We start from the raw sequence: 72089 nt of genomic DNA, 5'->3' as shown, positions 1-72089 counted from the left end.
TTTAAACGCCGGCAAACGAAAACCCGCGACTTCCCGTAAATCCCGGACTCGGCCCGTATAGTCAAAATTATACAAAGAAAGTACCCAGGGAGTAAACTCATTTTCCGAACGATTTTTTAAATTATTTTTTCACCACTAAAACGCATGAGACTTGTAGTTTTCAGAGATGTTTTCATTTTTGATGAGACGCTTAATGAAAGTGGTTTAATCGCCGGCAAACGAAAACCCGCGATTTCCCGTAAATCCCGGACTCGGCCGGTATAGTCGAATGTATACAAAGAAAGTACCCTGTGAGTAAACTCATTTCCAAAACGATTTTTTAAATTACCTTTTCACCACTAAAACGCATGAGACTTGTAGTTTTCAAAAATGTTTTCATTTTTGATGAGACGCTGAATAAAAGAAGTTTAATCGCCGGCAAACGAAAACCCGCCATTTCCCGTAAACCCCGGACTCGGCCCGTATAGTCAAATGTATACAAAGAAAGTAACCAAGGAGTAAACTCATTTCCCGAACGATTTTTTAAATTATTTTTTCACCACTAAAACGCATGAGACTTGTAGTTTTCAAAAATGTTTTCATTTTTGATGAGACGCTGAATAAAAGAAGTTTAATCGCCGGCAAACGAAAACCTGCGATTTTCCGTAAATCCCGGACTCGGCCCGTATAGTCAAAAGTATACAGAGAAAGTACCCAGGGTGTAAACTCATTTCCCGAACGATTTTTTAAAGTATTATTTCACCACTAAAGCCCATGAGACTTGTAGTTTTTAAAAATGTTTTCATTTTTGATGAGACGCTGAATAAAAGAAGTTTAAACGCCGGAAAACGAAAACCCGCGACTTCCCGTAAATCCCGGACTCGGCCCGTATAGTCAAAAGTATACAAAGAAAGTACCCAGGGAGTAAACTCATTTCCCGCACGATTTTTTAAATTATTTTTTCACCACTAAAACGCATGAGACTTGTAGTTTTCAGAAATGTTTTCATTTTTGATGAGACGCTTAATGAAAGTGGTTTAATCGCCGGCAAACGAAAACCCGCGATTTCCCGTAAATCCTGGGCTTGGCCAGTATAATCGAATGTATACAAAGAAAGTACCCTGTGAGTAAACTCATTTCCCGAACGATTTTTTAAATTATTATTTCACCACTAAAGCCCATGAGACTTATAGTTTTTAAAAATGTTTTCATTTTTGATGAGACGCTGAATAAAAGAAGTTTAAACGCCGGCAAACGAAAACCCGCGACTTCCCGTAAATCCCGGACTCGGCCCGTATAGTCAAAAGTACACAAAGAAAGTACCCAGGGAGTAAACTCATTTCCCGAAAGATTTTTTAAAATATTTTTTCACCACTAAAACCTGCGATTTCCCGTAAATCCCGGACTCGGCCCGTATAGTCAAAAGTATACAAATAAAGTACCCAGGGTGTAAACTTATTTCCCGAACGATTTTTTAAATTATTATTTCACCACTAAAGCCCATGAGACTTGTAGTTTTTAAAAATGTTTTCATTATTGATGAGACGCTGAATAAAAGAAGTTTAAACGCCGGCAAACGAAAACCCGCGACTTCCCGTAAATCCCGGACTCGGCCCGTATAGTCAAATGTATACAAAGAAAGTACCCAGGGTGTAAACTCATTTCCCGAACGATTTTTTAAATTATTATTTCACCACTAAAGCCCATGAGACTTGTAGTTTTTAAAAATGTTTTCATTTTTGATGAGACGCTGAATAAAAGAAGTTTAATCGCCGGCAAACGAAAACCCGCCATTTCCCGTAAACCCTGGACTCGGCCTGTTTAATCAAAAGTATACAAAGAAAGTACCCAGGGAGTAAACTCATTTTCCGAACGATTTTTTAAATTATTTTTTCACCACTAAAACGCATGAGACTTGTAGTTTTCAAAAATGTTTTCATTTTTGATGAGACGCTGAATAAAAGAAGTTTAATCGCCGGCAAACGAAAACCCGCCATTTCCCGTAAACCCCGGACTCGGCCCGCATAGTCAAAAGTATACAAGGAAAGTACCCAGGGAGTAAACTCATTTCCCGAACGATTTTTTAAATTATTTTTTCACCACTAAAACGCATGAGACTTGTAGTTTTCAAAAATGTTTTCATTTTTGATGAGACTCTGAATAAAAGAAGTTTAATCGCCGGCAAACGAAAACCTGCGATTTCCCGTAAATCCCAGACTCGGCCCGTATAGTCAAAAGTATACAAAGAAAGTACCCAGGGTGTAAACTCATTTCCCGAACGATTTTTTAAATTATTATTTCACCACTAAAGCCCATGAGACTTGTAGTTTTTAAAAATGTTTTCATTTTTATTGAGACGCTGAATAAAAGAAGTTTAAACGCCGGCAAACGAAAACCCGCGACTTCCCGTAAATCCCGGACTCGGTCCGTATAGTCAAAAGTATACAAAGAAAGTACCCAGGCAGTAAACTCATTTCCCGAACGATTTTTTAAATTATTTTTTCACCACTAAAACGCATGAGACTTGTAGTTTTCAGAAATGTTTTCATTTTTGATGAGACGCTTAATGAAAGTGGTTTAATCGCCGGCAAACGAAAACCCGCGATTTCCCGTAAATCCTGGGCTTGGCCGGTATAATCGAATGTATACAAAGAAAGTACCCTGTGAGTAAACTCATTTCCCGAACAATTTTTTAAATTATTATTTCACCACTAAAGCCCATGAGACTTGTAGTTTTTAAAATCGTTTTCATTTTTGATGAGACGCTGAATAAAAGAAGTTTAAACGCCGGCAAACGAAACCCGCGACTTCCCGTAAATCCCGGACTCGGCCCGTATAGTCAAAAGTATACAAAGAAAGTACCCAGGGAGTAAACTCATTTCCCGAACGATTTTTTAAAATATTTTTTCACCACTAAAACGCATGAGACTTGTAGTTTTCAAAAATGTTTTCATTTTTGATGAGACGCTGAATAAAAGAAGTTTAAACGCCGGCAAACGAAAACCCGCGACTTCCCGTAAATCCCGGACTCGGCCCGTATAGTCAAAAGTATACAAAGAAAGTACCCAGGGAGTAAACTCATTTCCCGAACGATTTTTTAAAATATTTTTTCACCACTAAAACGCATGAGACTTGTAGTTTTCAAAAATGTTTTCATTATTGATGAGACGCTGAATAAAAGAAGTTTAAACGCCGGCAAACGAAAACCCGCGACTTCCCGTAAATCCCGGACTCGGCCCGTATAGTCAAAATTATACAAAGAAAGTACCCAGGGAGTAAACTCATTTCCCGAACGATTTTTTAAATTATTTTTTCACCACTAAAACGCATGAGACTTGTAGTTTTCAGAAATGTTTTCATTTTTGATGAGACGCTTAATGAAAGTGGTTTAATCGCCGGCAAACGAAAACCCGCCATTTCCCGTAAATCCCGGACTCGGCCCGTATAGTCAAATGTATACAAAGAAAGTACCCAGGGTGTAAACTCATTTCCCGAACGACTTTTTAAATTATTATTTCACCACTAAAGCCCATGAGACTTGTAGTTTTTAAAAATGTTTTCATTTTTGATGAGACGCTGAATAAAAGAAGTTTAAACGCCGGCAAACGAAAACCCGCGACTTCCCGTAAATCCCGGACTCGGCCCGTATAGTCAAAAGTATACAAAGAAAGTACCCAGGGAGTAAACTCATTTCCCGAACGGTTTTTTAAAATATTTTTTCACCACTAAAACGCATGAGACTTGTAGTTTTCAAAAATGTTTTCATTTTTGATGAGACGCTGAATAAAAGGAGTTAATCGCCGGCAAACGAAAACCTGCGATTTCCCGTAAATCCCGGACTCGGCCCGTATAGTCAAAAGTATACAAAGAAAGTACCCAGGGTGTAAACTCATTTCCCGAACGATTTTTTAAATTATTATTTCACCACTAAAGCCCATGAGACTTGTAGTTTTTAAAAATGTCTTCATTTTTGATGAGACGCTTAATAAAAGAAGTTTAAACGCCGGCAAACGAAAACCCGCGACTTCCCGTAAATCCCGGACTCGGCCCGTATAGTCAAAAGTATACAAAGAAAGTACCCAGGGAGTAAACTCATTTTCCGAACGATTTTTTAAATTATTTTTACACCACTAAAACGCATGAGACTTGTAGTTTTCAGAAATCTTTTCATTTTTGATGAGACGCTTAATGAAAGTGGTTTAATCGCCGGCAAACGAAAACCTGCGATTTCCCGTAAATCCCGGACTCGGCCCGTATAGTCAAAAGTATACAAAGAAAGTACCCAGGGTGTAAACTCATTTCTCGAACGATTTTTTAAATTATTTTTTCACCACTAAAACGCATAAGACTTGCAGTTTTCAAAAATGTTTTCATTTTTGATGAGACGCTGAATAAAAGAAGTTTAATCGCCGGCAAACGAAAACCTGCGATTTCCCGTAAATCCCGGACTCGGCCCGTATAGTCAAAAGTATACAGAGAAAGTACCCAGGGAGTAAACTCATTTCCCAAACGATTATATAAATTATTATTTCACCACTAAAGCCCATGAGACTTGTAGTTTTTAAAAATGTTTTCATTTTTGATGAGACGCTGAATAAAAGAAGTTTAATCGCCGGCAAACGAAAACCCGCGATTTCCCGTAATTCCCGGACTCGGCCCGTATAGTCAAAAGTATACAAAGAAAGTACCCAGGGAGTAAACTCATTTCCCGAACGATTTTTTAAAATATTTTTTCACCACTAAAACGCATGAGACTTGTAGTTTTCAAAAATGTTTTCATTTTTGATGAGACGCTGAATAAAAGAAGTTTAAACGCCGGCAAACGAAAACCCGCGACTTCCCGTAAATCCCGGACTCGGCCCGTATAGTCAAAAGTATACAAAGAAAGTACCCAGGGAGTAAACTCATTTCCCGAACGATTTTTTAAAATATTTTTTCACCACTAAAACGCATGAGACTTGTAGTTTTCAAAAATGTTTTCATTATTGATGAGACGCTGAATAAAAGAAGTTTAAACGCCGGCAAACGAAAACCCGCGACTTCCCGTAAATCCCGGACTCGGCCCGTATAGTCAAAATTATACAAAGAAAGTACCCAGGGAGTAAACTCATTTCCCGAACGATTTTTTAAATTATTTTTTCACCACTAAAACGCATGAGACTTGTAGTTTTCAGAAATGTTTTCATTTTTGATGAGACGCTTAATGAAAGTGGTTTAATCGCCGGCAAACGAAAACCCGCCATTTCCCGTAAATCCCGGACTCGGCCCGTATAGTCAAATGTATACAAAGAAAGTACCCAGGGTGTAAACTCATTTCCCGAACGACTTTTTAAATTATTATTTCACCACTAAAGCCCATGAGACTTGTAGTTTTTAAAAATGTTTTCATTTTTGATGAGACGCTGAATAAAAGAAGTTTAAACGCCGGCAAACGAAAACCCGCGACTTCCCGTAAATCCCGGACTCGGCCCGTATAGTCAAAAGTATACAAAGAAAGTACCCAGGGAGTAAACTCATTTCCCGAACGGTTTTTTAAAATATTTTTTCACCACTAAAACGCATGAGACTTGTAGTTTTCAAAAATGTTTTCATTTTTGATGAGACGCTGAATAAAAGGAGTTAATCGCCGGCAAACGAAAACCTGCGATTTCCCGTAAATCCCGGACTCGGCCCGTATAGTCAAAAGTATACAAAGAAAGTACCCAGGGTGTAAACTCATTTCCCGAACGATTTTTTAAATTATTATTTCACCACTAAAGCCCATGAGACTTGTAGTTTTTAAAAATGTCTTCATTTTTGATGAGACGCTTAATAAAAGAAGTTTAAACGCCGGCAAACGAAAACCCGCGACTTCCCGTAAATCCCGGACTCGGCCCGTATAGTCAAAAGTATACAAAGAAAGTACCCAGGGAGTAAACTCATTTTCCGAACGATTTTTTAAATTATTTTTACACCACTAAAACGCATGAGACTTGTACTTTTCAGAAATCTTTTCATTTTTGATGAGACGCTTAATGAAAGTGGTTTAATCGCCGGCAAACGAAAACCTGCGATTTCCCGTAAATCCCGGACTCGGCCCGTATAGTCAAAAGTATACAAAGAAAGTACCCAGGGTGTAAACTCATTTCTCGAACGATTTTTTAAATTATTTTTTCACCACTAAAACGCATGAGACTTGCAGTTTTCAAAAATGTTTTCATTTTTGATGAGACGCTGAATAAAAGAAGTTTAATCGCCGGCAAACGAAAACCTGCGATTTCCCGTAAATCCCGGACTCGGCCCGTATAGTCAAAAGTATACAGAGAAAGTACCCAGGGAGTAAACTCATTTCCCAAACGATTATATAAATTATTATTTCACCACTAAAGCCCATGAGACTTGTAGTTTTTAAAAATGTTTTCATTTTTGATGAGACGCTGAATAAAAGAAGTTTAATCGCCGGCAAACGAAAACCCGCGATTTCCCGTAATTCCCGGACTCGGCCCGTATAGTCAAAAGTATACAAGGAAAGTACCCAGTGAGTAAACTCATTTCCCGAACAAATTTTTAAATTATTTTTTCACCACTAAAACGCATGAGACTTGTAGTTTTCAGAAATGTTTTCATTTTTGATGAGACGCTTAATGAAAGTGGTTTAATCGCCGGCAAACGAAAACCCGCCATTTCCCGTAAACCCCGGACTCGGCCCGCATAGTCAAAAGTATACAAAGAAAGTACCCAGGGAGTAAACTCATTTCCCAAACGATTTTTTAAATTATTTTTTCACCACTAAAACGCATGAGACTTGTAGTTTTCAAAAATGTTTTCATTTTTGATGAGACGCTGAATGAAAGAAGTTTAATCGCTGGCAAACGAAAACCTGCGATTTCCCGTAAATCCCGGACTCGGCCCGTATAGTCAAAAGTATACAAAGAAAGTGCCCAGGGAGTAAACTAATTTCCCAAACGATTTTTTGAATTATTATTTCACCACTAAAGCCCATGAGACTTGTAGTTTTTAAAAATGTTTTCATTTTTGATGAGACGCTGAATAAAAGAAGTTTAATCGCCGGCAAACGAAAACCCGCGATTTCCCGTAAATCCCAGGCTCGACCGTATAGTCAAAAGTATACAAAGAAAGTACCCAGGGAGTAAACTCATTTCCCGAACGATTTTTTAAGATATTTTTTCACCACTAAAACGCATGAGACATGTAGTTTTCAGAAATGTTTTCATTTTTGATGAGACGCTTAATAAAAGAGGTTTAATCGCCGGCAAACGAAATCCCGCGATTTCCCGTAAATCCCGGGCTTGGCCCGTATATTCGAATGTATACAAAGAAAGTACCCAGGAAGTAAACTCATTTCCCGAACGATTTTTTAAATTACTTTTTCACCACTAAAACGCATGATACTTGTAGTTTTCAAAAATGTTTTCATTTCTGATGAGACGCTGAATAAAAGAAGTTTAATCGCCGGCAAACGAAAACCCGCGATTTCCCGTAAATCCCGGACTTGGCCCGTATAGTCAAAAGTATACAAAGATAGTACCCAGGGAGTAAACTCATTTCCCGAACGATTTTTTAAATTATTTTTACACCACTAAAACGCATGAGACTTGTAGTTTTCAGAAATCTTTTCATTTTTGATGAGACGCTTAATGAAAGTGGTTTAATCGCCGGCAAACGAAAACCTGCGATTTCCCGTAAATCCCGGACTCGGCCCGTATACTCAAAAGTATACAAAGAAAGTACCCAGGGTGTAAACTCATTTCTCGAACGATTTTTTAAATTATTTTTTCACCACTAAAACGCATGAGACTTGCAGTTTTCAAAAATGTTTTCATTTTTGATGAGACGCTGAATAAAAGAAGTTTAATCGCCAGCAAACGAAAACCTGCGATTTCCCGTAAATCCCGGACTCGGCCCGTATAGTCAAAAGTATACAGAGAAAGTACCCAGGGAGTAAACTCATTTCCCAAACGATTATATAAATTATTATTTCACTACTAAAGCCCATGAGACTTGTAGTTTTTAAAAATGTTTTCATTTTTGATGAGACGCTGAATAAAAGAAGTTTAATCGCCGGCAAACGAAAACCCGCGATTTCCCGTAAATCCCGGACTCGGCCCGTATAGTCAAAAGTATACAAGGAAAGTACCCAGTGAGTAAACTCATTTCCCGAACAAATTTTTAAATTATTTTTTCACCACTAAAACGCATGAGACTTGTAGTTTTCAGAAATGTTTTCATTTTTGATGAGACGCTTAATGAAAGTGGTTTAATCGCCGGCAAACGAAAACCCGCCATTTCCCGTAAACCCCGGACTCGGCCCGCATAGTCAAAAGTATACAAAGAAAGTACCCAGGGAGTAAACTCATTTCCCGAACGATTTTTTAAATTATTTTTTCACCACTAAAACGCATGAGACTTGTAGTTTTCAAAAATGTTTTCATTCTTGATGAGACGCTGAATGAAAGAAGTTTAATCGCTGGCAAACGAAAACCTGCGATTTCCCGTAAATCCCGGACTCGGCCCGTATAGTCAAAAGTATATAAAGAAAGTACCCAGGGTGTAAACTCATTTCCCGAACGATTGTAGGGTTAACCAAAAAAAAGACAAGTTTCGCTCACACTCTTGATGCTTGTAACGACGTGTTCAAACTACAATATATAAGAAAAATGTATGTAGTGAATATTCAAAAAAAATGACTAAGGAAATATAACAAATATTATAAACTATATAATGCTTACCAGCTTGCCAAGTGTGAGAGCTTTGAAAAATAAACTTGATTAGAATTTAAATAGACTTGCTGAAAAAAAATTGAATTTGTGAAAGATTATTTAAACTTTTCTTGACATTGAAAAAGATGTGATCACCTCAGTGACTTCAAGTGAACAAGTGAACTGAAAAATCTGCTTTTAAATAAATAAATATAAATTCCCTATAGAGTATACTTTACAATTAAATTTTATAACATTGCACAAATTGACATTTAATTAACACAAGGACACAAACAGGTGATTAAATGTTTACACTAAATACACTTGGGTAACTACACTTGACAACACAATAGTTAAATAAATTACAGAACAAACATGGCAGACAAAACATAAAGACAAATTTTAACATAGAGCTGACTCAACACTCCCCAACGATGATAAAATTTGTACTTTATTTTGAACAATAACTTGAGTCATAAAGAAACTTGGAATCGCAATACTGTGCAGCTTTGTATAGTTCCTCGTACAAATTCAATTCGTCAATTCGATGAATAACAATCAAGTTTCTAACTGAGCGATGGGTTTCGCGGTCAACGTTTTCATTGTTATTTCGATATTTAACAAGAACTCGTCTAATTTTATCGTCTCGACCATAATCGACCGACTTGATCATACCAAATTGATAATTCGAACTTAACATTGATTCTTGTTTTAAAAATAAAACTACGTCGCCTTCTTGAACATCCACATCCGATCTGAACCATTTCGGATGATCCATTAATTTGGGAACATGCGAAATTAACCAATTCTCATACCATGTATCGAATATCTTCTTATTCGTTCTCAGAATTTTATCGTAATCGTTAACTACTTTCATACTTCCAATCGGACTTCGTTCGTTATTTCGACCTAATCTTAAACGATTAGGGGTTATCAGATCCATGGCTTCAAAATTGGATTTGTTGTTTCCAAGAGCCAAAGGTAGGTTGTTAATACTGTTGGCGATGGACGATGCTATTGTTTCCCATTGAATAATCGACAATCTTGAATTATGTAAATTCTTCTCAAGTGAAACTTTTATTTGACGAATCTTACGTTCGACTTTACCATGCATGCTATGAGCACCAACAGGGCATACTTTAAATTCGACTGCCTCGTTTTGATGAAGTTGATATCTAATGTTGACAAAATCCAATCGCATTGATTCGCAACCTTTCACTAACTGACTGCCTGCAATAGTTAGATTGTGTTTTGATACAGGTCCCATTACCACTTCCAATGTCCTTTTCTCCAAGTACCTGCATCTTGCGCAAGCAGCTTTCACCTTTTTTACCAATGATCTTCCTTCAATGATGTAAATCTGCTTTAATACATATCTCCATGTTGTCTCGACCCCTGAATGACGTACAGTTTTGTCATGCCAGTGAATATCGTTTACAACACTGTATGCTATCGGTGAATGTCGGTCGACCACTGGGACACAAAATGTTGTTGATGACAGGTCCTTCATAACTTTTGTTGCTTGTCCAACAATCGTAACTTCATCTGTCGGAAGAATCCTTCCAGAGTAAAGGAGAATTCCATCCTTTTCGTGACTGATTTTTTCATATTGATTTGACTTCAGGAATTGTTTAATTTCCATTGTTGCCTTCTTGTGGAAATAGTTTTCTGCGTCTTTTATCTCCACATCTGACAGCACAACGATATTTTTGATTTTTGATGATTGATTTGATGAAATCTTGTTTAAATTTTTTATACGACAATTTCGTATAAATCTAAAAACAATGGCGAGGATTCTTACCACTACTTTCCAGCGATGTCTGTTGGGATCGATAAGGTATTTCGAAAATTGATATCTGTCAGATATTTCTTTTGTGATGGTAGAATCAAGAGCTAGGTATGTGGTTTGTGGCTCTGGTTCGTATTTAGTGGTGGAGTTTCACGTTTAATCAATTGAAGATTTTGGTTATTTAGAACAATTTCCTTAGCATCCATCATTGGAAAATTGGACTCTTCACCTCTCATCCACTCGAAACCTCTACACCAAACAGATTCAGTTAGAACATTGCTAATGGAAATACATCTTCGGGTACCAATATCTGCAATCATATCTTCTGATCTGACATATCTCCATTGATCAATAGATGTGAATCTTTGAATTTCTATAACTCGATTTCTTACGTATTGCTTTAGAGCTCGATTTTCATTCGCTAACCAGTACAGGACAATTTGGCTATCTGTGAATTTGATGGCTTTCTTGTGGATCTTATGAAGAGATCTTCTTACCACTTCACCACAATGTGTGTTGACAATAGCTGCGAATAACTCTGCTCGAGGCTGTGACATACCGTCTGGAATTAAGCGAGATTTTGCAAAAATCAGTTGAGAAGAAAATCCTTTACTTTTTCTTTTGAATCGAATGTAGATGGCAACACAAACCAGTGATTGGCTGGCATCTCCAAAATCTAATGTGGATGCGTCAAGGCTTTCCGCATCATCTGGAACAACTGCTCGTTGAAATCGGATGTTTTTTATTTCATCCATCATTTGAAAGTGTGATATCCAAATTGATCTCAAGGAATCGGGAATTATGTCATCCCAATCCAAGAAGCGTTTCACAAGTTCGTGCAGATCCATTTTCATCGTGGCAGTAATTGGAGTTAACATTCCTGAGATGTCAAAGATTTCTGCCACCTTCGATGCGCAATTCCGTCTGGTGAGTTGCTCTGGTATTTGTGTGATCTGCTTCACTTTGCGACCACGATGTTTCTTTGCAAAGTTAAGATCTTTGATGTCGAGGGAAATTTCATCTACCTTTGGATACCAAAGAAGACCAGCCACACACAGCGTGAGTCCATCACTTGATAAATTTTCTTGTGGCTTCTTCCCAGATATTGTGACACCTTTGAGTGTGAATCCACCACGATTTAGAACTAGTTCCAGTTCATCTACTATTTGTAACGTTTGATCCATTGTTGGACAGCCTGACATACAGTCATCAACGTATATGTCTTTGCAGACGGTTTCATATACCTCCGGGTATGGTTCTTGAAATAATTTGGCAGTTTCTCGTAGACCACGTTCTGCCTGATTTCCAGATGATTTTACACCATAGATGATTGTCTTGATAACTTTTTCCTCCGGCGGTTTATTTGGATCTAACTGCTGTTGCCACAAGTATCGTTGATAGCACCAGTCCTCTTCACGAAGTTTGACAGCATTATACATTTTTTGTATATCTGTGTGGAATCCAACTTTGTGTATTCTCCATCGAATGAAGATTTCGACAAGATTGTTCATGTTATTTCGACCTTTGGCAAGGATACTGTTAAGGCTGAATCCAGTTGATGTTGGTTGTGATGCATCGTATACAATGCGACATGGTGTTGTTGTTGAATTATCTTTCCATGCCACCCTCCAAGGAATGTAGTTTTTCATTTGATTTTTAGCAAGTGATGTTTGAATATTGGCTGGTAGATTTTTAACATATTCAACAAAACCAAGTGAGTGAAGTTTGGCCTCTGATTTTATAATTGATTCTTTATCTGCTTGATTTTTCTCCAATCGTTTCAGTTGTTGGAAGTATACGTTCAGAGCTTTGTGTCGATTCGGACTTAAATTGATACTTGGGTCTCGCATGAATGGAAGGTTAGCGATCGTAATGCAGTTCTTGATATCAACATGCACAGATTTATTAATAACCTCTTGTTCTATTTCCTCCTTGATTGACAACGATTCATTTTGGTCATGGTTTTTGCAAGTTGAACACGTACGACATTTGATGCATCTGTAATTTATTTCGCTCCCTGCAGCTTCCACTTGATTAAAAGATTTGATGTTTTTTGATACAAACGTGTGGTGATTATTCTCAAAGTCAAAGTTATTAACGTCATTTACTGAAATGTCAAATAAATCATTTTTATATCCTAACAGGGAAACATCTGGGTTTACTTGATACCCATTCTTAAAAAGACAATGTTGATTTGATAGAAAGGATTTGCAATAAGATAAATGGTGATACCTTTCAATTTGGGTGAATACTTCATGCGGCCCTCCAATCACACCATAACTACCATCAGTATTTTTAAAATGTGATTTATAAATTGTTAACCCGGATGGCATCTGGTATACTGCTTCAGGAAAGTATCGTAGGTATTTCACTCCCAGCATGAAGTCTGTTTCTCCACCGACGAATGGTAACAAAGAAGGTAAGTTTCTTACATCATTTCCTGATTGACGGTATGATTCTTTAATATCAGACTCTACTCTTCCACCAAGTGGGTATTTTGGGAACGTTGCTGTTACTTGTTCCATGCATAATCCTGACATCACAGCATCTCCTCCATTAGCAAGTGGCAGTCTGACACTATATATTCCATGAGGTGTTTTTGTCGTGATACCTCCGACTCCACCAAGGGTTATCGGTCCAGTACACTCTTGAACTGCACGTTGCCCAAGCTTATGAACAGCATTGAGTCTGCTTATAAAATCACCACATCCTGTATCGTAGAACATCGAGTATTGGTGATTATCAATCTCGATTGTTTGTAGCATATAGATTGCTTTATTGTCTTCCTTTTCGTTGATTAACGTTGATTTATAGCTAGAGCTTTTGGTTGCTTCAACATGGTGTGACAATTTGATATCCTTTGCATAAGAAGGTAATTCAACTTGATATCGTCTCAAAATACATCTGGTTTTGTAGATGTCGAGTACGTCTTGATTTTCTTCGTTGTCCTTGTGTTCTTCACACACAAGAATATGTTTCTTTCTTGGGTACTTATCATGCGAAGGATGTTTACAAATAAAGTCCCTTTGACAATGACCTTCTTTGTGTTTGCCTCTATTCATTGTTGCACCTGGAAAAAGACACTGAAAACAGAGGCCTTTAGATCTCAGCACTGAAAATCGTTCAGCTGGTGACATATTGACAAAGCGTTCACAAACAAAATACTGTACAATTTTTGTGCCTCCGGGACCATTGGTCATCACATGATCAGGTTGATTACAGATAAAACAAGAATTTGGTACCTCATTAAAATCGGTGAGATCTTGATCATTCTTTCCAGTATAATGCGACTGTCGGTTACCATATTTTGATGGAACTTTTCTTGGTTCTAGTGTGGTATTTTGAAGTAGGGCTTTCTGTTGATAAACTTTGATTTCTTTTTCCAAGAATGTGATGAGTTTATGCCACTTACTTTCTCCTACTGAATCATCATCACAACTAGCAGCCAACCACCTTGTCACTCTGTTATCACCGATCAATTTATAGATCCTTTCCAGACCATCACCATAGAATAACTCATTTTCAATTCTGTGACACTTCGCTAAGTGTGTCAGATCCTTCATGATGTTGACAATGTGGCTAAGTCCTTCAACCACCTTTTCTGGATCCTTGTGCTTCAGTTCAGTTTTATTCAACTCTGCCAATTTCTTTGATAGTAGCGTTTTCTGATCTCCATACGCATCTTTAAGTCTTCTCCAGATCTCATTGATATTAGTTACATTTCTCACCAGTGTCAACGCTGGGTGTTCTAAAAAATTATTCTTCAGAAGATCTGGTAGAACAGCATTAGGTGTGGATCTTAGGTACAATTTTTCGAAGTCAGTTTGAAATGTATATATATCACAAACACTGCCATAACCTTTAAATATAGGTAATTTTATATTCAAAGTTGATGAGTTAAACTTCTCCACTTTTGAAAGTTCCCTATCCTGATATTCCTGATCAAGGGTTTTAATGTAACAGTTTTTGAGATCAACAAGTTTGTCATACCTTTTATTTAGATCATCTAAATTACCTTCATCCTTCCCTTTCGCGGTTTCGATCATTTCTTTAAAGGATTTTCTTAATGTTTCCATCTGGCTTAACTGCTCCGGCAAATCCTCTTTTCTCTTTTTGATTTCCTTATCATCCAAGGTGGACAGGGATGATGTGAAAGATTCCTGTAAATACGAAATTAACTGAATGATTTTATTGACAAGGAATTTCATTTTTCTTTCTGATGATTCTATGTCGCCAAGATTTTGTCTTTCTCGTAATCTCTGTCGACGCTCTCTCTTCATCATAACGAAACTCTTCATGCTTTCGATTTTGAGAGTATATGATTTACCATACGTTCCTTCGTAAAGTTCCTTTAAGTTTGCTGATAGCTCCCTGTGTTTTCGCCTATACTGGGTGCGTAAATTTTCCATTTGCTTGATATTCGAATCTATATCTTCAATTGATTCGCCATAATATCCTGACTGGTTTTCATCCACAAAATCGTCAATGTCATCAGCTAGTATTGATTCATCGATTGATAGTTGAATAACTGGGTCTGAGTTTTTGCTGATACTAGTGTCTTCGGATGCCATTACTACAATTTTTCCATCTACTGGAGTATCTTGAACTTGAGAAGAAATTTGATTTATAGCTCCAGTAGCATGTAATGATTTGTAGTCAATACGAACTTTATCGGCGATCCTTTCACTACGCCTCATTAACAAACAATCGCCTGCTGTTTGAATGTAGGGTTAACCAAAAAAAAGACAAGCTTCGCTCACACTCTTGATGCTTGTAACGACGTGTTCAAACTACAATATATAAGAAAAATGTATGTAGTGAATATTCAAAAAAAATGACTAAGGAAATATAACAAATATTATAAACTATATAATGCTTACCAGCTTGCCAAGTGTGAGAGCTTTGAAAAATAAACTTGATTAGAATTTAAATAGACTTGCTGAAAAAAAAATTGAATTTGTGAAAGATTATTTAAACTTTTCTTGACATTGAAAAAGATGTGATCACCTCAGTGACTTCAAGTGAACAAGTGAACTGAAAAATCTGCTTTTAAATAAATAAATATAAATTCCCTATAGAGTATACTTTACAATTAAATTTTATAACATTGCACAAATTGACATTTAATTAACACAAGGACACAAACAGGTGATTAAATGTTTACACTAAATACACTTGGGTAACTACACTTGACAACACAATAGTTAAATAAATTACAGAACAAACATGGCAGACAAAACATAAAGACAAATTTTAACATAGAGCTGACTCAACAACGATTTTTTAAATTATTATTTCACCACTAAAGCCCATGAGACTTGTAGTATTTAAAAATATTTTCATTTTTGATGAGACGCTGAATAAAAGAAGTTTAATCGCCGGCAAACGAAAACCCGCGACTTCCCGTAAATCCCGGACTTGGCCCGTATAGTCAAAAGTATACAAAGAAAGTACCCAGGGAGTAAACTCATTTCCCGAACGATTTTTTAAATTATTTTTTCACCACTAAAACGCATGAGACTTGTAGTTTTAAAAAATGTTTTCATATTTGATGAGACGCTGAATAAAAGAAGTTTAATTGCCGGCAAACGAAAACCCGCGACTTCCCGTAAATCCCGGACTCGGCCCGTATAGGCAAAAGTATACAAAGAAAGTACCCAGGGAGTAAACTCATTTCCCGATAGATTTTTTGAATTAATTTTTACCATAAAACGCATGAGACTTGTAGTTTTCAGAAATGTTTTCATTTTTGATGAGACGCTTAATGAAAGTTGTTTAATCGCCGGCAAACGAAAACCCGCGATTTCCCGTAAATCCCGGGCTTGGCCCGTATAGTCGAATGTATACAAAGAAAGTACCCTGTGAGTAAACTTATTTCCGAAACGATTTTTTCAATTATCTTTGCACCACTAAAACGCATGAGACTTGCAGTTTTCAAAAATGTTTTCATTTTTAATGAGACGCTTAATAAAAGAGGTTTAATCGCCGGCAAACGAAATCCCGCGATTTCCCGTAAATCCCGGACTTGGCCCGTACAGTCGAATGTATACAAAGAAAGTACCCAGGGAGTAAACTCATTTCCCGAACGATTTTTTAAATTTTCTTTCACCACTAAAACGCATGAGATTTGTAGTTTTCAAAAATGTTTTCATTTTTGATGAGACGCTTAATGAAAGAGGTTTAATCGCCGGCAAACGAAATCCCGCGATTTCCCGTAAATCCCGGGCTTGGCCCGTATAGTCGAATGTATACAAAGAAAGTACCCAGGGAGTAAACTCATTTCCCGAACGATTTTTTTAATTTTTTTTTCACCACTAAAACGCATGAGACTTGTAGTTTTCAAAAATGTTTTCATTTTTGATGAGACGCTTAATGAAAGAGGTTTAATCGCCGGCAAACGAAAACCCGCGATTTCCCGTAAATCCCGGGCTTGGCCCGTATAGTCGAATGTATACAAAGAAAGTACCCTGTGAGTAAACTCATTTCCAGAACGATTTTTTAATTTATTTTTTCACCACTAAAACGCATGAGACTTGTAGTTTTCAAAAATGTTTTCATTTTTGATGAGACGCTTAATGAAAGAGGTTTAATCGCCGGCAAACGAAAACCCGAGATTTCCCGTAAATCCCGGGCTTGGCCCGTATAGTCAAAAGTATACAAAGATAGTACCCAGGGAGTAAACTCATTTCCCGAACGATTTTTTAATTTATTTTTTCACCACTAAAACGCATGAGACTTGTAGTTTTCAAAAATGTTTTCATTTTTGATGAGACGCTTAATGAAAGAGGTTTAATCGCCGGCAAACGAAAACCCGCGATTTCCCGTAAATCCCGGGCTTGGCCCGTATAGTCGAATGTATACAAAGAAAGTACCCTGTGAGTAAACTCATTTCCAGAACGATTTTTTAATTTATTTTTTCACTACTAAAACGCATGAGACTTGTAGTTTTCAAAAATGTTTTCATTTTTGATGAGACGCTTAATGAAAGAGGTTTAATCGCCGGCAAACGAAAATCCGAGATTTCCCGTAAATCCCGGGCTTGGCCTGTATAGTCAAAAGTATACAAAGATAGTACCCAGGGAGTAAACTCATTTCCCGAACGATTTTTTAATTTATTTTTTCACCACTAAAACGCATGAGACTTGTAGTTTTCAAAAATGTTTTCATTTTTGATGAGACGCTGAATAAAAGAAGTTTAATCGCCGGCAAACGAAAACCTGCGATTTCCCGTAAATCCCGGACTCGGCCGTATAGTCAAAAGTATACAAAGAAAGTGCCCAGGGAGTAAACTCATTTCCCAAACGATTTTTTGAATTATTATTTCACCACTAAAGCCCATGAGACTTGTAGTTTTTAAAAATGTTTTCATTTTTGATGAGACGCTGAATAAAAGAAGTTTAATCGTTGGCAAACGAAAACCCGCGATTTCCCGTAAATCCCGGACTCGGCCGTATAGTCAAAAGTATACAAAGAAAGTACCCAGGGAGTAAACTCATTTCCCGAACGATTTTTTAAATTGTTTTTTCACCACTAAAACGCATGAGACTTGTAGTTTTCAGAAATGTTTTCATTTTTGATGAGACGGTTAATGAAAGAAGTTTAATCGCCGGCAAACGAAAACCCGCAATTTCCCGTAAATCCCGGACTCGGCCGTATAGTCAAAAGTATACAAAGAAAGTACCCAGGGAGTAAACTCATTTCCCGAACGATTTTTTAAATTATTTTTTCACCACTAAAACGCATGAGACTTGTAGTTTTCAAAAATGTTTTCATTTTTGATGAGACGGTTAATGAAAGAAGTTTAATCGCCGGCAAACGGAAACCCGCGATTACCCGTAAATCCCGGGCTTGGCCCGTATAGTCGAATGTATACAAAGAAAGTACCCTGTGAGTAAACTCATTTCCCGAACGATTTTTTAAATTATCTTTTCACCACTAAAACGCATGAGACTTGTAGTTTTCAGAAATGTTTTCAATTTTGATGAGACGCTGAATAAAAGTAGATTTTATCGCCGGCAAACGAAAACCCGCGACTTCCCGTAAATCCCGGACTCGGCCCGTTTAGTCAAAAGTATACAAAGAAAGTACCCAAGGAGTAAACTCATTTCCCGAACGATTTTTTAAATTATTTTTTCACCACTAAAACGCATGAGACTTGTAGTTTTCAAAAATGTTTTCATTTTTGATGAGACGGTTAATGAAAGAAGTTTAATCGCCGGCAAACGAAAACCCGCGATTTCCCGTAAATCCCGGGCTTGGCCCGTATAGTCGAATGTATACAAAGAAAGTACCCTGTGAGTAAACTCATTTCCCGAACGATTTTTTAAATTATTTTTTCACCACTAAAACGCATGAGACTTGTAGTTTTCAAAAATGTTTTCATTTTTGATGAGACGCTGAATAAAAGAAGTTTAATCGCCGGCAAACGAAAACCCGCCATTTCCGGTAAACCCCGGACTCGGCCCGTATAGTCAAAAGTATACAAAGAAAGTACCCAAGGAGTAAACGCATTTCCCGAACGATTTTTTAAATTATTTTTTCACCACTAAAACGCATGGGACTTGTAGTTTTCAAAAATGTTTTCATTTTTGATGAGACGGTTAATGAAAGAAGTTTAATCCCCGGCAAACGGAAACCCGCGATTTCCCGTAAATCCCGGGCTTGGCCCGTATAGTCGAATGTATACAAAGAAAGTACCCTGTGAGTAAACTCATTTCCCGAAGGATTTTTTAAATTATCATTTCACCACTAAAACGCATGAGACTTGTAGTTTTCAGAAATGTTTTCATTTTTGATGAGACGCTGAATAAAAGAAGTTTTTATCGCCGGCAAACGAAAACCCGCGACTTCCCGTAAATCCCGGACTCGGCCCGTATAGTCAAAAGTATACAAAGAAAGTACCCAAGGAGTAAACTCATTTCCCGAACGATTTTTTAAATTATTTTTTCACCACTAAAACGCATGAGACTTGTAGTTTTCAAAAATGTTTTCATTTTTGATGAGACGGTTAATGAAAGAAGTTTAATCGCCGGCAAACGAAAACCCGCGATTTCCCGTAAATCCCGGGCTTGGCCCGTATAGTCGAATGTATACAAAGAAAGTACCCTGTGAGTAAACTCATTTCCCGAACGATTTTTTAAATTATTTTTTCACCACTAAAACGCATGAGACTTGTAGTTTTTAAAAATGTTTTCATTTTTGATGAGACGCTGAATGAAAGAAGTTTAATCGCCGGCAAACGGAAACCTGCGTTTTCCCGTAAATCCCGGACTCGGCCCGTATAGTCAAAAGTATACAAAGAAAGTACCCAGGGGGTAAACTCATTTCCCGAACGATTTTTTAAATTATTATTTCACCACTAAAGCCCATGAGACTTGTAGTTTTTAAAAATGTTTTCATTTTTGATGAGACGCTGAATAAAAGAAGTTTAATCGCCGGCAAACGAAAACCCGCCATTTCCCGTAAACCCTGGACTCGGCCTGTTTAATCAAAAGTATACAAAGAAAGTACCCAGGGAGTAAACTCATTTTCCGAACGATTTTTTAAATTATTTTTTCACCACTAAAACGCATGAGACTTGTATTTTTCAAAAATGTTTTCATTTTTGATGAGACGCTGAATAAAAGAAGTTTTTATCGCCGGCAAACGAAAACCCGCGATTTCCCGTAAATCCCGGACTCGGCCCGTATAGTCAAAAGTATACAAAGAAAGTACCCAAGGAGTAAACTCATTTCCCGAACGATTTTTTAAATTATTTTTTCACCACTAAAACGCATGAGACTTGTAGTTTTCAGAAATGTTTTCATTTTTGATGAGACGGTTAATGAAAGAAGTTTAATCGCCGGCAAACGAAAACCCGCGATTTCCCGTAAATCCCGGGCTTGGCCCGTATAGTCGAATGTATACAAAGAAAGTACCCTGTGAGTAAACTCATTTCCCGAACGATTTTTTAAATTATTTTTTCACCACTAAAACGCATGAGACTTGTAGTTTTCAAAAATGTTTTCATTTTTGATGAGACGCTGAATGAAAGAAGTTTAATCGCCGGCAAACGAAAACCTGCGATTTCCCGTAAATCCCGGACTCGGCCCGTATAGTCAAAAGTATACAAAGAAAGTACCCAGGGGGTAAACTCATTTCCCGAACGATTTTTTAAATTATTATTTCACCACTAAAGCCCATGAGACTTGTAGTTTTTAAAAATGTTTTCATTTTTGATGAGACGCTGAATAAAAGAAGTTTAATCGCCGGCAAACGAAAACCCGCCATTTCCCGTAAACCCTGGACTCGGCCTGTTTAATCAAAAGTATACAAAGAAAGTACCCAGGGAGTAAACTCATTTTCCGAACGATTTTTTAAATTATTTTTTCACCACTAAAACGCATGAGACTTGTAGTTTTCAGAAATGTTTTCATTTTTGATGAGACGCTTAATGAAAGTGGTTTAATCGCCGGCAAACGAAAACCCGCGATTTCCCGTAAATCCCGGGCTTGGCCCGTATAGTCGAATGTATACAAAGAAAATACCCTGTGAGTAAACTCATTTCCAAAACGATTTTTTAAATTATCTTTTCACCACTAAAACGCTTGAGACTTGTGGTTTTCAAAAATGTTTTCATTTTTGATGAGACGCTTAATGAAAGAGGTTTAATCGCCGGCAAACGAAAACCCGAGATTTCCCGTAAATCCCGGGCTTGGCCCGTATAGTCAAAAGTATACAAAGATAGTACCCAGGGAGTAAACTCATTTCCCGAACGATTTTTTAATTTATTTTTTCACCACTAAAACGCATGAGACTTGTAGTTTTCAAAAATGTTTTCATTTTTGATGAGACGCTGAATAAAAGAAGTTTAATCGCCGGCAAACGAAAACCTGCGATTTCCCGTAAATCCCGGACTCGGCCGTATAGTCAAAAGTATACAAAGAAAGTGCCCAGGGAGTAAACTAATTTCCCAAACGATTTTTTGAATTATTATTTCACCACTAAAGCCCATGAGACTTGTAGTTTTTAAAAATGTTTTCATTTTTGATGAGACGCTGAATAAAAGAAGTTTAATCGTTGGCAAACGAAAACCCGCGATTTCCCGTAAATCCCGGACTCGGCCGTATAGTCAAAAGTATACAAAGAAAGTACCCAGGGAGTAAACTCATTTCCCGAACGATTTTTTAAATTATTTTTTCACCACTAAAACGCATGAGACTTGTAGTTTTCAGAAATGTTTTCATTTTTGATGAGACGGTTAATGAAAGAAGTTTAATCGCCGGCAAACGAAAACCCGCGATTTCCCGTAAATCCCGGACTCGGCCGTATAGTCAAAAGTATACAAAGAAAGTACCCAGGGAGTAAACTCATTTCCCGAACGATTTTTTAAATTATTTTTTCACCACTAAAACGCATGAGACTTGTAGTTTTCAGAAATGTTTTCATTTTTGATGAGACGCTTAATGAAAATGGTTTAATCGCCGGCAAACGAAAACCCGCGATTTCCCGTAAATCCCGGGCTCGGCCGGTATAGTCGAATGTATACAAAGAAAGTACCCTGTGAGCAAACTCATTTCCAAAACGATTTTTTAAATTATCTTTTCACCACTAAAACGCATGACACTTGTAGTTTTCAAAAATGTTTTCATTTTTGATGAGACGCTAAATAAAAGAAGTTTAATCGCCGGCAAACGAAAACCCGCCATTTCCGGTAATCCCCGGACTCGGCCCGTATAGTCAAAAGTATACAAAGAAAGTACCCAAGGAGTAAACTCCTTTTCCGAACGATTTTTTAAATTATTTTTTCACCACTAAAACGCATGAGACTTGTAGTTTTCAAAAATGTTTTCATTTTTGATGAGACGGTTAATGAAAGAAGTTTAATCGCCGGCAAACGGAAACCCGCGATTTCCCGTAAATCCCGGGCTTGGCCCGTATAGTCGAATGTATACAAAGAAAGTACCCTGTGAGTAAACTCATTTCCCGAACGATTTTTTAAATTATCTTTTCACCATTAAAACGCATGAGACTTGTAGTTTTCAGAAATGTTTTCATTTTTGATGAGACGCTGAATAAAAGTAGATTTTATCGCCGGCAAACGAAAACCCGCGACTTCCCGTAAATCCCGGACTCGGCCCGTATAGTCAAAAGTATACAAAGAAAGTACCCAAGGAGTAAACTCATTTCCCGAACGATTTTTTAAATTATTTTTTCACCACTAAAACGCATGAGACTTGTAGTTTTCAAAAATGTTTTCATTTTTGATGAGACGGTTAATGAAAGAAGTTTAATCGCCGGCAAACGAAAACCCGGGATTTCCCGTAAATCCCGGGCTTGGCCCGTATAGTCGAATGTATACAAAGAAAGTACCCTGTGAGTAAACTCATTTCCCGAACGATTTTTTAAATTATTTTTTCACCACTAAAACGCATGAGACTTGTAGTTTTCAAAAATGTTTTCATTTTTGATGAGACGCTGAATAAAAGAAGTTTATTCGCCGGCAAACGAAAACCCGCCATTTCCGGTAAACCCCGGACTCGGCCCGTATAGTCAAAAGTATACAAAGAAAGTACCCAAGGAGTAAACGCATTTCCCGAACGATTTTTTAAATTATTTTTTCACCACTAAAACGCATGAGACTTGTAGTTTTCAAAAATGTTTTCATTTTTGATGAGACGGTTAATGAAAGAAGTTTAATCGCCGGCAAACGGAAACCCGCGATTTCCCGTAAATCCCGGGCTTGGCCCGTATAGTCGAATGTATACAAAGAAAGTACCCTGTGAGTAAACTCATTTCCCGAAGGATTTTTTAAATTATCTTTTCACCACTAAAACGCATGAGACTTGTAGTTTTCAGAAATGTTTTCATTTTTGATGAGACGCTGAATAAAAGAAGTTTTTATCGCCGGCAAACGAAAACCCGCGACTTCCCGTAAATCCCGGACTCGGCCCGTATAGTCAAAAGTATACAAAGAAAGTACCCAAGGAGTAAACTCATTTCCCGAACGATTTTTTAAATTATTTTTTCACCACTAAAACGCATGAGACTTGTAGTTTTCAAAAATGTTTTCATTTTTGATGAGACGGTTAATGAAAGAAGTTTAATCGCCGGCAAACGAAAACCCGCGATTTCCCGTAAATCCCGGGCTTGGCCCGTATAGTCGAATGTATACAAAGAAAGTACCCTGTGAGTAAACTCATTTCCCGAACGATTTTTTAAATTATTATTTCACCACTAAAGCCCATGAGACTTGTAGTTTTTAAAAATGTTTTCATTTTTGATGAGACGCTGAATGAAAGAAGTTTAATCGCCGGCAAACGAAAACCTGCGTTTTCCCGTAAATCCTGGACTCGGCCTGTTTAATCAAAAGTATACAAAGAAAGTACCCAGGGAGTAAACTCATTTTCCGAACGATTTTTTAAAATATTTTTTCACCACTAAAACGCATGAGACTTGTAGTTTTCAAAAATGTTTTCATTTTTGATGAGACGCTGAATAAAAGAAGTTTAAACGCCGGCAAACGAAAACCCGCGACTTCCCGTAAATCCCGGACTCGGCCCGTATAGTCAAAAGTATACAAAGAAAGTACCCAAGGAGTAAACTCATTTCCCGAACGATTTTTTAAATTATTTTTTCACCACTAAAACGCATGAGACTTGTAGTTTTCAAAAATGTTTTCATTTTTGATGAGACGGTTAATGAAAGAAGTTTAATCGCCGGCAATCGAAAACCCGCGATTTCCCGTAAATCCCGGGCTTGGCCCGTATAGTCGAATGTATACAAAGAAAGTACCCTGTGAGTAAACTCATTTCCCGAACGATTTTTTAAATTATTTTTTCACCACTAAAACGCATGAGACTTGTAGTTTTCAAAAATGTTTTCATTTTTGATGAGACGCTGAATGAAAGAAGTTTAATCGCCGGCAAACGAAAACCTGCGATTTCCCGTAAATCCCGGACTCGGCCTGTATAGTCAAAAGTATACAAAGAAAGTACCCAGGGGGTAAACGCATTTCCCGAACGATTTTTTAAATTATTATTTCACCACTAAAGCCCATGAGACTTGTAGTTTTTAAAAATGTTTTCATTTTTGATGAGACGCTGAATAAAAGAAGTTTAATCGCCGGCAAACGAAAACCCGCCATTTCCCGTAAACCCTGGACTCGGCCTGTTTAATCAAAAGTATACAAAGAAAGTACCCAGGGAGTAAACTCATTTTCCGAACGATTTTTTAAATTATTTTTTCACCACTAAAACGCATGAGACTTGTAGTTTTCAAAAATGTTTTCATTTTTGATGAGACGCTGAATAAAAGAAGTTTAATCGCCGGCAAACGAAAACCCGCCATTTCCCGTAAACCCCGGACTCGGCCCGCATAGTCAAAAGTATACAAGGAAAGTACCCAGGGAGTAAACTCATTTCCCGAACGATTTTTTAAATTATTTTTTCACCACTAAAACGCATGAGACTTGTAGTTTTCAAAAATGTTTTCATTTTTGATGAGACGCTGAATAAAAGAAGTTTAATCGCCGGCAAACGAAAACCTGCGATTTCCCGTAAATCCCAGACTCGGCCCGTATAGTCAAAAGTATACAAAGAAAGTACCCAGGGTGTAAACTCATTTCCCGAACGATTTTTTAAATTATTATTTCACCACTAAAGCCCATGAGACTTGTAGTTTTTAAAAATGTTTTCATTTTTATTGAGACGCTGAATAAAAGAAGTTTAAACGCCGGCAAACGAAAACCCGCGACTTCCCGTAAATCCCGGACTCGGTCCGTATAGTCAAAAGTATACAAAGAAAGTACCCAGGCAGTAAACTCATTTCCCGAACGATTTTTTAAATTATTTTTTCACCACTAAAACGCATGAGACTTGTAGTTTTCAGAAATGTTTTCATTTTTGATGAGACGCTTAATGAAAGTGGTTTAATCGCCGGCAAACGAAAACCCGCGATTTCCCGTAAATCCTGGGCTTGGCCGGTATAATCGAATGTATACAAAGAAAGTACCCTGTGAGTAAACTCATTTCCCGAACAATTTTTTAAATTATTATTTCACCACTAAAGCCCATGAGACTTGTAGTTTTTAAAATCGTTTTCATTTTTGATGAGACGCTGAATAAAAGAAGTTTAAACGCCGGCAAACGAAAACCCGCGACTTCCCGTAAATCCCGGACTCGGCCCGTATAGTCAAAAGTATACAAAGAAAGTACCCAGGGAGTAAACTCATTTCCCGAACGATTTTTTAAAATATTTTTTCACCACTAAAACGCATGAGACTTGTAGTTTTCAAAAATGTTTTCATTTTTGATGAGACGCTGAATAAAACAAGTTTAATCGCCGGCAAACGAAAACCTGCGATTTCCCGTAAATCCCGGACTCGGCCCGTATAGTCAAAAGTATACAAAGAAAGTACCCAGGGAGTAAACTCATTTCCCGAACGATTTTTTAAAATATTTTTTCACCACTAAAACGCATGAGACTTGTAGTTTTCAAAAATGTTTTCATTTTTGATGAGACGCTGAATAAAAGAAGTTTAATCGCCGGCAAACGAAAACCTGCGATTTCCCGTAAATCCCGGACTCGGCCCGTATAGTCAAAAGCATACAAATAAAGTACCCAGGGTGTAAACTCATTTCCCGAACGATTTTTTAAATTATTATTTCACCACTAAAGCCCATGAGACTTGTAGTTTTTAAAAATGTTTTCATTTTTGATGAGACGCTGAATAAAAGAAGTTTAAACGCCGGCAAACGAAAACCCGCGACTTCCCGTAAATCCCGGACTCGGGCCGTATAGTCAAAATTATACAAAGAAAGTACCCAGGGAGTAAACTCATTTCCCGAACGATTTTTTAAATTATTTTTTCACCACTAAAACGCATGAGACTTGTAGTTTTCAGAAATGTTTTCATTTTTGATGAGACGCTTAATGAAAGTGGTTTAATCGCCGGCAAACGAAAACCCGCCATTTCCCGTAAATCCCGGACTCGGCCCGTATAGTCAAATGTATACAAAGAAAGTACCCAGGGTGTAAACTCATTTCCCGAACGACTTTTTAAATTATTATTTCACCACTAAAGCCCATGAGACGTGTAGTTTTTAAAAATGTTTTCATTTTTGATGAGACGCTGAATAAAAGAAGTCTAAACGCCGGCAAACGAAAACCCGCGACTTCCCGTAAATCCCGGACTCGGCCCGTATAGTCAAAAGTATACAAAGAAAGTACCCAAGGAGTAAACTCATTTCCCGAACGATTTTTTAAATTATTTTTTCACCACTAAAACGCATGAGACTTGTAGTTTTCAAAAATGTTTTCATTTTTGATGAGACGGTTAATGAAAGAAGTTTAATCGCCGGCAAACGAAAACCCGCGATTTCCCGTAAATCCTGGGCTTGGCCCGTATAGTCGAATGTATACAAAGAAAGTACCCTGTGAGTAAACTCATTTCCCGAACGATTTTTTAAATTATTTTTTCACCACTAAAACGCATGAGACTTGTAGTTTTCAGAAATGTCTTCATTTTTGATGAGACGCTTAATGAAAGTGGTTTAATTTCCGGCAAACGAAAACCCGCGATTTCCCGCAAATCCTGGGCTTGGCCGGTATAATCGAATGTATACAAAGAAAGTACCCTGTGAGTAAACTCATTTCCTGAACGATTTTTTAAATTATTATTTCACCACTAAAGCCCATGAGACGTGTAGTTTTTAAAAATGTTTTCATTTTTGATGAGACGCTGAATAAAAGAAGTTTAAACGCCGGCAAACGAAAACCCGCGACTTCCCGTAAATCCCGGACTCGGCCCGTATAGTCAAAAGTATACAAAGAAAGTACCCAGGGAGTAAACTCATTTCCCGAACGATTTTTTAAAATATTTTTTCACCACTAAAACGCATGAGACTTGTAGTTTTCAAAAATGTTTTCATTTTTGATGAGACGCTGAATAAAAGAAGTTTAATCGCCGGAAAATGAAAACCCGCGACTTCCCGTAAATCCCGGACTCGGCCCGTATAGTCAAAATTATACAAAGAAAGTACCCAGGGAGTAAACTCATTTCCCGAACGATTTTTTAAATTATTTTTTCACCACTAAAACGCATGAGACTTGTAGTTTTCAGAAATGTTTTCATTTTTGATGAGACGCTTAATGAAAGTGGTTTAATCGCCGGCAAACGAAAACCCGCCATTTCCCGTAAATCCCGGACTCGGCCCGTATAGTCAAATGTATACAAAGAAAGTACCCAGGGTGTAAACTCATTTCCCGAAGGATTTTTTAAATTATTATTTCACCACTAAAGCCCATGAGACTTGTAGTTTTTAAAAATGTTTTCATTTTTGATGAGACGCTGAATAAAAGAAGTTTAAACGCCGGCAAACGAAAACCCGCGACTTCCCGTAAATCCCGGACTCGGCCCGTATAGTCAAAAGTATACAAAGAAAGTACCCAGGGAGTAAACTCATTTCCCGAACGATTTTTTAAAATATTTTTTCACCACTAAAACGCATGAGACTTGTAGTTTTCAAAAATGTTTTCATTTTTGATGAGACGCTGAATAAAAGAAGTTTAATCGCCGGAAAATGAAAACCCGCGACTTCCCGTAAATCCCGGACTCGGCCCGTATAGTCAAAATTATACAAAGAAAGTACCCAGGGAGTAAACTCATTTCCCGAACGATTTTTTAAATTATTTTTTCACCACTAAAACGCATGAGACTTGTAGTTTTCAGAAATGTTTTCATTTTTGATGAGACGCTTAATGAAAGTGGTTTAATCGCCGGCAAACGAAAACCCGCCATTTCCCGTAAATCCCGGACTCGGCCCGTATAGTCAAATGTATACAAAGAAAGTACCCAGGGTGTAAACTCATTTCCCGAACGACTTCTTAAATTATTATTTCACCACTAAAGCCCATGAGACTTGTAGTTTTTAAAAATGTTTTCATTTTTGATGAGACGCTGAATAAAAGAAGTTTAAACGCCGGCAAACGAAAACCCGCGACTTCCCGTAAATCCCGGACTCGGCCCGTATAGTCAAAAGTATACAAAGAAAGTACCCAGGGAGTAAACTCATTTCCCGAACGATTTTTTAAAATATTTTTTCACCACTAAAACGCATGAGACTTGTAGTTTTCAAAAATGTTTTCATTTTTGATGAGACGCTGAATAAAAGAAGTTTAAACGCCGGCAAACGAAAACCCGCGACTTCCCGTAAATCCCGGACTCGGCCCGTATAGTCAAAAGTATACAAAGAAAGTACCCAGGGAGTAAACTCATTTCCCGAACGATTTTTTAAATTATTTTTTCACCACTAAAACGCATGAGACTTGTAGTTTTCAGAAATGTTTTCATTTTTGATGAGACGCTTAATGAAAGTGGTTTAATCGCCGGCAAACGAAAACCCGCGATTTCCCGTAAATCCTGGGCTTGGCCAGTATAATCGAATGTATACAAAGAAAGTACCCTGTGAGTAAACTCATTTCCCGAACGATTTTTTAAATTATTATTTCACCACTAAAGCCCATGAGACTTGTAGTTTTTAGAAAATGTTTTCATTTTTGATGAGACGCTGAATAAAAGAAGTTTAAACGCCGGCAAACGAAAACCCGCGACTTCCCGTAAATCCCGGACTCGGCCCGTATAGTCAAAAGTATACAAAGAAAGTACCCAGGGAGTAAACTCATTTCCCCAAAGATTTTTTAAAATATTTTTTCACCACTAAAACCTGCGATTTCCCGTAAATCCCGGACTCGGCCCGTATAGTCAAAAGTATACAAATAAAGTACCCAGGGTGTAAACTTATTTCCCGAACGATTTTTTAAATTATTATTTCACCACTAAAGCCCATGAGACTTGTAGTTTTTAAAAATGTTTTCATTATTGATGAGACGCTGAATAAAAGAAGTTTAAACGCCGGCAAACGAAAACCCGCGACTTCCCGTAAATCCCGGACTCGGCCCGTATAGTCAAATGTATACAAAGAAAGTACCCAGGGTGTAAACTCATTTCCCGAACGACTTTTTAAATTATTATTTCACCACTAAAGCCCATGAGACTTGTAGTTTTTAAAAATGTTTTCATTTTTGATGAGACGCTGAATAAAAGAAGTTTAAACGCCGGCAAACGAAAACCCGCGACTTCCCGTAAATCCCGGACTCGGCCCGTATAGTCAAAAGTATACAAAGAAAGTACCCAGGGAGTAAACTCATTTCCCGAACGATTTTTTAAAATATTTTTTCACCACTAAAACGCATGAGACTTGTAGTTTTCAAAAATGTTTTCATTTTTGATGAGACGCTGAATAAAAGAAGTTAATCGCCGGCAAACGAAAACCTGCGATTTCCCGTAAATCCCGGACTCCGCCCGTATAGTCAAAAGTATACAAAGAAAGTACCCAGGGTGTAAACTCTTTTCCCGAACGATTTTTTAAATTATTATTTCACCACTAAAGCCCATGAGACTTGTAGTTTTTAAAAATGTTTTCATTTTTGATGAGACGCTGAATAAAAGAAGTTTAAACACCGGCAAACGAAAACCCGCGACTTCCCGTAAATCCCGGACTCGGCCCGTATAGTCAAAATTATACAAAGAAAGTACCCAAGGAGTAAACTCATTTTCCGAACGATTTTTTAAATTATTTTTTCACCACTAAAACGCATGAGACTTGTAGTTTTCAGAAATGTTTTCATTTTTGATGAGACGCTTAATGAAAGTGGTTTAATCGCCGGCAAACGAAAACCCGCGATTTCCCGTAAATCCTGGGCTTGGCCGGTATAGTCGAATGTATAAAAAGAAAGTACCCTGTGAGTAAACTCATTTCCAAAACGATTTTTTAAATTATCTTTTCACCACTAAAACGCATGAGACTTGTAGTTTTCAAAAATGTTTTCATTTTTGCTGAGACGCTGAATAAAAGAAGTTTAATCGCCGGCAAACTAAAACCCGCCATTTCCCGTAAACCCCGGACTCGGCCCGTATAGTCAAATGTATACAAAGAAAGTAACCAAGGAGTAAACTCATTTCCCGAACGATTTTTTAAATTATTTTTTCACTACTAAAACGCATGAGACTTGTAGTTTTCAAAAATGTTTTCATTTTTGATGAGACGCTGAATAAAAGAAGTTTAATCGCCGGCAAACGAAAACCTGCGATTTCCCGTAAATCCCGGACTCGGCCCGTATAGTCAAAAGTATACAAAGAAAGTACCCAGGGTGTACACTCATTTCCCGAACGATTTTTTAAATTATTATTTCACCACTAAAGCTCATGAGACTTGTAGTTTTTAAAAATGTTTTCATTTTTGATGAGACGCTGAATAAAAGAAGTTTAATCGCCGGCAAACGAAAACCTGCGATTTCCCGTAAATCCCGGACTCGGCCCGTATAGTCAAATGTATACAAAGAAAGTACCCAGGGTGTAAACTCATTTCCCGAACGACTTTTTAAATTATTATTTCACCACTAAAGCCCATGAGACTTGTAGTTTTCAAAAATGTTTTCATTTTTGATGAGACGGTTAATGAAAGAAGTTTAATCGCCGGCAAACGGAAACCCGCGATTTCCCGTAAATCCCGGGCTTCGCCCGTATAGTCGAATGTATACAAAGAAAGTACCCTGTAAGTAAACTCATTTCTTGAACAATTTTTTAAATTATCTTTTCACCACTAAAACGCATGAGACTTGTAGTTTTCAGAAATGTTTTCATTTATGATGAGACGCTGAATAAAAGTAGTTTTTATCGCCGGCAAACGAAAACCCGCGACTTCCCGTAAATCCCGGACTCGGCCCGTATAGTCAAAAGTATACAAAGAAAGTATCCAAGGAGTAAACTCATTTCCCGAACGATTTTTTAAATTATTTTTTCACCACTAAAACGCATGAGACTTGTAGTTTTCAAAAATGTTTTCATTTTTGATGAGACGGTTAATGAAAGAAGTTTAATCGCCGGCAAACGAAAACCCGCGATTTCCCGTAAATCCCGGGCTTGGCCCGTATAGTCGAATGTATACAAAGAAAGTACCCTGTGAGTAAACTCATTTCCCGAATGATTTTTTAAATTATTTTTTCACCACTAAAACGCATGAGACTTGTAGTTTTCAAAAATGTTTTCATTTTTGATGAGACGCTGAATAAAAGAAGTTTAATCGCCGGCAAACGAAAACCCGCCATTTCCGGTAAACCCCGGACTCGGCCCGTATAGTCAAAAGTATACAAAGAAAGTACCCAAGGAGTAAACTCATTTCCCGAACGATTTTTAAATTATTTTTTCACCACTAAAACGCATGAGACTTGTAGTTTTCAAAAATGTTTTCATTTTTGATGAGACGGTTAATGAAAGAAGTTTAATCGCCGGCAAACGGAAACCCGCGATTTCCCGTAAATCCCGGGCTTGGCCCGTATAGTCGAATGTATACAAAGAAAGTACCCTGTGAGTAAACTCATTTCCCGAAGGATTTTTTAAATTATCTTTTCACCACTAAAACGCATGAGACTTGTAGTTTTCAGAAATGTTTTCATTTTTGATGAGACGCTGAATAAAAGAAGTTTTTATCGCCGGCAAACGAAAACCCGCGACTTCCCGTAAATCCCGGACTCGGCCCGTATGCTCAAAAGTATACAAAGAAAGTACCCAAGGAGTAAACTCATTTCCCGAACGATTTTTTAAATTATTTTTTCACCACTAAAACGCATGAGACTTGTAGTTTTCAAAAATGTTTTCATTTTTGATGAGACGGTTAATGAAAGAAGTTTAATCGCCGGCAAACGAAAACCCGCGATTTCCCGTAAATCCCGGGCTTGGCCCGTATAGTCGAATGTATACAAAGAAAGTACCCTGTGAGTAAACTCATTTCCCGAACGATTTTTTAAATTATTTTTTCACCACTAAAACGCATAAGACTTGTAGTTTTTAAAAATGTTTTCATTTTTGATGAGACGGTTAATGAAAGAAGTTTAATCGCCGGCAAACGGAAACCCGCGATTTCCCGTAAATCCCGGGCTTGGCCCGTATAGTCGAATGTATACAAAGAAAGTACCCTGTGAGTAAACTCATTTCCCGAACGATTTTTTAAATTATCTTTTCACCACTAAAACGCATGAGACTTGTAGTTTTCAGAAATGTTTTCATTTTTGATGAGACGCTGAATAAAAGTAGTTTTTATCGCCGGCAAACGAAAACCCGCGACTTCCCGTAAATCCCGGACTCGGCCCGTATAGTCAAAAGTATACAAAGAAAGTATCCAAGGAGTAAACTCATTTCCCGAACGATTTTTTAAATTATTTTTTCACCACTAAAACGCATGAGACTTGTAGTTTCCAGAAATGTTTTCATTTTTGATGAGACGCTTAATGAAAGTGGTTTAATCGCCGGCAAACGAAAACCCGCGATTTCCCGTAAATCCTGGGCTTGGCCAGTATAATCGAATGTATACAAAGAAAGTACCCTGTGAGTAAACTCATTTCCCGAACGATTTTTTAAATTATTATTTCACCACTAAAGCCCATGAGACTTGTAGTTTTTAAAATTGTTTTCATTTTTGATGAGACGCTGAATAAAAGAAGTTTAAACGCCGGCAAACGAAAACCCGCGACTTCCCGTAAATCCTGGACTCGGCCCGTATAGTCAAAAGTATACAAAGAAAGTACCCAGGGAGTAAACTCATTTCCCGAAAGATTTTTTAAAATATTTTTTCACCACTAAAACCTGCGATTTCCCGTAAATCCCGGACTCGGCCCGTATAGTCAAATGTATACAAAGAAAGTAACCAAGGAGTAAACTCATTTCCCGAACGATTTTTTAAATTATTTTTTCACCACTAAAACACATGAGACTTGTAGTTTTCAAAAATGTTTTCATTTTTGATGAGACGCTGAATAAAAGAAGTTTAATCGCCGGCAAACGAAAACCTGCGATTTCCCGTAAATCCCGGACTCGGCCCGTATAGTCAAAAGTATACAAAGAAAGTACCCAGGGTGTACACTCATTTCCCGAACGATTTTTTAAATTATTATTTCACCACTAAAGCTCATGAGACTTGTAGTTTTTAAAAATGTTTTCATTTTTGATGAGACGCTGAATAAAAGAAGTTTAATCGCCGGCAAACGAAAACCTGCGATTTCCCGTAAATCCCGGACTCGGCCCGTATAGTCAAATGTATACAAAGAAAGTACCCAGGGTGTAAACTCATTTCCCGAACGACTTTTTAAATTATTATTTCACCACTAAAGCCCATGAGACTTGTAGTTTTCAAAAATGTTTTCATTTTTGATGAGACGGTTAATGAAAGAAGTTTAATCGCCGGCAAACGGAAACCCGCGATTTCCCGTAAATCCCGGGCTTCGCCCGTATAGTCGAATGTATACAAAGAAAGTACCCTGTAAGTAAACTCATTTCTTGAACAATTTTTTAAATTATCTTTTCACCACTAAAACGCATGAGACTTGTAGTTTTCAGAAATGTTTTCATTTTTGATGAGACGCTGAATAAAAGTAGTTTTTATCGCCGGCAAACGAAAACCCGCGACTTCCCGTAAATCCCGGACTCGGTCCGTATAGTCAAAAGTATACAAAGAAAGTATCCAAGGAGTAAACTCATTTCCCGAACGATTTTTTAAATTATTTTTTCACCACTAAAACGCATGAGACTTGTAGTTTTCAAAAATGTTTTCATTTTTGATGAGACGGTTAATGAAAGAAGTTTAATCGCCGGCAAACGAAAACCCGCAATTTCCCGTAAATCCCGGGCTTGGCCCGTATAGTCGAATGTATACAAAGAAAGTACCCTGTGAGTAAACTCATTTCCCGAATGATTTTTTAAATTATTTTTTCACCACTAAAACGCATGAGACTTGTAGTTTTCAAAAATGTTTTCATTTTTGATGAGACGCTGAATAAAAGAAGTTTAATCGCCGGCAAACGAAAACCCGCCATTTCCGGTAAACCCCGGACTCGGCCCGTATAGTCAAAAGTATACAAAGAAAGTACCCAAGGAGTAAACTCATTTCCCGAACGATTTTTTAAATTATTTTTTCACCACTAAAACGCATGAGACTTGTAGTTTTCAAAAATGTTTTCATTTTTGATGAGACGGTTAATGAAAGAAGTTTAATCGCCGGCAAACGGAAACCCGCGATTTCCCGTAAATCCCGGGCTTGGCCCGTATAGTCGAATGTATACAAAGAAAGTACCCTGTGAGTAAACTCATTTCCCGAAGGATTTTTTAAATTATCTTTTCACCACTAAAACGCATGAGACTTGTAGTTTTCAGAAATGTTTTCATTTTTGATGAGACGCTGAATAAAAGAAGTTTTTATCGCCGGCAAACGAAAACCCGCGACTTCCCGTAAATCCCGGACTCGGCCCGTATGCTCAAAAGTATACAAAGAAAGTACCCAAGGAGTAAACTCATTTCCCGAACGATTTTTTAAATTATTTTTTCACCACTAAAACGCATGAGACTTGTAGTTTTCAAAAATGTTTTCATTTTTGATGAGACGGTTAATGAAAGAAGTTTAATCGCCGGCAAACGAAAACCCGCGATTTCCCGTAAATCCCGGGCTTGGCCCGTATAGTCGAATGTATACAAAGAAAGTACCCTGTGAGTAAACTCATTTCCCGAACGATTTTTTAAATTATTTTTTCACCACTAAAACGCATAAGACTTGTAGTTTTTAAAAATGTTTTCATTTTTGATGAGACGGTTAATGAAAGAAGTTTAATCGCCGGCAAACGGAAACCCGCGATTTCCCGTAAATCCCGGGCTTGGCCCGTATAGTCGAATGTATACAAAGAAAGTACCCTGTGAGTAAACTCATTTCCCGAACGATTTTTTAAATTATCTTTTCACCACTAAAACGCATGAGACTTGTAGTTTTCAGAAATGTTTTCATTTTTGATGAGACGCTGAATAAAAGTAGTTTTTATCGCCGGCAAACGAAAACCCGCGACTTCCCGTAAATCCCGGACTCGGCCCGTATAGTCAAAAGTATACAAAGAAAGTATCCAAGGAGTAAACTCATTTCCCGAACGATTTTTTAAATTATTTTTTCACCACTAAAACGCATGAGACTTGTAGTTTTCAAAAATGTTTTCATTTTTGATGAGACGCTGAATAAAAGAAGTTTAATCGCCGGCAAACAAAAACCCGCCATTTCCGGTAAACCCCGGACTCGGCCCGTATAGTCAAAAGTATACAAAGAAAGTACCCAAGGAGTAAACTCATTTCCCGAACGATTTTTTAAATTATTTTTTCACCACTAAAACGCATGAGACTTGTAGTTTTCAAAAATGTTTTCATTTTTGATGAGACGGTTAATGAAAGAAGTTTAATCGCCGGCAAACGGAAACCCGCGATTTCCCGTAAATCCCGGGCTTGGCCCGTATAGTCGAATGTATACAAAGAAACTACCCTGTGAGTAAACTCATTTCCCGAAGGATTTTTTAAATTATCTTTTCACCACTAAAACGCATGAGACTTGTAGTTTTCAGAAATGTTTTCATTTTTGATGAGACGCTGAATAAAAGAAGTTTTTATCGCCGGCAAACGAAAACCCGCGACTTCCCGTAAATCCCGGACTCGGCCCGTATAGTCAAAAGTACACAAAGAAAGTACCCAAGGAGTAAACTCATTTGCCGAACGATTTTTTAAATTATTTTTTCACCACTAAAACGCATGAGACTTGTAGTTTTCAAAAATGTTTTCATTTTTGATGAGACGGTTAATGAAAGAAATTTAATCGCCGGCAAACGAAAACCCGCGATTTCCTGTAAATCCCGGGCTTGGCCCGTATAGTCGAATGTATACAAAGAAAGTACCCTGTGAGTAAACTCATTTCCCGAACGATTTTTTAAATTATTTTTTCACCACTAAAACGCATAAGACTTGTAGTTTTCAAAAATGTTTTCATTTTTGATGAGACGCTTAATGAAAGAAGTTTAATCGCCGGCAAACCAAAACCTGCGATTTCCCGTAAATCCCGGACTCGGCCCGTATAGTCAAAAGTATACAAAGAAAGTACCCAGGGGGTAAACTCATTTCCCGAACGATTTTTTAAATTATTATTTCACCACTAAAGCCCATGAGACTTGTAGTTTTTAAAAATGTTTTCATTTTTGATGAGACGCTGAATAAAAGAAGTTTAATCGCCGGCAAACGAAAACCCGCCATTTCCCGTAAACCCTGGACTCGGCCTGTTTAATCAAAAGTATACAAAGAAAGTACCCAGGGAGTAAACTCATTTTCTGAACGATTTTTTAAATTATTTTTTCACCACTAAAACGCATGAGACTTGTAGTTTTCAAAAATGTTTTCATTTTTGATGAGACGCTGAATAAAAGAAGTTTTTATCGCCGGCAAACGAAAACCCGCGACTTCCCGTAAATCCCGGACTCGGCCCGTGTAGTCAAAAGTATACAAAGAAAGTACCCAAGGAGTAAACTCATTCCCGAACGATTTTTTAAATTATCTTTTCACCACTAAAACGCATGAGACTTGTAGTTTTCAGAAATGTTTTCATTTTTGATGAGACGCTGAATAAAAGAAGTTTTTATCGCCGGCAAACGAAAACCCGCGACTTCCCGTAAATCCCGGACTCGGCCCGTATAGTCAAAAGTATACAAAGAAAGTACCCAAGGAGTAAACTCATTTCCCGAACGATTTTTTAAATTATTTTTTCACCACTAAAACGCATGAGACTTGTATTTTTCAAAAATGTTTTCATTTTTGATGAGACGGTTAATGAAAGAAGTTTAATCGCCGGCAAACAAAAACCCGCGATTTCCCGTAAATCCCGGGCTTGGCCCGTATAGTCGAATGTATACAAAGAAAGTACCCTGTGAGTAAACTCATTTCCCGAACGATTTTTTAAATTATTTTTTCACCACTAAAACGCATAAGACTTGTAGTTTTTAAAAATGTTTTCATTTTTGATGAGACGGTTAATGAAAGAAGTTTAATCGCCGGCAAACGGAAACCCGCGATTTCCCGTAAATCCCGGGCCTGGCCCGTATAGTCGAATGTATACAAAGAAAGTACCCTGTGAGTAAACTCATTTCCCGAACGATTTTTTAAATTATCTTTTCACCACTAAAACGCATGAGACTTGTAGTTTTCAGAAATGTTTTCATTTTTGATGAGACGCTGAATAAAAGTAGTTTTTATCCCGGGCAAACGAAAACCCGCGACTTCCCGTAAATCCCGGACTCGGGCCGTATAGTCAAAAGTATACAAAGAAAGTATCCAAGGAGTAAACTTATTTCCCGAACGATTTTTTAAATTATTTTTTCACCACTAAAACGCATGAGACTTGTAGTTTTCAAAAATGTTTTCATTTTTGATGAGACGGTTAATGAAAGAAGTTTAATCGCCGGCAAACGAAAACCCGCGATTTCCCGTAAATCCCGGGCTTGGCCCGTATAGTCGAATGTATACAAAGAAAGTACCCTGTGAGTAAACTCATTTCCCGAATGATTTTTTAAATTATTTTTTCACCACTAAAACGCATGAGACTTGTAGTTTTCAAAAATGTTTTCATTTTTGATGAGACGCTGAATAAAAGAAGTTTAATCGCCGGCAAACGAAAACCCGCCATTTCCGGTAAACCCCGGACTCGGCCCGTATAGTCAAAAGTATACAAAGAAAGTACCCAAGGAGTAAACTCATTTCCCGAACGATTTTTTAAATTATTTTTTCACCACTAAAACGCATGAGACTTGTAGTTTTCAAAAATGTTTTCATTTTTGATAAGACGGTTAATGAAAGAAGTTTAATCGCCGGCAAACGGAAACCCGCGATTTCCCGTAAATCCCGGGCTAGGCCCGTATAGTCGAATGTATACAAAGAAAGTACCCTGTGAGTAAACTCATTTCCCGAAGGATTTTTTAAATTATCTTTTCACCACTAAAACGCATGAGACTTGTAGTTTTCAGAAATGTTTTCATTTTTGATGAGACGCTGAATAAAAGAAGTTTTTATCGCCGGCAAACGAAAACCCGCGACTTCCCGTAAATCCCGGACTCGGCCCGTATAGTCAAAAGTATACAAAGAAAGTACCCAAGGAGTAAACTCATTTCCCGAACGATTTTTTAAATTATTTTTTCACCACTAAAACGCATGAGACTTGTAGTTTTCAAAAATGTTTTCATTTTTGATGAGACGGTTAATGAAAGAAATTTAATCGCCGGCAAACGAAAACCCGCGATTTCCCGTAAATCCCGGGCTTGGCCCGTATAGTCAAATGTATACAAAGAAAGTACCCTGTTAGTAAACTCATTTCCGGAAGGATTTTTTAAATTATCTTTTCACCACTAAAACGCATGAGACTTGTAGTTTTCAGAAATGTTTTCATTTTTGATGAGACGGTTAATGAAAGAAGTTTAATCGCCGGCAAACGGAAACCCGCGATTTCCCGTAAATCCCGGGCTTGGCCCGTATAGTCGAATGTATACAAAGAAAGTACCCTGTGAGTAAACTCATTTCCCGAACGATTTTTTAAATTATCTTTTCACCACTAAAACGCATGAGACTTGTAGTTTTCAGAAATGTTTTCATTTTTGATGAGACGCTGAATAAAAGAAGTTTTTATCGCCGGCAAACGAAAACCCGCGACTTCCCGTAAATCCCGGACTCGGCCCGTATAGTCAAAAGTATACAAAGAAAGTACCCAAGGAGTAAACTCATTTCCCGAACGATTTTTTAAATTATTTTTTCACCACTAAAACGCATGAGACTTGTATTTTTCAAAAATGTTTTCATTTTTGATGAGACGGTTAATGAAAGAAGTTTAATCGCCGGCAAACAAAAACCCGCGATTTCCCGTAAATCCCGGGCTTGGCCCGTATAGTCGAATGTATACAAAGAAAGTACCCTGTGAGTAAACTCATTTCCCGAACGATTTTTTAAATTATTTTTTCACCACTAAAACGCATAAGACTTGTAGTTTTTAAAAATGTTTTCATTTTTGATGAGACGGTTAATGAAAGAAGTTTAATCGCCGGCAAACGGAAACCCGCGATTTCCCGTAAATCCCGGGCCTGGCCCGTATAGTCGAATGTATACAAAGAAAGTACCCTGTGAGTAAACTTATTTCCCGAACGATTTTTTAAATTATCTTTTCACCACTAAAACGCATGAGACTTGTAGTTTTCAGAAATGTTTTCATTTTTGATGAGACGCTGAATAAAAGTAGTTTTTATCCCCGGCAAACGAAAACCCGCGACTTCCCGTAAATCCCGGACTCGGGCCGTATAGTCAAAAGTATACAAAGAAAGTATCCAAGGCGTAAACTTATTTCCCGAACGATTTTTTAAATTATTTTTTCACCACTAAAACGCATGAGACTTGTAGTTTTCAAAAATGTTTTCATTTTTGATGAGACGGTTAATGAAAGAAGTTTAATCGCCGGCAAACGAAAACCCGCGATTTCCCGTAAATCCCTTGCTTGGCCCGTATAGTCGAATGTATACAAAGAAAGTACCCTGTCAGTAAACTCATTTCCCGAATGATTTTTTAAATTATTTTTTCACCACTAAAACGCATGAGACTTGTAGTTTTCAAAAATGTTTTCATTTTTGATGAGACGCTGAATAAAAGAAGTTTAATCGCCGGCAAACGAAAACCCGCCATTTCCGGTAAACCCCGGACTCGGCCCGTATAGTCAAAAGTATACAAAGAAAGTACCCAAGGAGTAAACTCATTTCCCGAACGATTTTTTAAATTATTTTTTCACCACTAAAACGCATGAGACTTGTAGTTTTCAAAAATGTTTTCATTTTTGATAAGACGGTTAATGAAAGAAGTTTAATCGCCGGCAAACGGAAACCCGCGATTTCCCGTAAATCCCGGGCTAGGCCCGTATAGTCGAATGTATACAAAGAAAGTACCCTGTGAGTAAACTCATTTCCCGAAGGATTTTTTAAATTATCTTTTCACCACTAAAACGCATGAGACTTGTAGTTTTCAGAAATGTTTTCATTTTTGATGAGACGCTGAATAAAAGAAGTTTTTATCGCCGGCAAACGAAAACCCGCGACTTCCCGTAAATCCCGGACTCGGCCCGTATAGTCAAAAGTATACAAAGAAAGTACCCAAGGAGTAAACTCATTTCCCGAACGATTTTTTAAATTATTTTTTCACCACTAAAACGCATGAGACTTGTAGTTTTCAAAAATGTTTTCATTTTTGATGAGACGGTTAATGAAAGAAATTTAATCGCCGGCAAACGAAAACCCGCGATTTCCCGTAAATCCCGGGCTTGGCCCGTATAGTCGAATGTATACAAAGAAAGTACCCTGTTAGTAAACTCATTTCCCGAAGGATTTTTTAAATTATCTTTTCACCACTAAAACGCATGAGACTTGTAGTTTTCAGAAATGTTTTCATTTTTGATGAGACGGTTAATGAAAGAAGTTTAATCGCCGGCAAACGAAAACCCGCGATTTCCCGTAAATCCCGGGCTTGGCCCGTATAGTCGAATGTATACAAAGAAAGTACCCTGTGAGTAAACTCATTTCCCGAACGATTTTTTAAATTATTTTTTCACCACTAAAACGCATAAGACTTGTAGTTTTTAAAAATGTTTTCATTTTTGATGAGACGGTTAATGAAAGAAGTTTAATCGCCGGCAAACGGAAACCCGCGATTTCCCGTAAATCCCGGGCTTGGCCCGTATAGTCGAATGTATACAAAGAAAGTACCCTGTGAGTAAACTCATTTCCCGAACGATTTTTTAAATTATCTTTTCACCACTAAAACGCATGAGACTTGTAGTTTTCAGAAATGTTTTCATTTTTGATGAGACGCTGAATAGAAGTAGTTTTTATCGCCGGCAAACGAAAACCCGCGACTTCCCGTAAATCCCGGACTCGGCCCGTATAGTCAAAAGTATACAAAGAAAGTATCCAAGGAGTAAACTTATTTCCCGAGCGATTTTTTATATTATTTTTTCACCACTAAAACGCATGAGACTTGTAGTTTTCAAAAATGTTTTCATTTTTGATGAGACGGTTAATGAAAGAAGTTTAATCGCCGGCAAACGGAAACCCGCGATTTCCCGTAAATCCCGGGCTTGGCCCGTATAGTCGAATGTATACAAAGAAAGTACCCTGTGAGTAAACTCATTTCCCGAACGATTTTTTAAATTATTTTTTCACCACTAAAACGCATAAGACTTGTAGTTTTTAAAAATGTTTTCATTTTTGATGAGACGGTTAATGAAAGAAGTTTAATCGCCGGCAAACGGAAACCCGCGATTTCCCGTAAATCCCGGGCTTGGCCCGTATAGTCGAATGTATACAAAGAAAGTACCCTGTGAGTAAACTCATTTCCCGAACGATTTTTTAAATTATCTTTTCACCACTAAAACGCATGAGACTTGTAGTTTTCAGAAATGTTTTCATTTTTGATGAGACGCTGAATAGAAGTAGTTTTTATCGCCGGCAAACGAAAACCCGCGACTTCCCGTAAATCCCGGACTCGGCCCGTATAGTCAAAAGTATACAAAGAAAGTATCCAAGGAGTAAACTTATTTCCCGAACGATTTTTTATATTATTTTTTCACCACTAAAACGCATGAGACTTGTAGTTTTCAAAAATGTTTTCATTTTTGATGAGACGGTTAATGAAAGAAGTTTAATCGCCGGCAAACGGAAACCCGCGATTTCCCGTAAATCCCGGGCTTGGCCCGTATAGTCGAATGTATACAAAGAAAGTACCCTGTGAGTAAACTCATTTCCCGAACGATTTTTTAAATTATCTTTTCACCACTAAAACGCATGAGACTTGTAGTTTTCAGAAATGTTTTCATTTTTGATGAGACGCTGAATAAAAGTAGTTTTTATCGCCGGCAAACGAAAACCCGCGACTTCCCGTAAATCCCGGACTCGGCCCGTATAGTCAAAAGTATACAAAGAAAGTATCCAAGGAGTAAACTTATTTCCCGAACGATTTTTTAAATTATTTTTTCACCACTAAAACGCATGAGACTTGTAGTTTTCAAAAATGTTTTCATTTTTGATGAGACGGTTAATGAAAGAAGTTTAATCGCCGGCAAACGAAAACCCGCGATTTCCCGTAAATCCCGGGCTTGGCCCGTATAGTCGAATGTATACAAAGAAAGTACCCTGTGAGTAAACTCATTTCCCGAATGATTTTTTAAATTATTTTTTCACCACTAAAACGCATGAGACTTGTAGTTTTCAAAAATGTTTTCATTTTTGATGAGACGCTGAATAAAAGAAGTTTAATCGCCGGCAAACGAAAACCCGCCATTTCCGGTAAACCCCGGACTCGGCCCGTATAGTCAAAAGTATACAAAGAAAGTACCCAAGGAGTAAACTCATTTCCCGAAGGATTTTTTAAATTATCTTTTCACCACTAAAACGCATGAGACTTGTAGTTTTCAGAAATGTTTTCATTTTTGATGAGACGCTGAATAAAAGAAGTTTTTATCCCCGGCAAACGAAAACCCGCGACTTCCCGTAAATCCCGGACTCGGCCCGTATAGTCAAAAGTATACAAAGAAAGTACCCAAGGAGTAAACTCATTTCCCGAACGATTTTTTAAATTATTTTTTCACCACTAAAACGCATGAGACTTGTAGTTTTCAAAAATGTTTTCATTTTTGATGAGACGGTTAATGAAAGAAATTTAATCGCCGGCAAACGAAAACCCGCGATTTCCCCTAAATCCCGGGCTTGGCCCGTATAGTCGAATGTATACAAAGAAAGTACCCTGTGAGTAAACTCATTTCCCGAAAGATTTTTTAAATTATCTTTTCACCACTAAAACGCATGAGACTTGTAGTTTTCAGAAATGTTTTCATTTTTGATGAGACGCTGAATAAAAGAAGTTTTTATCGCCGGCAAACGAAAACCCGCGACTTCCCGTAAACCCCGGACTCGGCCCGTATAGTCAAAAGTATACAAAGAAAGTACCCAAGGAGTAAACTCATTTCCCGAACGATTTTTTAAATTATTTTTTCACCACTAAAACGCATGAGACTTGTAGTTTTCAAAAATGTTTTTATTTTTGATGAGACGGTTAATGAAAGAAATTTAATCGCCGGCAAACGAAAACCCGCGATTTCCCGTAAATCCCGGGCTTGGCCCGTATAGTCGAATGTATACAAAGAAAGTACCCTGTGAGTAAACTCATTTCCCGAACGATTTTTTAAATTATTTTTTCACCACTAAAACGCATGAGACTTGTAGTTTTCAAAAATGTTTTCATTTTTGATGAGACGGTTAATGAAAGAAATTTAATCGCCGGCAAACGAAAACCCGCCATTTCCCGTAAATCCCGGGCTTGGCCCGTATAGTCGAATGTATACAAAGAAAGTACCCTGTGAGTAAACTCATTTCCCGAACGATTTTTTAAATTATTTTTTCACCACTAAAACGCATAAGACTTGTAGTTTTCAAAAATGTTTTCATTTTTGATGAGACGCTGAATAAAAGAAGTTTTTATCGCCGGCAAACGAAAACCCGCGACTTCCCGTAAATCCCGGACTCGGCCCGTATAGTCAAAAGTATACAAAGAAAGTACCCAGGGGGTAAACTCATTTCCCGAACGATTTTTTAAAATATTATTTCACCACTAAAGCCCATGAGACTTGTAGTTTTTAAAAATGTTTTCATTTTTGATGAGACGCTGAATAAAAGAAGTTTAATCGCCGGCAAACGAAAACCCGCCATTTCCCGTAAACCCTGGACTCGGCCTGTTTAATCAAAAGTATACAAAGAAAGTACCCAGGGAGTAAACTCATTTTCCGAATGATTTTTTAAATTATTTTTTCACCACTAAAACGCATGAGACTTGTAGTTTTCAAAAATGTTTTCATTTTTGATGAGACGCTGAATAAAAGAAGTTTAATCGCCGGCAAACGAGAACCCGCCATTTCCGGTAAACCCCGGACTCGGCCCGTATAGTCAAAAGTATACAAAGAAAGTACCCAAGGAGTAAACTCATTTCCCGAACGATTTTTTAAATTATTTTTTCACCACTAAAACGCATGAGACTTGTAGTTTTCAAAAATGTTTTCATTTTTGATGAGACGGTTAATGAAAGAAGTTTAATCGCCGGCAAACGGAAACCCGCGATTTCCCGTAAATTCCGGGCTAGGCCCGTATAGTCGAATGTATACAAAGAAAGTACCCTGTGAGTAAACTCATTTCCCGAAGGATTTTTTAAATTATCTTTTCACCACTAAAACGCATGAGACTTGTAGTTTTCAGAAATGTTTTCATTTTTGATGAGACGCTGAATAAAAGAAGTTTTTATCCCCGGCAAACGAAAACCCGCGACTTCCCGTAAATCCCGGACTCGGCCCGTATAGTCAAAAGTATACAAAGAAAGTACCCAAGGAGTAAACTCATTTCCCGAACGATTTTTTAAATTATTTTTTCACCACTAAAACGCATGAGACTTGTAGTTTTCAAAAATGTTTTCATTTTTGATGAGACGGTTAATGAAAGAAATTTAATCGCCGGCAAACAAAAACCCGCGATTTCCCGTAAATCCCGGGCTTGGCCCGTATAGTCGAATGTATACAAAGAAAGTACCCTGTGAGTAAACTCATTTTCCGAAAGATTTTTTAAATTATCTTTTCACCACTAAAACGCATGAGACTTGTAGTTTTCAGAAATGTTTTCATTTTTGATGAGACGCTGAATAAAAGAAGTTTTTATCGCCGGCAAACGAAAACCCGCGACTTCCCGTAAACCCCGGACTCGGCCCGTATAGTCAAAAGTATACAAAGAAAGTACCCAAGGAGTAAACTCATTTCCCGAACGATTTTTTAAATTATTTTTTCACCACTAAAACGCATGAGACTTGTAGTTTTCAAAAATGTTTTCATTTTTGATGAGACGGTTAATGAAAGAAATTTAATCGCCGGCAAACGAAAACCCGCGATTTCCCGTAAATCCCGGGCTTGGCCCGTATAGTCGAATGTATACAAAGAAAGTACCCTGTGAGTAAACTCATTTCCCGAACGATTTTTTAAATTATTTTTTCACCACTAAAACGCATGAGACTTGTAGTTTTCAAAAATGTTTTCATTTTTGATGAGACGGTTAATGAAAGAAATTTAATCGCCGGCAAACGAAAACCCGCCATTTCCCGTAAATCCCGGGCTTGGCCCGTATAGTCGAATGTATACAAAGAAAGTACCCTGTGAGTAAACTCATTTCCCGAACGATTTTTTAAATTATTTTTTCACCACTAAAACGCATAAGACTTGTAGTTTTCAAAAATGTTTTCATTTTTGATGAGACGCTGAATAAAAGAAGTTTTTATCGCCGGCAAACGAAAACCCGCGACTTCCTGTAAATCCCGGACTCGGCCCGTATAGTCAAAAGTATACAAAGAAAGTACCCAGGGGGTAAACTCATTTCCCGAACGATTTTTTAAAATATTATTTCACCACTAAAGCCCATGAGACTTGTAGTTTTTAAAAATGTTTTCATTTTTGATGAGACGCTGAATAAAAGAAGTTTAATCGCCGGCAAACGAAAACCCGCCATTTCCCGTAAACCCTGGACTCGGCCTGTTTAATCAAAAGTATACAAAGAAAGTACCCAGGGAGTAAACTCATTTTCCGAACGATTTTTTAAATTATTTTTTCACCACTAAAACGCATGAGACTTGTAGTTTTCAAAAATGTTTTCATTTTTGATGAGACGCTGAATAAAAGAAGTTTTTATCGCCGGCAAACGAAAACCCGCGACTTCCCGTAACTCCCGGACTCGGCCCGTATAGTCAAAAGTATACAAAGAAAGTACCCAAGGAGTAAACTCATTCCCGAACGATTTTTTAAATTATTTTTTCACCACTAAAACGCATGAGACTTGTAGTTTTCAAAAATGTTTTCATTTTTGATGAGACGGTTAATGAAAGAAGTTTAATCGCCGGCAAACGAAAACCCGCGATTTCCCGTAAATCCCGGGCTTGGCCCGTATAGTCGAATGTATACAAAGAAGGTACCCTGTGAGTAAACTCATTTCCCGAACGATTTTTTAAATTATTTTTTCACCACTAAAACGCATGAGACTTGTAGTTTTCAAAAATGTTTTCATTTTTGATGAGACGGTTAATGAAAGAAGTTTAATCGCCGGCAAACGGAAACCCGCGATTTCCCGTAAATCCCGGGCTAGGCCCGTATAGTCGAATGTATACAAAGAAAGTACCCTGTGAGTAAACTCATTTCCCGAAGGATTTTTTAAATTATCTTTTCACCACTAAAACGCATGAGACTTGTAGTTTTCAGAAATGTTTTCATTTTTGATCAGACGCTGAAAAAAAGAAGTTTTTATCGCCGGCAGACGAAAACCCGCGACTTCCCGTAAATCCCGGACTCGGCCCGTATAGTCAAAAGTATACAAAGAAAGTACCCAAGGAGTAAACTCATTTCCTGAACGATTTTTTAAATTATTTTTTCACCACTAAAACGCATGAGACTTGTAGTTTTCAAAAATGTTTTCATTTTTGATGAGACGGTTAATGAAAGAAATTTAATCGCCGGCAAACGAAAACCCGCGATTTCCCGTAAATCCCGGGCTTGGCCCGTATAGTCGAATGTATACAAAGAAAGTACCCTGTGAGTAAACTCATTTCCCGAAGGATTTTTTAAATTATCTTTTCACCACTAAAACGCATGAGACTTGTAGTTTTCAGAAATGTTTTCATTTTTGATGAGACGCTGAATAAAAGAAGTTTTTATCGCCGGCAAACGAAAACCCGCGACTTCCCGTAAATGCCGTAATTGGCCCGTATAGTCAAAAGTATACAAAGAAAGTACCCAAGGAGTAAACTCATTTCCCGAACGATTTTTTAAATTATTTTTTCACCACTAAAACGCATGAGACTTGTAGTTTTCAAAAATGTTTTCATTTTTGATGAGACGGTTAATGAAAGAAATTTAATCGCCGGCAAACGAAAACCCGCGATTTCCCGTAAATCCCGGGCTTGGCCCGTATAGTCAAATGTATACAAAGAAAATACCCTGTGAGTAAACTCATTTCCCGAACGATTTTTTAAAATATTTTTTCACCACTAAAACGCATGAGACTTGTAGTTTTCAAAAATGTTTTCATTTTTGATGAGACGGTTAATGAAAGAAATTTAATCGCCGGCAAACGAAAACCCGCGATTTCCCGTAAATCCCGGGCTTGGCCCGTATAGTCGAATGTATACAAAGAAAGTACCCTGTGAGTAAACTCATTTCCCGAACGATTTTTTAAATTATTTTTTCACCACTAAAACGCATAAGACTTGTAGTTTTCAAAAATGTTTTCATTTTTGATGAGACGCTGAATAAAAGAAGTTTTTATCGCCGGCAAACGAAAACCCGCGACTTCCCGTAAATCCAGGACTCGGCCAGTATATTCAAAAGTATACAAAGAAAGTACCCAGGGGGTAAACTCATTTCCCGAACGATTTTTTAAAATATTATTTCACCACTAAAGCCCATGAGACTTGTAGTTTTTAAAAATGATTTCATTTTTGATGAGACGCTAAATAAAAGAAGTTTAATCGCCGGCAAACGAAAACCCGCCATTTCCCGTAAACCCTGGACTCGGCCTGTTTAATCAAAAGTATACAAAGAAAGTACCCAGGGAGTAAACTCTTTTTCCGAACGATTTTTTAAATTATTTTTTCACCACTAAAACGCATGAGACTTGTAGTTTTCAAAAATGTTTTCATTTTTGATGAGACGCTGAATAAAAGAAGTTTTTATCACCGGCAAACGAAAACCCGCGACTTCCCGTAAATCCCGGACTCGGCCCGTATAGTCAAAAGTATACAAAGAAAGTACCCAAGGAGTAAACTCATTCCCGAACGATTTTTTAAATTATTTTTTCACCACTAAAACGCATGAGACTTGTAGTTTTCAAAAATGTTTTCATTTTTGATGAGACGGTTAATGAAAGAAGTTTAATCGCCGGCAAACGAAAACCCGCGATTTCCCGTAAATCCCGGGCTTGGCCCGTATAGTCGAATGTATACAAAGAAGGTACCCTGTGAGTAAACTCATTTCCCGAACGATTTTTTAAATTATTTTTTCACCACTAAAACGCATGAGACTTGTAGTTTTCAAAAATGTTTTCATTTTTGATGAGACGCTGAATGAAAGAAGTTTAATCACCGGCAAACGAAAACCTGCGATTTCCCGTAAATCCCGGACTCGGCCCGTATAGTCAAAAGTATACAAAGAAAGTACCCAGGGGGTAAACTCATTTCCCGAACGATTTTTTAAATTATTATTTCACCACTAAAACGCATAAGACTTGTAGTTTTCAAAAATGTTTTCATTTTTGATGAGACGCTGAATAAAAGAAGTTTTTATCGCCGGCAAACGAAAACCCGCGACTTCCCGTAAATCCAGGACTCGGCCAGTATATTCAAAAGTATACAAAGAAAGTACCCAGGGGGTAAACTCATTTCCCGAACGATTTTTTAAAATATTATTTCACCACTAAAGCCCATGAGACTTGTAGTTTTTAAAAATGTTTTCATTTTTGATGAGACGCTGAATAAAAGAAGTTTAATCGCCGGCAAACGAAAACCCGCCATTTCCCGTAAACCCTGGACTCGGCCTGTTTAATCAAAAGTATACAAAGAAAGTACCCAGGGAGTAAACTCTTTTTCCGAACGATTTTTTAAATTATTTTTTCACCACTAAAACGCATGAGACTTGTAGTTTTCAAAAATGTTTTCATTTTTGATGAGACGCTGAATAAAAGAAGTTTTTATCACCGGCAAACGAAAACCCGCGACTTCCCGTAAATCCCGGACTCGGCCCGTATAGTCAAAAGTATACAAAGAAAGTACCCAAGGAGTAAACTCATTCCCGAACGATTTTTTAAATTATTTTTTCACCACTAAAACGCATGAGACTTGTAGTTTTCAAAAATGTTTTCATTTTTGATGAGACGGTTAATGAAAGAAGTTTAATCGCCGGCAAACGAAAACCCGCGATTTCCCGTAAATCCCGGGCTTGGCCCGTATAGTCGAATGTATACAAAGAAGGTACCCTGTGAGTAAACTCATTTCCCGAACGATTTTTTAAATTATTTTTTCACCACTAAAACGCATGAGACTTGTAGTTTTCAAAAATGTTTTCATTTTTGATGAGACGCTGAATGAAAGAAGTTTAATCACCGGCAAACGAAAACCTGCGATTTCCCGTAAATCCCGGACTCGGCCCGTATAGTCAAAAGTATACAAAGAAAGTACCCAGGGGGTAAACTCATTTCCCGAACGATTTTTTAAATTATTATTTCACCACTAAAGCCCATGAGACTTGTAGTTTTTAAAAATGTTTTCATTTTTGATGAGACGCTGAATAAAAGAAGTTTAAACGCCGGCAAACGAAAACCCGCGACTTCCCGTAAATCCCGGACTCGGCCCGTATAGTCAAAAGTATACAAAGAAAGTACCCAGGGAGTAAACTCATTTCCCGAACGATTTTTTAAGTTATTTTTTCACCACTAAAACGCATGAGACTTGTAGTTTTCAGAAATGTTTTTATTTTTGATGAGACGCTTAATGAAAGTGGTTTAATCGCCGGCAAACGAAAACCCGCGATTTCCCGTAAATCCTGGGCTTGGCCGGTATAGTCGAATGTATACAAAGAAAGTACCCTGTGAGTAAACTCATTTCCAAAACGATTTTTTAAATTATCTTTTCACCACTAAAACGCATGAGACTTGTAGTTTTCAAAAATGTTTTCATTTTTGATGAGACGCTGAATAAAAGAAGTTTAATCGCCGGCAAACGAAAACCTGCGATTTCCCGTAAATCCCGGACTCGGCCCGTATAGTCAAAAGTATACAAAGAAAGTACCCAGGGTGTAAACTCATTTCCCGAACGATTTTTTAAATTATTATTTCACCACCAAAGCCCATGAGACTTGCAGTTTTTAAAAATGTTTTCATTTTTGATGAGACGCTGAATAAAAGAAGTTTAAACGCCGGCAAACGAAAACCTGCGATTTCCCGTAAATCCCGGACTCGGCCCGTATAGTCAAAAGTATACAAATAAAGTACCCAGGGTGTAAACTCATTTCCCGAACGATTTTTTAAATTATTATTTCACAACTAAAGCCCATGAGACTTGTAGTTTTTAAAAATGTTTTCATTTTTGATGAGACGCTGAATAAAAGAAGTTTAAACGCCGGCAAACGAAAACCCGCGACTTCCCGTAAATCCTGGACTCGGCCCGTATAGTCAAAATTATACAAAGAAAGTACCAAGGGAGTAAACTCATTTCCCGAACGATTTTTTAAATTATTTTTTCACCACTAAAACCCATGAGACTTGTAGTTTTCAGAAATGTTTTTATTTTTGATGAAACGCTTAATGAAAGTGGTTTAATCGCCGGTAAACGAAAACCCGCCATTTCCTGTAAAACCCGGACTCGGCCCGTATAGTCAAATGTATACAAAGAAAGTACCCAGGGTGTAAACTCATTTCCCGAACGACTTTTTAAATTATTATTTCACCACTAAAGCCCATGAGACTTGTAGTTTTTAAAAATGTTTTCATTTTTGATGAGACGCTGAATAAAAGAAGTTTAAACGCCGGCAAACGAAAACCCGCGATTTCCCGTAAATCCTGGGCTTGGCCGGTATAGTCAAATGTATACAAAGAAAGTACCCTGTGAGTAAACTCATTTCCCAAACGATTTTTTAAATTATTTTTTCACCACTAAAACGCATGAGACTTGTAGTTTTCAAAAATGTTTTCATTTTTGATGAGACGCTGAATAAAAGAAGTTTAATCGCCGGCAAACGAAAACCTGCGATTTCCCGTAAATCCCGGACTCGGCCCGTATAGTCAAAAGTATACAAAGAAAGTACCCAGGGTGTAAACTCATTTCCCGAACGATTTTTTAAATTATTATTTCACCACCAAAGCCCATGAGACTTGTAGTTTTTAAAAATGTTTTCATTTTTGATGAGACGCTGAATAAAAGAAGTTTAAACGCCGGCAAACGAAAACCTGCGATTTCCCGTAAATCCCGGACTCGGCCCGTATAGTCAAAAGTATACAAATAAAGTACCCAGGGTGTAAACTCATTTCCCGAACGATTTTTTAAATTATTATTTCACAACTAAAGCCCATGAGACTTGTAGTTTTTAAAAATGTTTTCATTTTTGATGAGACGCTGAATAAAAGAAGTTTAAACGCCGGCAAACGAAAACCTGCGACTTCCCGTAAATCCTGGACTCGGCCCGTATAGTCAAAATTATACAAAGAAAGTACCAAGGGAGTAAACTCATTTCCCGAACGATTTTTTAAATTATTTTTTCACCACTAAAACGCATGAGACTTGTAGTTTTCAGAAATGTTTTTATTTTTGATGAAACGCTTAATGAAAGTGGTTTAATCGCCGGCAAACGAAAACCCGCCATTTCCCGTAAATCCCGGACTCGGCCCGTATAGTCAAATGTATACAAAGAAAGTACCCAGGGTGTAAACTCATTTCCCGAACGACTTTTTAAATTATTATTTCACCACTAAAGCCCATGAGACTTGTAGTTTTTAAAAATGTTTTCATTTTTGATGAGACGCTGAAAAAAAGAAGTTTAAACGCCGGCAAACGAAAACCCGCGATTTCCCGTAAATCCTGGGCTTGGCCGGTATAGTCGAATGTATACAAAGAAAGTACCCTGTGAGTAAACTCATTTCCCGAACGATTTTTTAAATTATTTTTTCACCACTAAAACGCATGAGACTTGTAGTTTTTAAAAATGTTTTCATTTTTGATGAGACGCTGAATAAAAGAAGTTTAATCGCCGGCAAACGAAAACCTGCGATTTCCCGTAAATCCCGGACTCGGCCCGTATAGTCAAAAGTATACAAAGAAAGTACCCAGGGTGTACACTAATTTCCCGAACGATTTTTTAAATTATTATTTCACCACTAAAGCCCATGAGACTTGTAGTTTTTAAAAATGTTTCCATTTTTGATGAGACGCTGAATAAAAGAAGTTTAATCGCCGGCAAACGAAAACCTGCGATTTCCCGTAAATCCCGGACTCGGCCCGTATAGTCAAATGTATACAAAGAAAGTACCCAGGGTGTAAACTCATTTCCCGAACGACTTTTTAAATTATTATTTCACCACTAAAGCCCATGAGACTTGTAGTTTTTAAAAATGTTTTCATTTTTGATGAGACGCTGAATAAAAGAAGTTTAATCGCCGGCAAACGAAAACCTGCGATTTCCCGTAAATCCCGGACTCGGCCCGTATAGTAAAGAAAGTACCCGGGATGTAAACTCATTTCCCGAACGATTTTTTAAATTATTATTTCACCACTAAAACCCATGAGACTTATAGTTTTTAAAAATGTTTTCATTTTTGATGAGACGCTGAAAAAAAGAAGTTAAATCGCCGGCAAACGAAAACCCGCCATTTCCCGAAAACCCCTGACTCGGCCCGTATAGTCAAAAGTATACAAAGAAATTACCCAGGGAGTAGACTCATTTTCCGAACGATTTTTTAAATTATTTTTTCACCACTACAACGCATCAGACTTGTATTTTTTAAAAATGTTTTCATTTTTGATGAGACGCTGAATAAAAGAAGTTTAATCGCCGGCACACGAAAACCCGCCATTTCCCGTAAACCCCGGACTCGGCCCGTATAGTCAAAAGGATACAAAGAAAATACCCAGGGAGTAAACTCATTTTCCGAACGATTTTTTAAATTATTTTTTCACCACTACAACCCATGAGACTTGTAGTTTTCAAAAATGTTTTCATTTTTGATGAGACGCTGAATAAAAGAAGTTTATTCGCACTCAAACGAAAATCCGCGATTTCCCGTAAATCCCGGACTCGGCCCGTATAATCCAAAGTATACAAAGAAAGTACCCAGGGAGTAAACTCATTTTCCGAACGATTTTTTAAATTATTTTTTCACCACTAAAACGCATGAGACTTGTAGTTTTCAAAAATGTTTTCATATTTGATGAGACGCTTAATGAAAGAGGTTTAATAGCCGGCAAACGAAATCCCGCAATTTCCCGTAAATCCCGGGCTTGGCCCGTATAGTCGAATGTATACAAAGAAAGTACCTAGGGAGTAAACTCATTTCCCGAACGATTTTTTAATTTTTTTTTCACCACTAAAACGCATGAGACTTGTAGTTTTTAAAAATGTTTTCATTTTTGATGAGACGCTGAATAAAAGAAGTTTAATCGCCGGCAAACGAAAACCTGCGATTTCCCGTAAATCCCGGACTCGGCCCGTATTGTCAAAAGTATACAAAGAAAGTACCCAGGAGTAAACTCATTTCCCGAACGATTTTTTAAATTATTTTTTCACCACTAAAACGCACGAGACTTGTAGTTTTCAAAAATGTTTTCATTTTTGATGAGACGCTGAATAAAAGAAGTTTAATCGCCGGCAAACGAAAACCTGCGATTTCCCGTAAATCCCGGACTCGGCCCGTATAGTAAAGAAAGTACCCGGGATGTAAACTCATTTCCCGAACGATTTTTTAAATATTTTTTCACCACTAAAACGCATGAGACTTGTAGTTTTCAAAAATGTTTTCATTTTTGATGAGACGCTGAATAAAAGAAGTTTAATCGCCGGCAAACGAAAACCTGCGATTTCCCGTAAATCCCGGACTCGGCCCGTATAGTAAAGAAAGTACCCGGGATGTAAACTCATTTCCCGAACAATTTTTTAAATTATTATTTCACCACTAAAACCCATGAGACTTATAGTTTTTAAAAATGTTTTTATTTTTGATGAGACGCTGAAAAAAAGAAGTTAAATCGCCGGAAAACGAAAACCCGCCATTTCCCGTAAACCCATGACTCGGCCCGTATAGTCAAAAGTATACAAAGAAATTACCCAGGGAGTAAACTCATTTTCCGAACGATTTTTTAAATTATTTTTTCACCACTAAAACGCATGAGACTTGTAGTTTTCAAAAATGTTTTCATATTTGATGAGACGCTTAATGAAAGAGGTTTAATAGCCGGCAAACGAAATCCCGCGATTTCCCGTAAATCCCGGGCTTGGCCCGTATAGTCGAATGTATACAAAGAAAGTACCTAGGGAGTAAACGCATTTCCCGAACGATTTTTTAATTTTTTTTCACCACTAAAACGCATGAGACTTGTAGTTTTTAAAAATGTTTTCATTTTTGATGAGACGCTGAATAAAAGAAGTTTAATCGCCGGCAAACGAAAACCTGCGATTTCCCGTAAATCCCGGACTCGGCCCGTATTGTCAAAATTATACAAAGAAAGTACCCAGGGAGTAAACTCATTTCCCGAACGATTTTTTAAATATTTTTTCACCACTAAAACGCATGAGACTTGTAGTTTTCAAAAATGTTTTCATTTTTGATGGGACGCTGAATAAAAGAAGTTTAATCGCCGGCAAACGAAAACCTGCGATTTCCCGTAAATCCCGGACTCGGCACGTATAGTAAAGAAAGTACCCGGGATGTAAACTCATTTCCCGAACGATTTTTTAAATATTTTTTCACCACTAAAACGCATGAGACTTGTAGTTTTCAAAAATGTTTTCATTTTTGATGAGACGCTGAATAAAAGAAGTTTAATCGCCGGCAAACGAAAACCTGCGATTTCCCGTAAATCCCGGACTCGGCCCGTATAGTAAAGAAAGTACCCGGGATGTAAACTCATTTCCCGAACAATTTTTTAAATTATTATTTCACCACTAAAACGCATGAGACTTGTAGTTTTCAAAAATGTTTTTATTTTTGATGTGACGCTGAATAAAAGAAGTTTAATCGCCGGCAAACGAAAACCTGCGATTTCCCGTAAATCCCGGACTCGGCCCGTATAGTAAAGAAAGTACCCGGGATGTAAACTCATTTCCCGAACGATTTTTTAAATATTTTTTCACCACTAAAACGCATGAGACTTGTAGTTTTCAAAAATGTTTTCATTTTTGATGAGACGCTGAATAAAAGAAGTTTAATCGCCGGCAAACGAAAACCTGCGATTTCCCGTAAATCCCGGACTCGGCCCGTATAGTAAAGAAAGTACCCGGGATGTAAACTCATTTCCCGAACAATTTTTTAAATTATTATTTCACCACTAAAACTCATGAGACTTATAGTTTTTAAAAATGTTTTTATTTTTGATGAGACGCTGAAAAAAAGAAGTTAAATCGCCGGCAAACGAAAACCCGCCATTTCCCGTAAACCCATGACTCGGCCCGTATAGTCAAAAGTATACAAAGAAATTACCCAGGGAGTAAACTCATTTTCCGAACGATTTTTTAAATTATTTTTTCACCACTACAACGCATGAGACTTGTAGTTTTTAAAAATGTTTTCATTTTTGATGAGACGCTGAATAAAAGAAGTTTAATCGCCGGCAAACGAAAACCCGCCATTTCCCGTAAACCCCGGAATCGGCCCGTATAGTCAAAAGTATACAAAGAAAGTACCCAGGGAGTAAACTCATTTTCCGAACGATTTTTTAAATTATTTTTTCACCACTACAACGCATGAGACTTGTAGTTTTCAAAAATGTTTTCATTTTTGATGAGACGCTGAATGAAAGAAGTTTATTCGCACTCAAACGAAAATCCGCGATTTCCCGCAAATCCCGGACTCGGCCCGTATAGTCAAAAGTATACAAAGAAAGTACCCAGGGAGTAAACTCATTTCCCGAACGATTTTTTAAATTATTTTTTCACCACTAAAACGCATGAGACTTGTAGTTTTCAGAAATGTTTTCATTTTTGATGAGACGCTTAATGAAAGTGGTTTAATCGCCGGCAAACGAAAACCCGCGATTTCCCGTAAATCATGGGCTTGGCCGGTATAGTCGAATGTATACAAAGAAAGTACCCTGTGAGTAAACTCATTTCCAAAACGATTTTTTAAATTATCTTTTCACCACTAAAACGCATGAGACTTGTAGTTTTCAAAAATGTTTTCATTTTTGATGAGACGCTGAATAAAAGAAGTTTAATCGCCGGCAAACGAAAACCTGCGATTTCCCGTAAATCCCGGACTCGGCTCGTATAGTCAAAAGTATACAAAGAAAGTACCCAGGGTGTAAACTCATTTCCCGAACGATTTTTTAAATTATTATTTCACCACTAAAGCCCATGAGACTTGTAGTTTTTAAAAATGTTTTCATTTTTGATGAGACGCTGAATAAAAGAAGTTTAAACGCCGGCAAACGAAAACCCGCGACTTCCCGTAAATCCCGGACTCGGCCCGTATAGTCAAAAGTATACAAAGAAAGTACCCAGGGAGTAAACTCATTTCCCGAACGATTTTTTAAAATATTTTTTCACCACTAAAACGCATGAGACTTGTAGTTTTCAAAAATGTTTTCATTTTTGATGAGACGCTGAATAAAAGAAGTTTAATCGCCGGCAAACGAAAACCTGCGATTTCCCGTAAATCCCGGACTCGGCCCGTATAGTCAAAAGTATACAAAGAAAGTACCCAGGGTGTAAACTCATTTCCCGAACGATTTTTTAAATTATTATTTCACCACTAAAGCCCATGAGACTTGTAGTTTTTAAAAATGTTTTCATTTTTGATGAGACGCTGAATAAAAGAAGTTTAAACGCCGGCAAACGAAAACCCGCGACTTTCCGTAAATCCCGGACTCGGCCCGTATAGTCAAAATTATACAAAGAAAGTACCCAGGGAGTAAACTCATTTCCCGAACGATTTTTTAAATTATTTTTTCACCACTAAAACGCATGAGACTTGTAGTTTTCAGAAATGTTTTCATTTTTGATGAGACGCTTAATGAAAGTGGTTTAATCGCCGGCAAACGAAAACCCGCCATTTCCCGTAAATCCCGGACTCGGCCCGTATAGTCAAATGTATACAACGAAAGTACCCAGGGTGTAAACTCATTTCCCGAACGACTTTTTAAATTATTATTTCACCACTAAAGCCCATGAGACTTGTAGTTTTTAAAAATGTTTTTATTTTTGATGAGACGCTGAATAAAAGAAAGTTAATCGCCGGCAAACGAAAACCCGCCATTTCCCGTAAACCCCGGACTCGGCCCGTATAGTCAAATGTATACAAAGAAAGTAACCAAGGAGTAAACTCACTTCCCGAACGATTTTTTAAATTATTTTTTCACCACTAAAACGCATGAGACTTGTAGTTTTCAAAAATGTTTTCATTTTTGATGAGACGCTGAATAAAAGAAGTTTAATCGCCGGCAAACGAAAACCTGCGATTTCCCGTAAATCCCGGACTCGGCCCGTATAGTAAAGAAAGTACCCGGGATGTAAACTCATTTCCCGAACGATTTTTTAAATTATTATTTCACCACTAAAACCCATGAGACTTATAGTTTTTAAAAATGTTTTCATTTTTGATGAGACGCTGAATAAAAGAAGTTTAATCGCCGGCACACAAAAACCCGCCATTTCCCGTAAACCCCGGACTCGGCCGGTATAGTCAAAAGTATACAAAGAAAGTACCCAGGAAGTAAACTCATTTTCCGAACGATTTTTTAAATTATTTTTTCACCACTACAACGCATGAGACTTGTAGTTTTCAAAAATGTTTTCATTTTTGATGAGACGCTGAATAAAAGAAGTTTATTCGCACTCAAACGAAAATCCGCGATTTCCTGTAAATCCCGGACTCGGCCCGTATAGTCCAAAGTATACAAAGAAAGTACCCAGGGAGTAAACTCATTTTCCGAACGATTTTTTAAATTATTTTTTCACCACTAAAACGCATGAGACTTGTAGTTTTCAAAAATGTTTTCATATTTGATGAGACGCTTAATGAAAGAGGTTTAATAGCCGGCAAACGAAATCCCGCGATTTCCCGTAAATCCCGGGCTTGGCCCGTATAGTCGAATGTATACAAAGAAAGTACCTAGGGAGTAAACTCATTTCCCGAACGATTTTTTAATTATTTTTTTCACCACTAAAACGCATGAGACTTGTAGTTTTTAAAAATGTTTTCATTTTTGATGAGACGCTGAATAAAAGAAGTTTAATCGCCGGCAAACGAAAACCTGCGATTTCCCGTAAATCCCGGACTCGGCCCGTATTGTCAAAAGTATACAAAGAAAGTACCCAGGGAGTAAACTCATTTCCCGAACGATTTTTTAAATTATTTTTTCACCACTAAAACGCATGAGACTTGTAGTTTTCAAAAATGTTTTCATTTTTGATGAGACGCTGAATAAAAGAAGTTTATTCGCACTCAAACGAAAATCCGCGATTTCCTGTAAATCCCGGACTCGGCCCGTATAGTCCAAAGTATACAAAGAAAGTACCCAGGGAGTAAACTCATTTTCCGAACGATTTTTTAAATTATTTTTTCACCACTAAAACGCATGAGACTTGTAGTTTTCAAAAATGTTTTCATATTTGATGAGACGCTTAATGAAAGAGGTTTAATAGCCGGCAAACGAAATCCCGCGATTTCCCGTAAATCCCGGGCTTGGCCCGTATAGTCGAATGTATACAAAGAAAGTACCTAGGGAGTAAACTCATTTCCCGAACGATTTTTTAATTTTTTTTTTCACCACTAAAACGCATGAGACTTGTAGTTTTTAAAAATGTTTTCATTTTTGATGAGACGCTGAATAAAAGAAGTTTAATCGCCGGCAAACGAAAACCTGCGATTTCCCGTAAATCCCGGACTCGGCCCGTATTGTCAAAAGTATACAAAGAGAGTACCCAGGGAGTAAACTCATTTCCCGAACGATTTTTTAAATTATTTTTTCACCACTAAAACGCATGAGACTTGTATTTTTCAAAAATGTTTTCATTTTTGATGAGACGCTGAATAAAAGAAGTTTAATCGCCGGCAAACGAAAACCTGCGAATTCCGTAAATCCCGGACTCGGCCCGTATAGTAAAGAAAGTACCCGGGATGTAAACTTATTTCCCGAACGATTTTTTAAATTATTATTTCACCACTAAAACCCATGAGACTTATAGTTTTTAAAAATGATTTCATTTTTGATGAGACGCTGAATAAAAGAAGTTTAATCGCCGGCAAACGAAAACCCGCCATTTCCCGTAAACCCCGGACTCGGCCCGTATAGTCAAAAGTATACAAAGAAATTACCCAGGGAGTAAACTCATTTTCCGAACGATTTTTTAAATTATTTTTTCACCACTACAACGCATGAGACTTGTAGTTTTCAAAAATGTTTTCATTTTTGATGAGACGCTGAATGAAAGAAGTTTATTCGCACTCAAACGAAAATCCGCGATTTCCCGTAAATCCCGGACGCGGCCCGTATAGTCGAAAGTATACAAAGAAAGTACCCAGGGAGTAAACTCATTTTCCGAACGATTTTTTAAATTATTTTTTCACCACTAAAACGCATGAGACTTGTAGTTTTTAAAAATGTTTTCATTTTTGATGAGACGCTGAATAAAAGAAGTTTAATCGCAGGCAAACGAAAACCTGCGATTTCCCGTAAATCCCGGACTCGGCCCGTATTGTCAAAAGTATACAAAGAGAGTACCCAGGGAGTAAACTCATTTTCCGAACGATTTTTTAAATTATTTTTTCACCACTAAAACGCATGAGACTTGTATTTTTCAAAAATGTTTTCATTTTTGATGAGACGCTGAATAAAAGAAGTTTAATCGCCGGCAAACGAAAACCTGCGAATTCCGTAAATCCCGGACTCGGCCCGTATAGTAAAGAAAGTACCCGGGATGTAAACTCATTTCCCGAACGATTTTTTAAATTATTATTTCCCCACTAAAACCCATGAGACTTATAGTTTTTAAAAATGATTTCATTTTTGATGAGACGCTGAATAAAAGAAGTTTAATCGCCGGCAAACGAAAACACGCCATTTCCCGTAAACCCCGGACTCGGCCCGTATAGTCAAAAGTATACAAAGAAATTACCCAGGGAGTAAACTCATTTTTCGAACGATTTTTTAAATTATTTTTTCACCACTACAACGCATGAGACTTGTAGTTTTTAAAAATGTTTTCATTTTTGATGAGACGCTGAATAAAAGAAGTTTAATCGCCGGCAAACGAAAACCCGCCATTTCCCGTAAATCCCGGGCTTGGCCCGTATAGTCGAATGTATACAAAGAAAGTACCCTGTGAGTAAACTCATTTCCCGAACGATTTTTTAAATTATTTTTTCACCACTAAAACGCATGAGACTTGTAGTTTTCAGAAATGTTTTCATTTTTGATGAGACGCTTAATGAAAGTGGTTTAATCGCCAGCAAACGAAAACCCGCGATTTCCCGTAAATCCCGGGCTTGGCCCGTATAGTCGAATGTATACAAAGAAAGTACCCTGTGAGTAAACTCATTTCCAAAACGATTTTTTAAATTATCTTTTCACCACTAAAACGCATGAGACTTGTAGTTTTCAAAAATGTTTTCATTTTTGATGAGACGCTGAATAAAAGAAGTTTAATCAACGGCAAACGAAAACCCGCGATTTCCCGTAAATCAAGGGCGTTGCCCGTATAGTCGAATGTATACAAAGGAAGTACCCTGTGAGTAAACTCATTTCCCGAACGATGTTTTAAATTATTTTTTCACCTCTAAAACGCATGAGACTTGTAGTTTTCAGAAATGTTTTCATTCTTGATGAGACGCTTAATGGAAGTGGTTTAATCGCCAGCAAACGAAAACCTGCGATTTCCGTAAATCCCGGACTCGGCCCGTATAGTAAAGAAAGTACCCGGGATGTAAACTCATTTCCCGAACGATTTTTTAAATTATTTTTTCACCACTAAAACCCATGAGACTTATAGTTTTTAAAAATGTTTTCATTTTTGATGAGACGCTGAATAAAAGAAGTTTAATTGCCGGTAAACGAAAACCCGCCATTTCCCGTAAACCCCGGACTCGGCCGGTATAGTCAAAAGTATACAAAGAAAGTACCCAGGAAGTAAACTCATTTTCCGAACGATTTTTTAAATTATTTTTTCACCACTACAACGCATGAGACTTGTAGTTTTCAAAAATGTTTTCATTTTTGATGAGACGCTGAATAAAAGAAGTTTAATCGCCGGCAAACGAAAACCTGCGATTTCCCGTAAATCCCGGACTCGGCCCGTATTGTCAAAAGTATACAAAGAAAGTACCCAGGGAGTAAACTCATTTCCCGAACGATTTTTTAAATTATTTTTTCACCACTAAAACGCATGAGACTTGTAGTTTTCAAAAATGTTTTCATTTTTGATGAGACGCTGAATAAAAGAAGTTTATTCGCACTCAAACGAAAATCCGCGATTTCCTGTAAATCCCGGACTCGGCCCGTATAGTCCAAAGTATACAAAGAAAGTACCCAGGGAGTAAACTCATTTTCCGAACGATTTTTTAAATTATTTTTTCACCACTAAAACGCATGAGACTTGTAGTTTTCAAAAATGTTTTCATATTTGATGAGACGCTTAATGAAAGAGGTTTAATAGCCGGCAAACGAAATCCCGCGATTTCCCGTAAATCCCGGGCTTGGCCCGTATAGTCGAATGTATACAAAGAAAGTACCTAGGGAGTAAACTCATTTCCCGAACGATTTTTTAATTTTTTTTTTCACCACTAAAACGCATGAGACTTGTAGTTTTTAAAAATGTTTTCATTTTTGATGAGACGCTGAATAAAAGAAGTTTAATCGCCGGCAAACGAAAACCTGCGATTTCCCGTAAATCCCGGACTCGGCCCGTATTGTCAAAAGTATACAAAGAGAGTACCCAGGGAGTAAACTCATTTCCCGAACGATTTTTTAAATTATTTTTTCACCACTAAAACGCATGAGACTTGTATTTTTCAAAAATGTTTTCATTTTTGATGAGACGCTGAATAAAAGAAGTTTAATCGCCGGCAAACGAAAACCTGCGAATTCCGTAAATCCCGGACTCGGCCCGTATAGTAAAGAAAGTACCCGGGATGTAAACTTATTTCCCGAACGATTTTTTAAATTATTATTTCACCACTAAAACCCATGAGACTTATAGTTTTTAAAAATGATTTCATTTTTGATGAGACGCTGAATAAAAGAAGTTTAATCGCCGGCAAACGAAAACCCGCCATTTCCCGTAAACCCCGGACTCGGCCCGTATAGTCAAAAGTATACAAAGAAATTACCCAGGGAGTAAACTCATTTTCCGAACGATTTTTTAAATTATTTTTTCACCACTACAACGCATGAGACTTGTAGTTTTCAAAAATGTTTTCATTTTTGATGAGACGCTGAATGAAAGAAGTTTATTCGCACTCAAACGAAAATCCGCGATTTCCCGTAAATCCCGGACGCGGCCCGTATAGTCGAAAGTATACAAAGAAAGTACCCAGGGAGTAAACTCATTTTCCGAACGATTTTTTAAATTATTTTTTCACCACTAAAACGCATGAGACTTGTAGTTTTTAAAAATGTTTTCATTTTTGATGAGACGCTGAATAAAAGAAGTTTAATCGCAGGCAAACGAAAACCTGCGATTTCCCGTAAATCCCGGACTCGGCCCGTATTGTCAAAAGTATACAAAGAGAGTACCCAGGGAGTAAACTCATTTTCCGAACGATTTTTTAAATTATTTTTTCACCACTAAAACGCATGAGACTTGTATTTTTCAAAAATGTTTTCATTTTTGATGAGACGCTGAATAAAAGAAGTTTAATCGCCGGCAAACGAAAACCGGCGAATTCCGTAAATCCCGGACTCGGCCCGTATAGTAAAGAAAGTACCCGGGATGTAAACTCATTTCCCGAACGATTTTTTAAATTATTATTTCACCACTAAAACCCATGAGACTTATAGTTTTTAAAAATGATTTCATTTTTGATGAGACGCTGAATAAAAGAAGTTTAATCGCCGGCAAACGAAAACACGCCATTTCCCGTAAACCCCGGACTCGGCCCGTATAGTCAAAAGTATACAAAGAAATTACCCAGGGAGTAAACTCATTTTTCGAACGATTTTTTAAATTATTTTTTCACCACTACAACGCATGAGACTTGTAGTTTTTAAAAATGTTTTCATTTTTGATGAGACGCTGAATAAAAGAAGTTTAATCGCCGGCAAACGAAAACCCGCCATTTCCCGTAAATCCCGGGCTTGGCCCGTATAGTCGAATGTATACAAAGAAAGTACCCTGTGAGTAAACTCATTTCCCGAACGATTTTTTAAATTATTTTTTCACCACTAAAACGCATGAGACTTGTAGTTTTTAGAAATGTTTTCATTTTTGATGAGACGCTTAATGAAAGTGGTTTAATCGCCAGCAAACGAAAACCCGCGATTTCCCGTAAATCCCGGGCTTGGCCCGTATAGTCGAATGTATACAAAGAAAGTACCCTGTGAGTAAACTCATTTCCAAAACGATTTTTTAAATTATCTTTTCACCACTAAAACGCATGAGACTTGTAGTTTTCAAAAATGTTTTCATTTTTGATGAGACGCTGAATAAAAGAAGTTTAATCAACGGCAAACGAAAACCCGCGATTTCCCGTAAATCAAGGGCTTTGCCCGTATAGTCGAATGTATACAAAGGAAGTACCCTGTGAGTAAACTCATTTCCCGAACGATTTTTTAAATTATTTTTTCACCACTAAAACGCATGAGACTTGTAGTTTTCAGAAATGTTTTCATTCTTGATGAGACGCTTAATGGAAGTGGTTTAATCGCCAGCAAACGAAAACCTGCGATTTCCGTAAATCCCGGACTCGGCCCGTATAGTAAAGAAAGTACCCGGGATGTAAACTCATTTCCTGAACGATTTTTTAAATTATTTTTTCACCACTAAAACCCATGAGGCTTATAGTTTTTAAAAATGTTTTCATTTTTGATGAGACGCTGAATAAAAGAAGTTTAATTGCCGGTAAACGAAAACCCGCCATTTCCCGTAAATCCCGGGCTTGGCCCGTATAGTCGAATGTATACAAAGAAAGTACCCTGTGAGAAAACTCATTTCCCGAACGATTTTTTAAATTATTTTTTCACCACTAAAACGCATGAGACTTGTAGTTTTCAGAAATGTTTTCATTTTTGATGAGACGCTTAATGAAAGTGGTTTAATCGCCAGCAAACGAAAACCCGCGATTTCCCGTAAATCGCCGGCTTGGCCCGTATAGTCGAATGTATACAAAGAAAGTACCCTGTGAGTAAACTCATTTCCAAAACGATTTTTTAAATTATCTTTTCACCACTAAAACGCATGAGACTTGTAGTTTTCAAAAATGTTTTCATTTTTGATGAGACGCTGAATAAAAGAAGTTTAATCGCCGGCAAACGAAAACCTGCGATTTCCGTAAATCCCGGACTCGGCCCGTATAGTAAAGAAAGTACCCGGGATGTTAACTCATTTCCCAAACGATTTTTTAAATTATTATTTCACCACTAAAACCCATGAGACTTATAGTTTTTAAAAATGACTTCATTTTTGATGAGACGCTGAATAAAAGAAGTTTAATCGCCGGCAAACGAAAACCCGCCATTTCCCGTAAACCCCGCACTCGGCCCGTATAGTCAAAAGTATACAAAGAAATTACCCTGTGAGAAAACTCATTTCCCGAACGATTTTTTAAATTATTTTTTCACCACTAAAACGCATGAGACTTGTAGTTTTCAAAAATGTTTTCATTTTTGATGAGACGCTTAATGAAAGTGGTTTAATCGCCAGCAAACGAAAACCCGCGATTTCCCGTAAATCCCGGGCTTGGCCCGTATAGTCGAATGTATACAAAGAAAGTACCCTGTGAGTAAACTCATTTCCAAAACGATTTTTTAAATTATCTTTTCACCACTAAAACGCATGAGACTTGTAGTTTTCAAAAATGTTTTCATTTTTGATGAGACGCTGAATAAAAGAAGTTTAATCGCCGGCAAACGAAAACCTGCGATTTCCGTAAATCCCGGACTCGGCCCGTATAGTAAAGAAAGTACCCGGGATGTTAACTCATTTCCCAAACGATTTTTTAAATTATTATTTCACCACTAAAACCCATGAGACTTATAGTTTTTAAAAAGGACTTCATTTTTGATGAGACGCTGAATAAAAGAAGTTTAATCGCCGGCAAACGAAAACCCGCCATTTCCCGTAAACCCCGGACTCGGCCCGTATAGTCAAAAGTATACAAAGAAATTACCCAGGGAGTAAACTCATTTTTGGAACGATTTTTTAAATTATTTTTTCACCACTACAACGCATGAGACTTGTAGTTTTTAAAAATGTTTTCATTTTTGATGAGACGCTGAATAAAAGAAGTTTAATCGCCGGCAAACGAAAACCCGCCATTTCCCGTAAATCCCGGGCTTGGCCCGTATAGTCAAAAGTATACAAAGAAATTACCCAGGGAGTAAACTCATTTTTGGAACGATTTTTTAAATTATTTTTTCACCACTACAACGCATGAGACTTGTAGTTTTTAAAAATGTTTTCATTCTTGATGAGACGCTGAATAAAAGAAGTTTAATCGCCGGCAAACGAAAACCCGCCATTTCCCGTAAATCCCGGGCTTGGCCCGTATAGTCGAATGTATACAAAGAAAGTACCCTGTGAGTAAACTCATTTCCCGAACGATTTTTTAAATTATTTTTTCACCACTAAAACGCATGAAACTTGTAGTTTTCAGAAATGTTTTCATTTTTGATGAGACGCTTAATGAAAGTGGTTTAATCGCCAGCAAACGAAAACCCGCGATTTCCCGTAAATCCCTGGCTTGGCCCGTATAGTCGAATGTATACAAAGAAAGTACCCTGTGAGTAAACTCATTTCCAAAACGATTTTTTAAATTATCTTTTCACCACTAAAACGCATGAGACTTGTAGTTTTCAAAAATGTTTTCATTTTTGATGAGACGCTGAATAAAAGAAGTTTAATCGCCGGCAAACGAAAACCTGCGATTTCCGTAAATCCCGGACTCGGCCCGTATAGTAAAGAAAGTACCCGGGATGTTAACTCATTTCCCAAACGATTTTTTAAATTATTATTTCACCACTAAAACCCATGAGACTTATAGTTTTTAAAAATGACTTCATTTTTGATGAGACGCTGAATAAAAGAAGTTTAATCGCCGGCAAACGAAAACCCGCCATTTCCCGTAAACCCCGGACTCGGCCCGTATAGTCAAAAGTATACAAAGAAATTACCCAGGGAGTAAACTCATTTTTGGAACGATTTTTTAAATTATTTTTTCACCACTACAACGCATGAGACTTGTAGTTTTCAAAAATGTTTTCATTTTTGATGAGACGCTGAATGAAAGAAGTTTATTCGCACTCAAACGAAAATCCGCGATTTCCCGTAAATCCCGGACGCGGCCCGTATAGTCGAAAGTATACAAAGAAAGTACCCAGGGAGTAAACTTATTTTCCGAACGATTTTTTAAATTATTTTTTCACCACTAAAACGCATGAGACTTGTAGTTTTTAAAAATGTTTTCATTTTTGATGAGACGCTGAATAAAAGAAGTTTAATCGCCGGCAAACGAAAACCTGCGATTTCCCGTAAATCCCGGACTCGGCCCGTATTGTCAAAAGTATACAAAGAGAGTACCCAGGGAGTAAACTCATTTCCCGAACGATTTTTTAAATTATTTTTTCACCACTAAAACGCATGAGACTTGTATTTTTCAAAAATGTTTTCATTTTTGATGAGACGCTGAATAAAAGAAGTTTAATCGCCGGCAAACGAAAACCTGCGAATTCCGTAAATCCCGGACTCGGCCCGTATAGTAAAGAAAGTACCCGGGATGTAAACTCTTTTCCCGAACGATTTTTTAAATTATTATTTCACCACTAAAACCCATGAGACTTATAGTTTTTAAAAATGATTTCATTTTTGATGAGACGCTGAATAAAAGAAGTTTAATCGCCGGAAAACGAAAACACGCCATTTCCCGTAAACCCCGGACTCGGCCCGTATAGTCAAAAGTATACAAAGAAATTACCCAGGGAGTAAACTCATTTTTCGAACGATTTTTTAAATTATTTTTTCACCACTACAACGCATGAGACTTGTAGTTTTTAAAAATTTTTTCATTTTTGATGAGACGCTGAATAAAAGAAGTTTAATCGCCGGCAAACGAAAACCCGCCATTTCCCGTAAATCCCGGGCTTGGCCCGTATAGTCGAATGTATACAAAGAAAGTACCCAGGGAGTAAACTCATTTTCCGAACGATTTTTTAAATTATTTTTTCACCACTAAAACGCATGAGACTTGTAGTTTTCAGAAATGTTTTCATTTTTGATGAGACGCTTAATGAAAGTGGTTTAATCGCCAGCAAACGAAAACCCGCGATTTCCCGTAAATCCCGGGCTTGGCCCGTATAGTCGAATGTATACAAAGAAAGTACCCTGTGAGTAAACTCATTTCCAAAACGATTTTTTAAATTATCTTTTCACCACTAAAACGCATGAGACTTGTAGTTTTCAAAAATGTTTTCATTTTTGATGAGACGCTGAATAAAAGAAGTTTAATCAACGGCAAACGAAAACCCGCGATTTCCCGTAAATCAAGGGCTTTGCCCGTATAGTCGAATGTATACAAAGGAAGTACCCTGTGAGTAAACTCATTTCCCGAACAATTTTTTAAATTATTTTTTCACCACTAAAACGCATGAGACTTGTAGTTTTCAGAAATGTTTTCATTTTTGATGAGACGCTTAATGGAAGTGGTTTAATCGCCAGCAAACGAAAACCTGCGATTTCCGTAAATCCCGGACTCGGCCCGTATAGTAAAGAAAGTACCCGGGATGTAAACTCATTTCCCGAACGATTTTTTAAATTATTTTTTCACCACTAAAACCCATGAGACTTATAGTTTTTAAAAATGTTTTCATTTTTGATGAGACGCTGAATAAAAGAAGTTTAATCGCCGGCAAACGAAAACCCGCCATTTCCCGTAAACCTCGGACTCGGCCCGTATAGTCAAAAGTATACAAAGAAATTACCCAGGGAGTAAACTCATTTTTCGAACGATTTTTTAAATTATTTTTTCACCACAACAACGCATGAGACTTGTAGTTTTTAAAAATGTTTTCATTTTTGATGAGACGCTGAATAAAAGAAGTTTAATTGCCGGTAAACGAAAACCCGCCATTTCCCGTAAATCCCGGGCTTGGCCCGTATAGTCGAATGTATACAAAGAAAGTACCCTGTGAGAAAACTCATTTCCCGAACGATTTTTTAAATTATTTTTTCACCACTAAAACGCATGAGACTTGTAGTTTTTAGAAATGTTTTCATTTTTGATGAGACGCTTAATGAAAGTGGTTTAATCACCAGCAAACGAAAACCCGCGATTTCCCGTAAATCCCGGGCTTGACCCGTATAGTCGAATGTATACAAAGAAAGTACCCTGTGAGTAAACTCATTTCCAAAACGATTTTTTAAATTATCTTTTCACCACTAAAACGCATGAGACTTGTAGTTTTCAAAAATGTTTTCATTTTTGATGAGACGCTGAATAAAAGAAGTTTAATCGCCGGCAAACGAAAACCTGCGATTTCCGTTAATCCCGGACTCGGCCCGTATAGTAAAGAAAGTACCCGGGATGTTAACTCATTTCCCAAACGATTTTTTAAATTATTATTTCACCACTAAAACCCATGAGACTTATAGTTTTTAAAAATGACTTCATTTTTGATGAGACGCTGAATAAAAGAAGTTTAATCGCCGGCAAACGAAAACCCGCCATTTCCCGTAAACCCCGGACTCGGCCCGTATAGTCAAAAGTATACAAAGAAATTACCCAGGGAGTAAACTCATTTTTGGAACGATTTTTTAAATTATTTTTTCACCACTACAACGCATGAGACTTGTAGTTTTTAAAAATGTTTTCATTTTTGATGAGACGCTGAATAAAAGAAGTTTAATCGCCGGCAAACGAAAACCCGCCATTTCCCGTAAATCCCGGGCTTGGCCCGTATAGTCGAATGTATACAAAGAAAGTACCCTGTGAGTAAACTCATTTCCAAAACGATTTTTTAAATTATCTTTTCACCACTAAAACGCATGAGACTTGTAGTTTTCAAAAATGTTTTCATTTTTGATGAGACGCTGAATAAAAGAAGTTTAATCGCCGGCAAACGAAAACCCGCCAATTCCCGTAAACCACGGACTCGGCCCGTATAGTCAAAAGTATACAAAGAAATTACCCAGGGAGTAAACTCATTTCCCGAACGATTTTCTAAATTATTTTTTCACCACTAAAACGCATGAGACTTGTAGTTTTTAAAAATGTTTTCATTTTTGATGAGACGCTGAATAAAAGAAGTTTAATCGCCGGCAAACGAAAACCCGCCATTTCCCGTAAACCCCGGACTCGGCCCGTACAGTCAAAAGTATACAAAGAAATTACCCAGGGAGTAAACTCATTTTTGGAACGATTTTTTAAATTATTTTTTCACCACTACAACGCATGAGACTTGTAGTTTTTAAAAATGTTTTTATTTTTGATGAGACGCTGAATAAAAGAAGTTTAATCGCCGGCAAACGAAAACCCGCCATTTCCCGTAAATCCCAGGCTTGGCCCGTATAGTCAAAAGTACACAAAGAAATTACCCAGGGAGTAAACTCATTTTTGGAACGATTTTTTAAATTATTTTTTCACCACTACAACGCATGAGACTTGTAGTTTTTAAAAATGTTTTCATTTTTGATGAGACGCTGAATAAAAGAAGTTTAATCGCCGGCAAACGAAAACCCGCCATTTCCCGTAAATCCCGGGCTTGGCCCGTATAGTCGAATGTATACAAAGAAAGTACCCTGTGAGTAAACTCATTTCCCGAACGATTTTTTAAATTATTTTTTCACCACTAAAACGCATGAGACTTGTAGTTTTCAAAAATGTTTTCATTTTTGATGAGACGCTTAATGAAAGTGGTTTAATCGCCAGCAAACGAAAACCCGCGATTTCCCGTAAATCCCGGGCTTGGCCCGTATAGTCGAATGTATACAAAGAAAGTACCCTGTGAGTAAACTCATTTCCAAAACGATTTTTTAAATTATCTTTTCACCACTAAAACGCATGAGACTTGTAGTTTTCAAAAATGTTTTCATTTTTGATGAGACGCTGAATAAAAGAAGTTTAATCGCCGGCAAACGAAAACCCGCCATTTCCCGTAAATCCCGGGCTTGACCCGTATAGTCAAAAGTATACAAAGAAATTACCCAGGGAGTAAACTCATTTTTGGAACGATTTTTTAAATTATTTTTTCACCACTACAACGCATGAGACTTGTAGTTTTTAAAAATGTTTTCATTTTTGATGAGACGCTGAATAAAAGAAGTTTAATCGCCAGCAAACGAAAACCCGCGATTTCCCGTAAATCCCGGGCTTGGCCCGTATAGTCGAATGTATACAAAGAAAGTACCCTGTGAGTAAACTCATTTCCAAAACGATTTTTTAAATTATCTTTTCACCACTAAAACGCATGAGACTTGTAGTTTTCAAAAATGTTTTCATTTTTGATGAGACGCTGAATAAAAGAAGTTTAATCGCCGGCAAACGAAAACCCGCCATTTCCCGTAAACCACGGACTCGGCCCGTATAGTCAAAAGTATACAAAGAAATTACCCAGGGAGTAAACTCATTTTTCGAACGATTTTTTAAATTATTTTTTCACCACTACAACGCATGAGACTTGTAGTTTTTAAAAATGTTTTTATTTTTGATGAGACGCTGAATAAAAGAAGTTTAATCGCCGGCAAACGAAAACCCGCCATTTCCCGTAAACCTCGGACTCGGCCCGTATAGTCAAAAGTATACAAAGAAATTACCCAGGGAGTAAACTCATTTTTCGAACGATTTTTTAAATTATTTTTTCACCACTACAACGCATGAGACTTGTAGTTTTCAGAAATGTTTTCATTTTTGATGAGACGCTTAATGAAAGTGGTTTAATCGCCAGCAAACGAAAACCCGCGATTTCCCGTAAATCCCGGGCTTGGCCCGTATAGTCGAATGTATACAAAGAAAGTACCCTGTGAGTAAACTCATTTCCAAAACGTTTTTTTAAATTATCTTTTCACCACTAAAACGCATGAGACTTGTAGTTTTCAAAAATGTTTTCATTTTTGATGAGACGCTGAATAAAAGAAGTTTAATCGCCGGCAAACGAAAACCTGCGATTTCCCGTAAATCCCGGACTCGGCCCGTATTGTCAAAAGTATACAAAGAAAGTACCCAGGGAGTAAACTCATTTCCCGAACGATTTTTTAAATTATTTTTTCACCACTAAAACGCATGAGACTTGAATTTTTTAAAAAATGTTTTCATTTTTGATGAGACGCTGAATAAAAGAAGTTTAATCGCCGGCAAACGAAAACCTGCGATTTCCCGTAAATCCCGGACTCGGCCCGTATTGTCAAAAGTATACAAAGAAAGTACCCAGGGAGTAAACTCATTTCCCGAACGATTTTTTAAATTATTTTTTCACCACTAAAACGCATGAGACTTGTAGTTTTCAAAAATGTTTTCATTTTTGATGAGACGCTGAATAAAAGAAGTTTAATCGGCGGCAAACGAAAACCCGCCATTTCCCGTAAATCCCGGGCTTGGCCCGTATAGTCGAATGTATACAAAAGAAGTACACTGTGAGTAAACTCATTTCCCAAACGATTTTTTAAATTATTTTTTCACCACTAAAACGCATGAGACTTGTAGTTTTCAGAAATGTTTTCATTTTTGATGAGACGCTTAATGAAAGTGGT

Source organism: Hydractinia symbiolongicarpus, chromosome 6 (genome assembly GCF_029227915.1).
Source record: "Hydractinia symbiolongicarpus strain clone_291-10 chromosome 6, HSymV2.1, whole genome shotgun sequence".
NCBI classification, from domain to species: Eukaryota; Metazoa; Cnidaria; class Hydrozoa; order Anthoathecata; family Hydractiniidae; genus Hydractinia; species Hydractinia symbiolongicarpus.
Note: the sequence above shows the minus strand (reverse complement) of the source record.